General features: G+C 30.3%; 6 protein-coding genes and 1 pseudogene across 14 annotated transcripts; 6 read left to right on the top strand and 1 right to left on the bottom strand.

The window, feature by feature from the left end:
• Positions 1 to 7,625: 7,625 nt before the first annotated feature.
• LOC114944753 (uncharacterized) lies at positions 7,626 to 10,847 on the bottom strand. Of its 5 annotated transcripts, none has more exons than XM_029320792.2 (6): positions 10,682 to 10,847; positions 10,453 to 10,559; positions 10,136 to 10,275; positions 9,844 to 10,020; positions 9,582 to 9,714; positions 7,626 to 9,491 (listed from the first exon to the last, which is right to left on the bottom strand). In XM_029320792.2, exons 3-6 carry the CDS (start codon positions 10,169 to 10,171, stop codon positions 7,732 to 7,734), a joined length of 2,106 nt encoding a protein of 701 aa, XP_029176625.1. In that variant the 5' UTR covers positions 10,172 to 10,275; positions 10,453 to 10,559; positions 10,682 to 10,847; the 3' UTR covers positions 7,626 to 7,731. The 5 variants fall into 5 exon arrangements, with proteins under 5 accessions (XP_029176625.1, XP_029176626.1, XP_029176623.1 ...); XM_029320793.2 differs by having other exon boundaries at positions 10,453 to 10,541; XM_029320790.2 differs by having other exon boundaries at positions 10,453 to 10,847.
• A 36-nt stretch (positions 10,848 to 10,883) lies between these two features.
• Positions 10,884 to 14,238, top strand: LOC114944754 (protein phosphatase 1H). The gene is made up of 7 exons (XM_029320795.2): positions 10,884 to 11,006; positions 11,102 to 11,478; positions 11,606 to 11,863; positions 11,938 to 12,155; positions 12,227 to 12,497; positions 12,591 to 12,850; positions 12,991 to 14,238. The coding sequence occupies exons 2-7, from the start codon at positions 11,296 to 11,298 to the stop codon at positions 13,262 to 13,264; spliced, it is 1,464 nt and encodes a 487-aa protein (XP_029176628.2). The 5' UTR covers positions 10,884 to 11,006; positions 11,102 to 11,295; the 3' UTR covers positions 13,265 to 14,238.
• Positions 14,239 to 15,008: 770 nt separating this feature from the next.
• Positions 15,009 to 27,505, top strand: LOC114944760 (aminopeptidase N-like). Of its 5 annotated transcripts, none has more exons than XR_014924792.1 (14): positions 15,009 to 16,193; positions 18,247 to 18,716; positions 18,968 to 19,426; positions 19,973 to 20,159; positions 20,336 to 20,471; positions 21,258 to 21,339; positions 22,248 to 22,531; positions 23,205 to 23,485; positions 25,208 to 25,398; positions 25,532 to 25,828; positions 25,907 to 25,973; positions 26,118 to 26,183; positions 26,335 to 26,495; positions 27,188 to 27,249. XR_014924792.1 is itself a non-coding variant. In XM_029320800.2 (13 exons), exons 2-13 carry the CDS (start codon positions 18,274 to 18,276, stop codon positions 27,257 to 27,259), a joined length of 2,565 nt encoding a protein of 854 aa, XP_029176633.2. In that variant the 5' UTR covers positions 15,009 to 16,193; positions 18,235 to 18,273; the 3' UTR covers positions 27,260 to 27,505. The 5 variants fall into 5 exon arrangements, 1 of the variants encoding a protein (XP_029176633.2); XR_014924794.1 differs by having other exon boundaries at positions 18,235 to 18,716; positions 23,340 to 23,485; XR_014924793.1 differs by having other exon boundaries at positions 18,235 to 18,716; positions 23,337 to 23,485.
• A 4,608-nt stretch (positions 27,506 to 32,113) lies between these two features.
• Positions 32,114 to 37,282, top strand: LOC114944761 (uncharacterized). Its single transcript, XM_085483250.1, has 2 exons — positions 32,114 to 36,305; positions 36,450 to 37,282. Exons 1-2 carry the CDS (start codon positions 32,114 to 32,116, stop codon positions 37,280 to 37,282), a joined length of 5,025 nt encoding a protein of 1,674 aa, XP_085339376.1.
• A 2,327-nt stretch (positions 37,283 to 39,609) lies between these two features.
• Positions 39,610 to 53,078, top strand: LOC114944762 (aminopeptidase N-like). Its single transcript, XM_085483249.1, has 11 exons — positions 39,610 to 40,651; positions 40,907 to 41,365; positions 41,909 to 41,975; positions 42,198 to 42,333; positions 43,118 to 43,199; positions 44,106 to 44,389; positions 45,063 to 45,343; positions 45,714 to 45,904; positions 46,038 to 46,304; positions 46,419 to 46,485; positions 52,833 to 53,078. Exons 1-11 carry the CDS (start codon positions 40,209 to 40,211, stop codon positions 53,076 to 53,078), a joined length of 2,523 nt encoding a protein of 840 aa, XP_085339375.1. The 5' UTR covers positions 39,610 to 40,208.
• A 10,112-nt stretch (positions 53,079 to 63,190) lies between these two features.
• On the top strand, positions 63,191 to 63,938 carry LOC114944751 (putative salivary secreted peptide). The gene has a single exon (XM_029320788.2). It carries the CDS (start codon positions 63,266 to 63,268, stop codon positions 63,665 to 63,667), a length of 402 nt encoding a protein of 133 aa, XP_029176621.1. The 5' UTR covers positions 63,191 to 63,265; the 3' UTR covers positions 63,668 to 63,938.
• Positions 63,939 to 65,150: 1,212 nt separating this feature from the next.
• LOC114944752 (putative salivary secreted peptide pseudogene) overlaps positions 65,151 to 65,805 on the top strand; it is a 753-nt pseudogene continuing 98 nt past the window's right edge.

The raw sequence follows: 65,805 nt of genomic DNA, 5'->3' as shown, positions 1-65,805 counted from the left end.
CAGTTTTATATTCAATATCGTTTAATATAGTATAATAACTGCAGTTTTCTGCAGTAACTATTTTTAGTTGCAATGTCTGAAAGTTTCATTCCTGTCCACATCACTTTGCCTAATTATGCTAGTAATAATATATCAATTCGTGGAAAAGTCGCAACTGATAGGTATAAGTAATATCGTGGCACAAATAAACTAGAATAATTCAATGAGATCATTATACTTTAATATCTCTTGCGTGTAATATCGAAAAATTCGCGGAATTCTTATAAAGTGCGTCGTAAAAAAAACATGGTTAAACTCATCGTTAAAGTAACAATCTTTATTGTTCGGCAAAACTATAAATTTAACTTTCATCGGAAGTAGAATATCTCCAGCAAACTGCATATTACGTGATAGAAACGAAAGATCAAACTCGTTTTATCGTTCAAGAGTTGATTGATAGCGAAATATCCCATATCGAATATCTTTATCTTTCTTATAATCTCGCAAAATAATGTGTCTTGTATCACAATAATTTCAACAATCTTCTAGTTTAATAAAGTTTACATAAAATAGAAAAAATCAACATACACCATTTATTAATAAAAATATTTAAAAAATTATTTTTTTAATTATTTGTCATACAAAAATCAGTAATTAAATTAGCACAAGAAAAAAAAAGATTTGAAGAAAGATCGCAATAATTTCAATAATCTTCTAGTTTAATATAATTTACATAAAATAGAAAAAAATAAGCATACACCATTTATTAATTAAAATATTAAAAAATTAATTTTTTAATTATTTGTCACGCAAAAATCAGTAATTAAATCAGCACAAGAAAAGAAAGATTTAAAGAAAGGTCACAATAATTTTAACAATCTTCTAGTTTAATATGATTTACATAAAATAGACAAAATAAGCATTTATTAATAAAAATATTAAAAAGATTAATTCTTTAATTATTTGTCACACAAAAATCAGTAATTAAATCAGCACAAGAAAAAAAGATTTGAAGAAAGATTACAATAATTTCAACAATCTTCTAGTTTAATATAATTTACATAAAATAGACAAAATAAGCATTTATTAATAAAAATATTAAAAAGATTAATTTTTTAATTATTTGTCACACAAAAATCAGTAATTAAATCAGCACAAGAATACTTGTAAAATTAAAATAAAATTATAATTTTAAGATGTCAAGAACAAATATAGTGTCGGTTTGACAACACGTCAAGACTCTTAGACGAGTTATAAGAGACTAAACGATCTTTATTATTTTGTCGTAAATATTACTTAAATTGTCGGTATCCTTTTGTAAGTTAATAGCGTTATTATTTTTCTTAATAAAAAACATTTCAGCGATTTCTCTTTTTCGTACGTGTTTCTCACTGTGCAAAATAACCGGCGAAATCCAGTCAAAATCGTGATCGAATTCAATTTTATGTTTGCTGATAACTGATAACTTACTCGAATGCATTTTGATGTTGCTGAAATGTTCCTTTACACGTTTACTCGTACATAGATGTCTCTTTGTTTCTCCGATGTATGACACGTCTATACACTAATATTCCAAAATTGGTTTTACGCGCTATTGAGAAACGATGGAGTGACATTTCTCAAAATACGGATTTCAGTCTTGCTCAGTTCTGATATGCCGTCGAATTTATTCTATATTCTACTAGTTTTAGCTTTAATGAACAATATTACGAACAAATCTTTGGTAGTCCTATGAGATCTCCTCTCTCACCCATCTTGGCAGACATGGTGATGGATGATCTCGAAACACGTTGTTTAAGTCAACTTAGTTTCAATGTTCCGACTTATTATAGATATGTTGACGATATTTTTGCTATTATTCCAAAGACCAAAATCCACGAAATAATTAATACCTTTAATAATTATTACCACCGTTTAATTTTTACATATGAGACGGAATCAGACGGATGTATTAATTTTTTGAATACAACGATCTCTCGATCAAATGAAAAGCTTGTAACAAATTGGTACAGGAAGAACACGTGTTCGAACAGATATATGAATTTCTTTTCCAATCACCCTTTTAAATATAAAATGAACACAATGTTTAATCTTGTAGATCACGCGATTCTCTTATCTAATGACCAGTTTCATGACAAGAATATTAATATCGTGAAACAGATTTTATTTAATAACTGCTTTCCTAAACATGTAATTGATCGTTGGGTTAATAAAAAGATTAATTTTTTAAAACACAGAAACATGAATAAATCGAGTAATGAGCGAGATATTGTTGATAAATCTCCTTTCATTTTACTACCTTATGTTAATAGCTTAGGCGATATCGATCGAATTTTTAAAAATATCGGATTTAATGTTGTTCATAATATTCCTAAAAAACCGAATCATTTAATTACACTCGGCAAGGATAGATTGCCTACAGATAAAAAGACTGAAGTAGTTTACGAAATTAATTGTAATGATTGCAACGTGTCATACATCGGACAAACAAAAAGACATCTATGTACACGTGTAAAAGAACATTTCAGCAACATCAAAATGCATTCGAGTAAATTATCAGTTATCAGCAAACATAAAATTGAATTCGATCACGATTTTGACTGGACTTCGCCGGTTATTTTGCACAGTGAAAAACACGTAAGAAAAAGAGAACTCGCTGAAATGTTTTTTATTAAGAAAAATAATAACGCTATTAACTTACAAAAAAATATCAACAATTTAAGTAATAAGTAAGGACTCAAAGAAGGATCAAACGTTGTAATTTAATAAATAATATTTGCCAGTACGGTCGAGAGAAGCGTTTTACTTTTTTAAATTCTGTCTAGCGATTCTCAAATATCTACGTTTTTAATTCTTCTAGTTTAATATAATTTACATAAAATAAAAAAATAAGCATACACCATTTATTAATAAAAATATTAAAAAGATTAATTTTTTAATTATTTGTCACACAAAAATCAGTAATTAAATCAGCACAAGAAAAAAAAGGATTTGAAGAAAGATTATAATAATTTCAACAATCTTCTAGTTTAATATAATTTACATAAAATAGACAAAATAAGCATTTATTAATAAAAATATTAAAGAGATTAATTTTTTAATTATTTGTCACACGAAAATCAGTAATTAAATCAGCACAAGAAAAAAAAGATTTGGAGAAAGATCACAATAATTTCAACAATTTTCTAGTTTAAAAAAGTAAAACTGTTCTCTCGACCGTACTGGCAAATATTATTTATTAAATCACAACGTTTCGACCCTTCTTTGAGTACTTATCAAGTGATCTAGATATACATAGAGAAAAAATACAGTACAGAGATTAATACAATAAAAAAATTACTTTACTTAACAATATTACAAAATAATAAAAAGGAAACATACTTGTGAAATTAAAATAAAATTATAATTTTAAGATGTCAAGAACGATTATTATTAATAAAAATATTAAAGAGTTTAATTTTTTAATTATTTGTCACACAAAAATCAGTAATTAAATCAGCACAAGAAAAAAGAAAGATTTGAAGAAAGATCAGTCAAAGACTAAAATCAGAAGAGTAGTGTCTTGTATTTTATAAGAATATATGCATTAATTTATCTCTCGTCTCTCGTCGCGTTGTTTCTTTTATGCACCGCGGTAAAGCTTTGAAAGCTTTTCCTACCAAAGATCTGAAGGCTCGTATAATCGTATGCACGAACAGTGTCGTAATATCATCGTCCAGCGCAGTGCTGTTCGCAATGCAATAACCGCGATTACGCATTACCTGACTATGAGCACTTCCTCGATACAGGATCGCGTTTATGCATCGCTACCGGCGCAACGTAAAAGTGCATCGACTTTCGCGCGCGCGGTCTACCTACTTATCTAGCTACTTTTGCCGGTCCCCTCACGTGAGCGCGATTTTTCCGTGTGCGAGGCTTTTTGTTCTCCTCGTCTGGGGATATAAACGCGAGGGAAATTGCACCGTCACGATTCAGTTTCCCGTAACGTTAACTACTTTGCCGTATAATGTTGCACTTGGCGAGAATAGCGCGGTTGAAAATTATACCGCGATGCGTGCGCGATGATATGCAGATTAATACGTTTCTGCAAGTTGGGAAACAATGGGAAAGATCGCCTTAAATTCATTGGAAAAAATTTGATTAAAACAAAAGTATCACTCTTCTTTAACGCAATTGAATTATAAAATTCTCATAATGAATTATGAATTAAGTGTTGATCGATAAAGATCTAGGAAGAGAAAGGAAGAGAAAATTGAATATGTTAATACAATATATAGAAATAGTGTACTATCTTTCTTTATAATCAAATAACATAAGATTCTATGTATATGCATTAGTGCAAATCATATATACGTAATATATATATATATATATATTATATATTATTATAATTCGATTTCCCGTCTCTTTCACTTTCTTTCTGTCTTGTTTTTTACGTAATCATATAAAATCTCTCATAGCGCATATATAGTGGCATTATGCAATATATTCGAGAATATATTTCGTTGTGCTATACAAAAATGGAGCGACGTGAAATTATAGATCAATAAGACAGAAAGCAGATTAATGCTTGTTAAGTAACAAAATATGAAAAGAAACAGCTTGAGATTTTTATGATAATTGTATATACGAATTCCGTTTCAAATTAAAGGAAACAACTTGCATCCTGTCGAGAGTTAGGCTTTATTATAAGGCGTATCTCCTCTGAGTCTGGATTTGCGACATCACATAATAATTTTAGGTGCAATAACGTAAAAAAGTTTCCGCGAGAGGTGTTTCTCAACTAACGTTCTAAGCTGAAAAGTGATGACTGTTCCTTTATCGCATACGTTGAGAGAGTAATTAAAATCGTATACGAAATAATATTAATTTATTTTATATCTTTTACGCGATCGTTTAAAATTATTATTCCTACATGATGTTGTTTAATAGGAAATGTTCCACGGATGAATAAACTATAAAAATTGTTTTTATTACGAATGTTTATATTTTAGTATGTAATCAACTGAGAGATCAAATAATTTCACGGTCTAAATAACCGCAAAAGAACACATTATCTACGGAATCGTTATCTACTGAATTATTAATCAAGCACAACCCACACATCATAATTTTCTTTTATCCCGAAATAGAGATGATGATATATGTCTTCAATGAATTCGTTATAAAATGATTTGTCTTTTTAATGAATTCATCACAGAATTCAACAATGAAATCATTTATCCAATTATCTAACTCAAATTAAATTATGTATTAAATCAAACGAACTGACAAACTCATCATACTTAAAATTATACGAACATATATTTTTACATCGAATATTTCATTTAGCTCTCTTTTCAGTTCTTTGATTTCGCACACAATTACTTTTGAATTCGATAATTATCTTATAGAATGTTTTAATATTGCTCAATTAATTGTATAATTAATTACTGTAACTAATTATATAATTAATTCAATATTTACCTTTAATTCTTGTCTGTGAATTCATTACTCTGCTCTTATTTATATCCCGATATAGTCAGACTAAAATAATTACGAAGGATATTTTTTATCGGATATATGTCATACAAATATCCGGTGACCCAATTGAACTTTTCAAGCGAAAGATTTTCTTGGAACATCAGAGGTATCATTTTAGGAATCAGCAATTTCCAAGTAAGTTTAATTCCCCGTAATCGTTTAAATAACACTCAGAAGAAAATCGAGCGCAACTGTCCGCTTTGTTAGATAATTATAGTTCATCCATCCGATAATTGTTATTCTTGGCTTTCCGTCATTGCAACAAGTATTATGCAGTCTGAGAATATCGCTTATTTTTGCCGATAAATATCAAAAGCAGGTAAAACACAAAAGTCTTTGAGAATTCTATTACGAAAAAGCGAAATACTAAGAGATTTTCTTTAGATTAGATTTGTAATAAATTATACGTTTTCAAATGAAAGTTGTATTGTGCAATGATTAAAAAAAATCATGATATTGTGATTTAATAATTATCATTGATCAGCTGACATTGCGCAATTTGTGTGCAAAATTGTTTTACTGTTCATTCAATGAATAGTGGAAATTAGAAATTAAATTCATAATATAAATATGTTTTTTAAATCGGCCAACAGAGCCAAAGCAGGAAAAAATAATTATTCGGAACTGTATCTCTTAAATTCATAATATATTTTAATATTTTATTTTTATTATATTTATTTTAATAATAATAATATATATTTTATATGTAATATGTTTCTTTGCAATACACTAATTTAGCAAGGCTGATATATACTTCAAAGAAGCAAAGATCAAACATACCTTATTAGAAGAGACGATCATTACATTCAATCTCTTGTGCAAGCGTCTTTGTCGGAGAACAAGGATGATAAAGGCAGGAGAGCTTTGGAGTATCAATAGATGCAATAAATTCAGATATATCTTGTGTTGTATCTTTATCTTAATAATCTAATAATTTATGTAATTTTATTTTCTTTAGTTGTAGATTATGTTTTCTTCTTAATAATTTGAATTTCTGTATGCAGTTTACCATAAACGCGTGTTCGTGGACATTTGAAAAAAAAACATTAAAAAATGACGCAATAGAAAATCTAATTAAAATTCCTGAATGGAGACATGCAACATAAGACTCGGAATGAAATGCTAGTTTCAAATAATTAATATAACCTTTGAGAAAGCTTTATTTTGTAATGTAATGAAGAAAATTAAATGTCTTTTTTTTTAATATAACGTTCATTATATAAATGACCTTCTCTTCAGGAAAATTAACTTTTCAGAAATTTTTCGACTCTCTTTTCGAAGAAAATAGAGTTATATCCAACACAATGCAAATACGAATAATACAAGCTAGCTGCGTTTACAGTTTAATTTAAATATAATTATAAATATTAATTATAATTTATTAGATAAAATTTTGTATAACGATAAATATATTTATGTTGTATATTCTATAAATTATATTTGTCGTATAATTAAAAACAACTTAATTACGCTCAACAGTAAGATATTTGGAACCGTTAATGGATTAGCAATTGCAGCAAAACTAGTCATTAACTACGACAAAACGTGCAGCATGAATTTGGAATGTGACGGAACGTGGCAAAATTAATTTAGAAATGACTGGTGTAAAATAATTTTATGAATATTCAATTGTTTATCATCCAAAGTATTGATTTAATTAACAAGAATGTGGTAAGATAAAATTGTTCATAGTGTTAAAATTAATCAAAGAATCGTTAAAGAATTTTTAACTAAACGATTTCATTTACAACAAAATTATAATGAAAGTTATAACTAAAAACATTTCTGTGGATTATAATTATAAATGTAGATTACATAAGTAATAATAAATAATAAATAAATATTAAATAAATATTAACTAAATAATCCTTCTACAGTATATGATTTTAAAACAAAGATTTATACATGTGAGTTTAAATTATCTTCTAAATTGTACTTAAATATATAAATTGTACTTCTATATTTTATTTAAATACAGATTGTGTTTATGATGACAAAAAATTTAGGGGAGAAGAAAAAAACATCTTTATAATAAAAGAATAAATATTTTTTGATCCTAAGAAGTTCTAGATTTCGTATAATAGATATATGTATAAATTATTGATATTATATTTATATGTATAACAGATTTATTTAAATATTTTTGAAAAATATGTCCAGAAATACACTTATTAATATTAAAACTATTAATCTTAATATTAAAATTTAATTACATTTACAAGAAAAAAATTAATCAGGCTGAGAATCATGTTTTGTATCGATTTCTGTCATAGATTCAGTAGATTCGGTAGCTTCGGTAGGTTCAGTAATTTCAGAAGTAATTTTTTCTGAATTTTCTGCTGCTTTCTGTGCATCATTCGTACCATCTGTCTTATCTTGATTGGAAGAAATATTTTCATCTTGTACTGACATTTCTTTTATATTAGAGTCACTGCTGATAACTTCAAAAGGATTATCTTGTGTTGTATTATTATTACTGTTAGTGCTAACATTTGCATTATTACTGTTAGGGCTAACATTTGCATTCATTGCACGCTTTAAAGCTAAATATTCCTCTACTGATCCTGTTGGAACTTTTTCAGATGTAGCAGCTGTATCAGTTGAGGATTGTGAAGGTAAATTCAAATTTGGTGATTTATTCAATTTAGATAATCTTTGACGTTCTCTCAATCGTTTCCGGATTTCAGATTGTATCTTTGATTCTTTTATTACATTCTGAACATCATCAGTTTGATAATAACGTGATGCCCAAGTTTCTGTTGAATCTGATTTTGATAAAGTTGTTTCAGGTGCAGATTGTTTATGTTCTTCTGAAAAAGGAATAATAACTTCATCTTCACTCTTATCCTCATCACAATTTTCTATATCCATAACATCACAATAATCATCCAAGTCATCTAAGTCAATAACTTCATCCAACTCTGTCAATCTCTCTTCTTCAATTCTACTTTCCTTTGATATTTCTTCTTTTGATGCCTCTTCTTTTGTGTTATTCTTTTCTTCCATAACTTCATTTTCGTCAGAAAAGCTTAATTGTTCTGTAGTATTGTCTATAGTGTCATTCTTTAAATTATTTGATTGTTCTATAATCTCGGTAGTATAAATTTGTTTTGTATTTGAAATGTTTTCACTAGCAGAAGAAGTAAGCTGTGATTTTGAATGTGACTTTTTCTTCGATTTTTTGCGTCTTTCTGCAACGTTATCTGCAGAAATTGATATTGATAATGTATTGTTCTTTATATCTACATTTCTATCAGGCATTATTGTTCTTGTTTCGCTGCTCAAATCAGTTTTGGTTAGAATATTTGTATTACTATAAGTAGTGTGTGTCCCTGTTACTTGAGTTCCTAGAGTTTTGTTAGAATTCTTCATATTTTCATCGGAGGTGTTCGCAGATTTTCCAGTTGCACGTTCATTTTTCTTTTGATTTACTCGTGTTTCGTCATGCACTTCCCCATCACTATCGCTAGACAATAATTCCACGACTGGCGTAGGTTGAATTACTAAAACAACATCTTCATCTTCGCCTTTGGTACCTTGTTGAGCATTGATAATTTTTTCTAACTGCTTACGACATGTTTCTTTGGCCTTGTCATCATCTTGTGACGTTCCAATGTTATTCTCTGTTGTCTGACCGTTACTTGTTTCTGATGGATTAGTGGATGGCATTACATCCTCCTCTTTTCGTATCAAAGCTCTTATAGCGCGAGCGCGCATTTCTAATTCTAATAAATCTAACAAACTGTCTCCCTCTTTTCCTTTATCTTTATCATCCTCTCTTTTAATTTTAATGTTCTTATCACTATTTTCACTTTTAATACTGCATTTTGCTTTAGAATTAGACGTATCTGTATTTTTTTTCTTAATATGTGTTTTTCTTTTTATTTTATCTTTTTTTATCAACTTTCCCTGTTTGCTATTTTCCTTTTTAGATATATCATCATCCGTCAGCCATTCTTCTGTGTCAGAAATAATTTCTAGTGAAGGTCCTATTGAGAGAAAGATGTAATAAGAAGGTAGTATTATTTATAAGACTTATTGTTAGTTAGTGTATCTGTATAGATACAATATGCACATACCTGAATCATCTGTTTCACTTGTATCTGAAGATTCCAACATAGGTTTACCATTTAATTTTGATAATATTCGGGCTTTAGACATACCATTTAACTCATTTACACAATATTCTTCTAGTTCATTAAAATCTACATGCTGTGTAAACAAAAAAAATAACGCATTATATTCTTATGTTTAAATATACATATATATATATATATATATATATATATATATATATATATTTTATATAAAAACTATCATTTTATAAATATAACAACTTACTTTCAAAACTTGAGGCAACATCATACGAATCTTTTCTAGCTTAACAGATTTGAAAAGTTGTCGTGCTAATTCCTTACGATTAGTTAAATAATTCTTAATTGGTTTTAAATCTCTTGTATCTATCTCTTCATCTGACGATAATGATGATGATGTACAAGAAGATAGACTACTGTGTTCCTTTTAAAAAAATAATTATCTTTATAAAACATTGTATATAGTAAAAACCTCTTATTAAACAAATCTTTACATATTTTAAAAGTAAGATATACAAAATATAATTATTAACAATTACCTCACTGCTGCGCATGTTGTTCCTCGTCTTGGACATATTTAATATAAGAAATAATCTCCTTTCTCTAGTTAAATAATAATATTGAATAATATCAGGTTAAATCAAATAAATGTAAAATAGTTTTCCCTTTATGTGTTTATCTGAAAAAATATATATAAATTAATAGGTCTTCATTTTTTATTACAATATTTTCTCTGTAATCTAAATAAAAGATACATTAAAGAGATGTTGATGTAAAAAAATTACATGCAGAAAGAATAACAAACAACAAAGTGCAACTTAAATCAAAACTAGTTAATTATATATTTATAACTTACATTTTAGATTAGTGTATTACTATGCTATATTTAAGTGCATGAGCTCACAAAAATTTATTTACACACACCATCGTCCTTATTTAGGACATCTGTTATATATAAAAGGACTGTAAACATTTATCATACAAACAAAGTTATGTCGTGCAAAAATTATTAAAATATTCTTTACAAAATTCTTACTAAAATTCCCTACTTTCTTTCTCATATAGTATATTTGATATAAACTCACATAAATACTGTCACTATTGACAGTGACTATTTAAAAATCATTCATAATCAGACACGTTCATTCGTTCACAAGGTACTACACATCATATCACTCGTGCACTTTTACTCGCAATAAGATGAATAAATTCGTTCACAAGGTACTACACATTATATCACTCGTGCACTTTTACTCGCAATAAGATGAATAAAGATTTTCTGATTCTGGAAATTTCGTATAGGTGTCGTTGAATGCAGGATGTTCGTGTTACGTTATAACCTGTATTTTTGACAACTGTTTGTCAACAAGATGACATTAATCAAATATAATTGCTAAACGTCTAATTGCAGTAAGTACTACTGTATTAAAGAAATGAAAATATTTGAAAGAGAAATATTATGTCAAACGTTAGATTTTTAATCCAAGGCTTTATCTTTAACACAGGCATTTTGACAGATAATCATTGATCTCTCTAAGAGATCAAGCAATCTGTGAGATTTACACATATCGTTGCGTGCAGAATATTTAAAATTTTGGTACTATGCTGAATAAGTGCAATATATGATTAACTATCTGTCATACAAATTTAACGTCAATTGAAATTCTGTGTGATACTGCAAATAAATTAAGAAAGAAAAATGTTGAACCGTTTTAAATCGGTATTAATGAGTGCTGTGGGCGCAAGCGAGCTTGGCCTACAGTACCCTAATGATTCGGATAATGATATGACAGATTATATTAATTCTAATTATGTTGTGGAAGTAGAAAATAAACCTTATAGCCGTCCAAGTTTTCTAGGCTTGACAGCTGAAGAGACACAGGTATTTCTAGTTTTCTTTTATACTGAATTGTAAATGCGTACTTTAATAGAAATAAAAAGATATTAATACAATTGTACCGATACTTAGTATTTGTCAAAATTATATACAAATTGTTTATTTTATATAGGTGAGTGCAGATCACAGAGTAAGGCCTATAATAGTTCCAAGGGATCTTAGTCGTTTGCCATGGTGTGCTGGCTATGCAGAATGTATAAATGCTGGGAAGAGTACTTGGAATGAAGATCAAGCTTCTGCGACACGTGGAGATCTAAAATTGTCAGATGTTAATGTCACACTGCCTTATGTCATGTTTTCAATGTTTGATGGTCATGCAGGGTATCAAGTTGCTCTTACAGCGAGATTACAGCTACATAGAATAATTCTTGTATGTACAATTTTTCAGAAAATTTTATTCAGATTTTCTTGAAAAAAATTTACTAATAAACTATTTGAAAATAGGAAAGGTTAATGGCTATACCAGCTAATATGCTACTGAATGAAGATGAAAATGAGCTGATAAAAGGCAGAGACTTAGTTACGGGTGCTATAGAATTAGCATACAGACAAATGGATCAAATGGTAGATATGCAGGCTCAAAATGGTGGTGGTGGTTGTACAGCTATTACAATTCTATTTCTTGATGGAAGGCTATATGCAGCAGGAGCTGGTGATTCCAGGTTGTATTATAATTTATAGATAATGAGTTGTGATATATAAAATTAAATATTTATGTAACTGTTTTTATTAGGGCTGTGTTAGTTTTGGGAGAGGAACAACGTGCTGTCACCAGAGATCATACTCCAGATTCTGAATCAAATCGTGTCAGAGCTTTAGGCTTTCTAAGAAGCAACGAGTTGCTCAAAGGTCATTTTACTCCTTTGGAGTTTAGAAAAAGACCATTACAAAAGGAATTAGGATCTATGGTTTTATATCGTGAGCCTTTTATGACTGGTTGGGCATATAAAACCTTAACACATCAGGATTTAAAATTACCACTTATTTCAGGACATGGAAAAAGGGTATATTATTATTAATATTAATTTTCAATTCTTTAAATCAAAGTAACTTTGTTTATCACACTATGACGATGAGAAATCGTTTGTAATATATAGAGCAGAGTAATGGGAACAATAGGTGTGACTAGAGGTTTTGGAGATCACGGCTTGAAAGCAGCAAACACTGGTGTTAATATCAAACCATTTCTATCATCACAACCTGAAGTACAGTCTCTAGACTTGGACAGTTGTAATCTTACTGAAAGAGATTGCATTATTGTCGCCACAGATGGACTCTGGGATGTAGTGTCAGACAAAACAGCGGCAACAATACTTAGAAAGACACTTGCACCTGATACACCATCATTAGAATATAGGTAATTTTTTTATAATTAAATTTTATTATTTAATAACTATTATAACTAAACTTTATTGTTTAATAACTATTATAACTAAACTTTTTTTTTAATAATTAAATAAGTATGATAAAGTGTGATACAAATTCTTTGATTTATAGACTGACAATGGGTGCTCAAGAATTAGTGCAAGCAGCGAGAGGTCGCTTAATTGGCAGAGTGTGGATGGGAAAACCCGAGAATCCTAACGAAGCAGATGAAAAATCTTCACCTATAGCATCGGTAGATGATATTAGCGTATTAGTAGTACCTTTATATCCTTATTTATGTGAACATAAACAGTGGCTAAAGACGACACAACAAGAACGAAAATATGCGGATTCTTTAACGACAATATGCTTTGATTATCCTAGATCAACTGATAATCCTGCATAATGAATCATGATTATTCAATTAGATCTGATTTCATTTGATTTGCAAAATAATATTAGTAAAGTAATAAGGAGACTATGTTATTATCTAATGTGCAGCTATCGAATTACATTTATTCACATTGTTACAATGACTCATAAATTCGTGATTGCTTATTTAGCCTTAGAATAATCAGCAATATTTACGTGCACGAATGCCGCATATATATTTCATAGTTCTTTTCTTGAAATGTTAAATTGTTGCATACTGCCACTGTATGTATTATAATTACAAAAGGCTTATGTTCTTATCATTTAAACAAACATTCCATTATGATACCTATTTTTTATTATATGAAATATTTACAATGTTTCAAAACATTTGGTACACGAGCACCAATTTCTAGACTGTCATTTATTATATAATTAGTATAGGCTGTAGGAAATGTAATATTAAAAAATATTGAAATATTTTTTATATTGCTGAAGCAAATATGTGTTACCATTCGACATGAGCTTTATGATGTCTTATCATTCGTTTTTATGTTAAAAATATTACTCCTATGGTTGCTTAAAATTGTGTATGTATATATATATATATATATATATATATATATATGTATTATATAATCCTATACCTGATTAATTTTTTTAAAGAAATATATATATTATAATAAAATATTATATATATAAGTAAATAATAAATTGAACGTTTCTGATTAATTTATACTGATTGATATTATGCATTGTGCTTATCAATAATTGGTGCAACCATAGGGTTATATATATATATTTTTAACAAATAATTATAAATATAATATAAATGATTAATGTGTATGTGTGTGTGTGTGTAAGAAATTGTACATAAATAGAGAAGGAGCTATTATTATATCTTATTTGCAATATATAATTATGATAATGAGCAAATTTATGAGATCATGTATTAGCCTATTTAGTTAAATCTTGTAGTTATATTAAATAAATATTGCAAATATATTACTCTTTTAGTATTATATAAATATATATATACATGTAGAATTTCTATAGTATATATTCTGTAGTATATTCATTTTAAAAGGAATTTTTAATTATGAATTTCAAATTGTAATGTTTCAAGAAATGTGTATCTCACATATTTCATTGTAATTTACTTTCAGTATTTATTTGTTGCAAAATTAGTATGAAGTTTAATCAACAGATTAAATTGAGATATGTACTTTATATCTTAAGTGTGAGATGGCGTCACAAGTATTAAATTAGCATTTTCCAGCAGTGTCGTTGCCAAATTACAAGCAACACAGTGATGATAAAATGAGAGAAGATAGTACATGATATATTTTTATTTATAGTTTAAGAAAAAAGCATTATACAAAATTTACATATTTTATTTAAGAATTTATATGCTACTTGATTATTTTTAGATTTAATTTTATTATTAAAATTAAATAAAAATAAAAATAAAAATAATATAACATAAAGGAATAATATATCTTAACACACATACAGAGATTATTAAAAATAAGCAAATTTCTATAAAAGTTCCAGCAATTTATAAGGAACATAACATATTAAAATTAATATAAGTAAAGTTATGAATTATTCGGAATATTATAAGTATCCCGAAATCCCAAGCACATGCTTGTATTATAGTCATTACTAGAATCTTATAATAAATAAATATTATAACTTTTAAATATGCAATGTCCGTAAAATTTTTGTTAAGCTTCGGAAAAAATCGCAGATGCACGATTAATACAACAGTTAATTTGTGACAGTCTTAATTATTCAAAAATGTATTGTATTGAGAAAGTATACTGTCATGCTATCGAAACGTTTACTTATTTAGCATTTTGTATAATGTGTTTCTAAAATTATTTGAAACAATAAAAAGCATTTAATATCCGAAACAATCTAACTCGTTCAGAAAGTTAGCCTATTCTTATATTAATTTTGAATTTATACGAACCTAAATATTAATTATTTAAGTAGTTTGTTAAGATAAAATTATCGAAAGCGATGAATATATTACGAGATATTATACCATACCTTTTTCAAAATATTTTTCAAAATAAGTAATATAAATTTGTAAATAATGCATATTTATTTGATTAATTGGCCGAAATTTGAATGTGCTTAATTAAGACAACTCAAATACCGCCACACACACACACGCACACGCACGCACGCACACACGCGCACACACGCACACACACACACGCGCGCACACATACTCATATAGCACAACAAGATTGCAGCAGCATTTCATTGCAATATTACAACATTGCATAAATATTGTGAAATGTTGCAGCAATCTTGCTGTAAGGTTGCAGCAACGGTAAAATGTCCGCTTTCAGAAATATTGCTCTATAACATTGCAGCAATAATGCAATAAAATATATATGTAATATTACTATTGGATTGTTGGAAATGTGTCAAATACATGATCGGACTGAATGTTCTGTACCTAATATTTTTTGCGTAAATTTTATTTTCATAATATTTCTGAAATGTTGCTGCAATGTTGTTTAAATTATATTGCAAATTCATGCCTATATAATATTTCTGCAATATTGCTATGCAATGTACAATATTGCAATGTTGTTACAATATTGCTGCAAACTTGTGTGCTATATCGGTATATTTGTATATATATATATATATATATATATATATATATATATATATATATATATCGACCTTGGAAGTTTTGTTGTTTCACAACTAACAAATTATATTTATCACACGATGCCACGTACAGAGAATCAGTCAACTTTTCGTGGTCTTTCGAACCATATCGTGGTAGACGTAGTGATTGTAATAAAGTGTGTGTTAACATTATATTCTTCCAACGCTGCGCATATCTCTAAAGCATTAATTTGCTGCAGTGAATTTAGAAAAAAAAATAATTTTTATTAATATAATTTTTCAATTAACAATCTAGTCCGAAATACTGGGTAAGTTCAAATAAATTTAAAATATAAGAAATATATTTATCTACAAATACAAAAAAAATTTAATCATACAGTTTAATTCAGAGATAATTTCAAATAATGATAATATTATAATATTTTATGAATTCTAATGTTGAAATAATCGCGGACCCACAAAGTTTGATATCAAACAAATTATTTATAAATTTAAAAATACTATAATTTACATAACAGATAATAAATATTATAATAGACACTTTTAATTGTCCTTTCATTACTAGATTATTAAAATTATGTTTTTAAAAATTTGTCGTACTTCTTTTGTTTTAAAGAAATATATCTGTGCGTATTTTAATATTTAAAATAATTTTTAAGTTGTGCTGACATTGAGTAGAAAATAACTGTAACAAGAAAGAAGAATCAAATATTAACTTTGTTGTCAAAAATAATGTATATAATTAAGAAAAATAAAATGTAGAACAATTGCTTTCAATTTATATTGGATATATCCCCTTATAAGGGTGATGTATTATAAAAAGTGTAAATAATTTAATTCTATTAAGTGAGAAATAAAAATAAATATAACACTTAAAAATAAGTAAAATTATATTTATTATCTAATTTAATAATAGTGATATTTATATTAAATTATATAAATGATTCAAATTTAATTTTTACTTTTATACAAATATCTCAATTTTTTTATACAAATACTTTTATAAAAATATCTCAATTTGAGATAATATTTTTTTATATATTCTTATTATCAATATACATGTAACATTATTGTTATTGATTGTATAAAAGTAAAAATTAAATTTTAATCTCTCTCATCTATATATTTTAATATAAATATCTCTATTACTAAATTAGATGTTAAATATAATTTTACTTATTTTTAAATGTTATATTTATTTTTGAATAATTATTTATTAATTAAAAATTAGAATAATTATTTAATAATTAAAAATTATAGAGTAAAATTATAGAACATACTAATTATGAATCAAATTATGAAGAAATACATTCATAACATTTAATATTCTAGATTTGAAGCAGTCGTTAACACATCTATTTTGAGATATTTAATCTGAAATACTGAAAAATACCCACTTATATACAGGATGTCCTAGAAATAATAATAAATCTTATACATATATATATACATGTATATATAAAACATATAGTAGATTTTTGAGATTGTTTGGAGTCAATTTTTCCTCCGCAAAAATGCCCAGAGAAACTATCGTTTATTGACAAATGTGATTTTATTAATTTTATTTCCATAAGGATTAGTTTGCAAAAAACCATTTATTTTCAATTGCTTGTAACTCGAAATTTATTGGTACTACGACATTTTCGCTGAGAAAAAATCGTCTTTAAATGATCTCAAATATCTGCTTCTAAAAGATTTACTGCTAGTTCTGGGACATATTATATAATATTTATTATCAAGTTTATAATTGATACAATTTAAAATTGAATTTATCTTGACTTAATTTTCGGTGAATATTCGTTTAGTATTTATAATACACAGTTTAATAGAAGAAATCCAACAGACTTTCAAAGGAACATAATAATAAACATGTGCTCAATCTCTCTCATTCGCTTGCCGCTCCTCAGTTTTTTTTATCCCTACTGTTTTCTTCTTATTTTGAATGTACGCATAGATATATATGTATGTAGAAATAACGGCTCTTGTGTTTATAAAAATAATTTGCTTCAGACAACTAACTTTATATACTATAAATCTTTATATGCTAAATAATATTCTATAAATTTTAAATGAGAATAACTTTTTAACAATAATGAGATTAATTTAAAGAAAATTTAAATATGTTATAAATTTAATATCTCTATACTGCCGTCAATTACAATATGTGCGACACTGAAATACATATATATATGATTTTATTTAAAAAAATTGTGCAAATGGAAATTTGCACATTGCTTCCTCACCATATAATAATTCGCTAAGTAGGATAGTTTTTCAATTGATACTTTTAATACTTTTTTTATTTATTACTTAAGCTATATTTAATATCTTTATTTATCTTTTATCCAGAGTGTTTTACAGATCTAAAAGAAGTATTCCTTTTCTGAAATGATGATATTTCTAAAACTATTATTAATTAGTGGATTAATTTTTATCTCTATGACGGCTTCCACTCGCAATGAATCTTTATGCTATAAAAAACTGGAATTTGTAATACCAATGCATTATGATATCAAGCTTACACCATATATTGAAAAAAATATTTTCTATGGGGAATACAATATCAGCATAAACATTCTTAACAAAGTGCGATACATATATTTACGTTCAGAACAATTATGTATTAGAGATATAGTTCTAATTACAAACTTTGAAAGATATCATGAGAATGATAAAGATATCGTTTATGAACCGACATATAATATTGAAGAAGACACAATTTATATTTTCTTTATGGATGAGTTACCTCCAGGAAATTACATCTTAAATATAAAATATCGAGATACTGCTGATAAATTCTTTAGAATTTTCAACGTGAAAGAAAAAACTGCGTAAGTAAATAATGAATGCATATTAAAAAGAGTACAATATGTAATTACATAGGACATTGTAATTAATATACTATTTATGTATCAAATGTCCAAAAAGTTATTATATATCGTGGAATTTAAATATAAAAACAAACAATCTTTATCTTTAGTACATATTATTATGTACACATATTAAATTTACACGTTTTTTAATTTTCAATATTTTTATGTACGCCAAAAATATTTCAATAATTTCTTTTTTTGAAATGTAGTTGGATAGGTGCTCCGCATTTCCAGAAAATAGACGCCGGACCATTAATTTCATGCTGGGAGAAACACAATTTATTGTTAAACGCAACCTTTAAGATATCTATAGGATGTACTCATTGCACGGCTTTGTCAAATATGCCATTGCGAAATACGGAAATAGATAAGAACAATTTGGTATGGAAACACTTCGGTACCACACCTGCAATGTCGCCTCATCTTGTAAAAATGGTTGTGTCTAATTATCTATTTCTTCATGATAACAAAACTGAAAACATTAAAATGTGGTATAGATATAAATCTAAATTTCATATGGAATTTGCAAAAAATGTGGTTAAAAATTTCATGTTGCATATTGATAAAAATATACCGAAGTATTCGAAAATGATTTCGCACGTCACTCATGCTGCAATTCCAAATTTCTATGACAAAAGCGACACAGTTTTCGGACTTGTTCTTTATAGGTGAGTACAAATACTTAAAATTACATTAAAAATAAAATTGTATGTATTGTATGCAAAATTATAAAATTTAAAAACATGTAAGTATATCTTTTGTTTCTGTAAACGTCTGAAAGTATCACATTATGAGAAATTTTAAAGAGAAACAATTTTAGTAAGAATAAATTTACTGATTTAGTACGTACATAAAAGGGAAAGTATGTATGCTAAATCGTATCCCCTAAGATAAATGTTAAAATTACAATAAAACTATAACAACTATAACTATATACAATAAAACTATAAGAGAAATGACATTTTTTTTATTTATTTAGATTTATGGTTTTTATCAATTGTATACGCATAACACAAATTTATCATTTTTTTATATTATAAATTAAAAATTAAAAAAAAAACATTATTTGATACAATTTACGATACAGGTTTGCTAAATTGTACTTATGAGTTTGTAAATTGTAATTTTAACCATAAAATTAAAAAATTGTAACAAAAATAAAGTTTTATTTTCTATATAACTTTTTAGTCTGGACATTTAAATACAACTTTCAGGGAAACAGATATCATCTACGATAAAAATTTACATCCTGTTGCTCACAAAATTCAAGTAGCTCAATTAGTAGGACAGAAAATGATGCAGCAATTGTTATTGTTTGAAACTCTGAACAATCTGAGTCAGTCGACTTTGTGGTTCAATAAAGGTGATACTAGATTACTTGCAACGTATGCTGTCCATAAGGTTATTCTATTTTAAACGCTATCTTGCTCCAACTTTTTCGCAAACGATAAACTTAAGTATTTATATTGCAATAAGATTTTCGTATATCAAACTCTTTTTACAATAATATTAGTATTTGTTTTTATTGCAAGTATTTTCAAAGCGATTTTATAGGTATAAAATATTTTTGCTTATAGATTTATCCAGAATTTCGAATAGTCCATTTGTTTGTTGTTCAACATCAACATAATTCTTTTTATTTGGATGATTATCGTTTGTGGAATTCTACTTTACAAGATGACAGTTTATTACAAATTCGCCAATCTATAAGAGGTATAACGTAATATAATAAAATTGTCCGCGTAAATGTTTAATTATTAATATTTTAAAAATATATGTGTAAAGTTATAAGATAATTAATTCTTTATTTGGATTAATAATATATTAATTTTATAAAAGTACACACACACACACACACACACACACACACACATGCGTACGTATGTGTGTGCGTATTTACGCGAATTCTTTAATTAATACTTAAAGTATATATACATATGTATATATGAATATACATATAAACAATATAGATGTGTGCATGCAATTTGCAACTATGAGCTACATAGTTTTCTTTAAAAACAACTACTAGTTTTTTCTTGCAAAAATATTGATTTTTCACATTATTTTATATAAAATTATTGAGATAAGATCAAAGAGAAATGAATATTTCTTGAGATATATTTACGTTCACGTAAAATAATGTGTTAAAGGTATAAAATACCCTGTAAAATATTCTCTTTATGATTATTTTATCCTTTCAACTTATTGTTTTGGGTGTGTGTTTATATATGTATATATATATATATATATATATATATATATATATAGTGTCCGTAATAACCGCGCATATGTAGGTAGAGGAAATTAATTGAATGGTCATTTATTGTTTTGCTATCTTTATAACAATTAACGAGAAATTTCATTTCACTGTTACGCAATTACTACCTTGTATATACATATATATACAATTTAATTTTATAAAATCACTATGTTTACATGTAACCTTTCTAGTAAATATGTACTTATAATATATCTAAATAATATTTATGTAAATTGTAGCACCTTGTATAGTGCGCATGGTGCAACAAATCTTCTACGACCAAATATTTTGGAAAAGATTTTGTTCATATATAAATAGCACGTAAGTAATATAATATAGAATATAATTAAAAAAAATAAAATTATATAAAATTATAATAATTTATAATAAGACCAGTTTTATAAAATTTCCCTTATTTTTTAGCTTTTTCTGACATTATTTTGTTTTTTTTTAGTTTTATAAGTTTTTAGTTTTCCTATATTTTTCTAGATTCTGTACTAGATTTATATTTAATTTCATTACTTTTACTACAAAATTGCTTTTGTAAAAAAAAAATGTTATTTTATCTTTGTCATTTTTTCATATACATATTTATTGTTTTGTTTATTTTTAGTTCATGATTTATTATTTTTTAAAACAATTTTTCAAATTATTTTTATTTTTTTATTCTTTCCTTTATTTCGATATATCGTCTATAATTTTTATAATTTCTCTTCTTCTAATTGCATCTTTTGTTATTTTTTATTTGTTTTCTTCTTTTATTCTTCTTCTATCTTTTTTAACAGATTTTTAAATATCTAACACTTACATCTCTTTTCCATTACTTTCTTTATTTAATTTTTCTACTCTCGTAGATTTATTTCTTTTATATTATTTTTCTTATTTTTTGTTTTGCCTTTATCTTCCTTTTATCTGTTTTGTTATTTCCTTTTTAAATCATTTTATAACACTTTAAATACTTTGCTCAAATATAATCTGTATTAATGGTTAATATAGTGCCTAAAAAATTAAATAAAATTATTAAATTTTATTTAAAATAATGTTGTATTATTTATTATGATAACATAAATACAAGATATATAAATGGATTTATAAATATATAAATAGAAGTGCAATTTTATATTTTGCTTCTTAATATGTATTACAATTTTTATAACATTAACATTATACGTATAATTTTAACATATTTGTAATGTTTTTTTACATATTTTACATATTTTTGAATCAAGAATGGCAGATATAGGACTACAAACATTTAAATATTGGGGTTTGGAAAAGTATTGTCCTCTCATAAAAATAATACGAAATTATAAGGATACTATGAACGAAGCAAATGTATTGATGCAAAATATCAACACATTAAAAATTGATTGCCTTCCCGTAACTTTTACTATACAGACGTCTCCCAATTTTACCGAGTTTACTCATCATATGGTATGCGTGTCGAAGGTTTTAAAAATATCATTACCATTTGAAGAAAAGGGTTGGATGATATTCAATATACAACAAATTGGTAAATATCGACCAATGGTCTTATTAAGACTTATTTCTCGTCTTTATTTTACACACACATAATTAACATTATTATATATTTTTATTTATTTTATTCATTGTCCTATAAAAATCTGAGAAATTCATTATAATTTTAATAGTTTTAAAATATTTTGTGTAATATTCTGCGCGCGCATTATTATATATAATCAAGATATACATCGGCGTTTTCTATTATAATTTTAATCAATAATAAAGTTATATTTTTACAAATATTTTATTCTAATTAAAATAAAAATGATAAAAAAGTTAATTATATTTATTAAAATTATTTATTATATTTTTAAAATTAGTATAATAATAAGTACAAGTAAAACATACAATTTTCGTAAAGTTACATGTTACAGAAATATTACTGATTAATATAAAATAATTATTACACAATTTATGCACAACTATAATCAATTTTATTTTATTCTATACAATATTTTGCACAGTTTTATTTTTAATTTATAATCAATTTTCTATATGTATTCGTATTTTATTTATATGTATTAAATTTTTGATACGTTATTAATTTATAATTTATATAAACAAAAGTATGAAACCAAAATGTTTGAAAATAAATACATTATACTAATAATAAAATTATTCAAAATAATAAATATTTATAAAATTTATTTACTATTCATCAGGATATTATCGCGTGAACTATGATAGTGAGAATTGGCGGAGAATTTCAAATTATCTAAACACTAATAATCACACGAAAATTCATGTTCTTAATCGTGCCCAAATTATCGATGATGCATTTCATTTAATGATAGCAGGCCAACTCGATTCAGCTATATTCTGGGATATCGCATTGTATCTGCAACAAGAAGAAGATTATACTGCTTGGTATCCTATGTTTAAAGCTCTGGAATACATGTTCAATACTTTTTTAGTGTGGGAAGAAAGAATGGAGGATTTTAAGGTAAATATTAGTAGATTTCAATAAAAGTATTATATTTCAGATATTTGCATATATACACTTATTCACTACAAAAAATACCCAGAAAAATATATACCGCAATGATAAAATTTAACACTATTAATTACGTCGCAAATAAATGTGCAAGCAAATTCATTTAGAATAATCACTCACGTGAAGAACAAGTCCCAAAATGTATGATTTTCACTACTGCCAATATTATTAATATATAACATCGTTATTGGATATATATTAGGACGCTTAAAATCTTTGTCAATGAATTATAATTATAAACATTTCGCACAAATTTAATCGTATTTTTTGGAAGGCATCCAATTGGCTACAGATTGATTGTCAACAATCCGTTTGCCAACAAATTGTTTGCGCATAAAATTTTTTGCTTACAAATCTATTGCTTCCAAGCTCTTTTGCGCACAAATCGAAAAATTAAGAAACGAATATATGCATTTGCACACATAATGCTATTATCTACAAACCGATTGCCTACAAGTTCTATTGCGCACAAAAAGAAATTAAAAAACAACATACGTTTGTACACACGAACTATTGCACAAGCTGCATTGCATACATGATACTATTATATCAGCGATTGTTACTTTTTTTTAGGAAAATGGAAATAAATTTGAATATTGTTCCGAATGAGACACTTCGAGTTTATGGCAGCTCTTTTGGGTACTGAAAATAGATAAAACAATATAATATATAAGATTTGGGTGAAACCTCGCTTTGCGTAGAATGTTGCAAACTCATGTGGAACCTCGCCTTCGAGTGGAAAAAGTGTATGATAAATACCATTTGCATAACAGCAGTTCTGTCAAGTAGCATTGGACCAGAAAAATAACATTTTTGGGGAGCCGATCTGCAAGCAATAATATCATGTGTGCAATATAACTTGTGCGTAATAGTATCGTGTGTACAAATGTACGTTTGTGCCTAAATTTTATTGTTTGTGCGCAAAAGAGATTGTAGGCAAAAAGTTTTGTGAGCAAACGATTTGTTAGCAGACGATGCTGTTAACAATAAATTTGTAGGCAATTGGGATCCTCCCTATTTTTGCGTACATATATATTTGAGTGTATGTACGTGCATAAATAAATGTTCGCGTCAATATAAGTGAATTTGTACATATGTTTGTTTCAAGGAAAGAGAAAATTTTAAGAATCTGTTAGAAAATAGTAGAAAAATATAATAATTATTAAATACATTTATAATATTGTTGCGCCCGCGTTAAGCCAAAGTGTGACTTCCGGTCGAATATCCCTGGACTACGAATTACATCTTTCTATACGTTACTCGGAGATGGTTGCTATGGAGGTTGTTGTTAAACAATTCGCAGAATATTATCTTCGGCGCGATATTCATCACAGTCGTCTGACAGCTGTCGTTCGGTTTGGACGTTTACTGTGATGTCTGCGCATTACGATTCTTCCTCGCTATTTTGCCTTTTAATTACCTCTTGTATTCGTGTTCCCATTAAATTTCCTTATTCCTTTCATAAATACTATTTTTATTTCCCGGACGCGAGTAAATGCGTGAAAAATTGTGTCACGCGGTCCGAGTGATTATCGGAATCGTCCCGCGGACGCAATATTTTAAGGGATGTAATTTGTAGTTCAGGGACATTCGACCGAAAGTCTCACTTGAGCTCAACGCAGGTGCGAAAATATTAATTAAAGAGAGAGATAAATATTTAACGATTTTTAGGAAAAAATGCGAGCAATAATGATCAATGTACTTAGAAAAATAGGATTCGAAGAAATTGATGATAATGACGAACTTAGAAAATGTTTACGACAAGAAGCTGCAAGATGGGCATGTTTTCTTGATGACATTACTTGTAAAAAAAAGGCCAACAATAAATTAAAACAACATATCAAAGACCCTGAAACACACAGGTAATTATTGTTATATATTCCTAGCCTTTCTTAATCAAATTTCTTTGTAGATATCTCCTATAATGTTTAAATGATTTGATCAAAAGGTTATATACTAATTTTTAATAAACAAATTTAATATTTTTTATTTCAGACTTTTGCCATGGTGGAAGGAATGGACATATTGTAATGGTTTGATGATAAATATCAACAAAACGACTTGGGAATCAGTGTATGATGTAGGATTGGAAAAATCTGACACTAAATTTTTAGAATACTTGGCTTGCACTGAAGATACTAATATAATTAAGAACTATTTAACATATAAAAATAGTACACATCAAGAATATCATTATCATCTTAACAGTTTCTTACCCATTATTACGAAGCATGCAAAGAATCCAACTATTCTGCTGTACATATTAGATAATTTTTTTATCATAAAACCAAAGTAATGTAACATTTTTATAAATATTTTGTACAAAAATGTATTATGTGTTTATATATACATTTGTTTTTTCGTTTTTAGACATGTTGGTATAACTGCAGCATTTATTACTATTATTAATAACGTATATTCCGTAAATCTAACTCAGGTAAAAATTTTACATGTTTATATATGTATGTATACAAAATGTAATAATAATGCGATATTAATAATTATTATTTAATGTTTAAATAATTTTGATAATGTTATAATAACGTTGTTTATTAATAATGTTAAAAATAATATATTTTAGGAATTAAACAATTACGTTCAACAATTGAAGCGCAATACACATTTTTTTGATAAAATAAAAGAAGAGGTAAGTTTAATAAATATTATGGAAAGCGAAAATAAAGAAATACTGTTCTATTTTTCTTAATAATTTCTAAATATTAATTTTAAATTTGATTTCTTTATTATATAAACAGTATATTAATTTTATTGTGCAAATTTTTGTTTATATATATTAGGATTTCGCAGTGTGGCATTCTTACAAAATTGAAAGCAAGATAGTAATTCGCATCAGTCAAATCGAAAGACAGAGACAATATTATAAAAGTATTTTCTATCGGATGTAAAAAATTGCAGCTTTGCATGTGTGGATATAGTTCATATAAATAATTTTTATATTGTATGTACTATTTATTTTACTGGTTTATTTATTATTTATTTAGATGCTTCTATATTTACAAATTTTTATTGACTGCATGCATCAAGTTTTTCATTTTTTTTATTTGCGATCTTGATTGAAGTAGTTGAATGTATTATTAGTTGCTTTCCATTTACATCAGCTAAATCTCTCTTTTGTCTTTCTTTAACATGGATGTTGAACATCCATGTTAAAGAAAGACAGAAGTGAGATTTATCTGAGTTTTGTTGTAAATGGAAAGAAACTATTATCCGTGCAGTCAGAAGAAAATGGTCATATAATATTATAATAAATTTTATTGTTGGATATAATACAATAATATAAACGTAAATTTAATAATTAATAGGCCTTTTTCAAGCAGAAAATTAAAATAAAATTAAAATGTCATTAATCTTAAAGTTAGATGTAACAATTATTAAATGCGGAACGTTTCGTGCTTTTACTTAAGATTTCTTCAGTTGCGATGCAATACGCTATAAGTAACAATAAATCAACATAAATTTACAAATTATTATATTAAAAATTGTGTAGAAATTACCTTTATGTTTTACAATAATCACATCTTTAGTCCATGGCGTAGAGAAATAAATTCGTAGTTAGTCAGACATTAAAAAACTATTCAATAAGTATAAGTGTCAAATTTTTTGTAAAGTATAGCCATGTTTACTTTGCAGCAACACCTGTGTATTGAACAGACAATGATACAAAATTTTTTGAGACGCAGTATTTTTATCTCTAAACAATAAGCGACTAAAGGACAACGACAATCAAGTTTTACTTATTTGTTTATTAAAAATAAAATCAAGTAATAGAAAGTAAGACGAATCCAAAAATTCACTATCTTCTGTTGTATTTAAATCATTATATTGATGTTTTATGTAAATAATTTCCGAGATCATTTATATTCCATAACTTTAAAATTGTACACCATATATTATGCGGCGTTTTTTGCCGATAATTTTAATAAACCTAAAAATACTGCAAAATGTGTCAACTTGAATAATAACTTATAATAAAAAGTATTTTAAAACATTTGTCATTAAATTTGTTTTCAGGAAGGTTGTGTATATCATATACTTCTTCCAATCAACGCGATGAATTTTAATATTAAAAAATTATCTTATCATTTTATTTGCCTCTCTATTATTTATTGTTCTTATTATTTTTTAATAATAAATGTCGAATTTATTTTAGCAAAATAAAATTTATACAAAACAGTGTTGCAACATGACAAAAGATTCGAAAAATAGATAGAAATCCGTTATATACTGAAATCGAAAAACAATTAGTATATCCAAACGGCTTCCTATATATAGCTAATCAATTAGAATATAAGAAGAAAGTACTGTTTCCTAATCGTTTGTACCTGTTTGTACATTTTTAATTTTTGTTTGTACCTTAAAAGGACCGAAAGTACAGGCATTGATTAAATTTTTAAATGACTGTACTTCCGGTCCTTTCAAGGTACAAACGATTTGAAGAATAGTATACAAACGGGTATAAACAATTAGAAAACAATACCCGTTTGCAGATTTCGAATGCATGCATAAAAATATATTAATTAATTACGCAAAACATACAAATTCGATATTTAAACACAAATATGAAAAAAAAAATAAATATTTCTACAAAAATCTTTTGATCAAAATACCTGCACTTCCACTGTAGACTTGCACTTGTCCAAGCGTCCGTCACACCGCACGTTTCGCGTAAGACTAATCTGTACCACTAGCTGCAAGTTGCAAGCTGCAAAACTGTGCAACGGTGGCGTCAACTGACGGCGAAACCTAACTTCAAACTCACAAATGAACTCAAACTAACGTCATTAAACGTCAAAATGATGTCATTCGATGTCAAAATGACGTCATTTTGGCGTTTAATAACGTCAGTTTGCTATTACCTGGGAAGTCGAGTCATGCCACAGACAGTATATGTGGCCGCATGCGAAGATCAACTTTGTTTAATTAGATTAAATTTTCTTCTTTTTTCTTAAAATACTAAATGTCATAACTTGCTGTAAATCTAGCCAAGTATTATATTCCGATTTTTCCAAATTTGGCACAAATGTAAAACTATCAAAAATATTTGAACCGTATTTTTTACTTATGTGCTCATATATAAGTTTTATGAATAATTAATATTCCTTCAATATTTAACCCTTTACTATTATAAGTATGATAAAAATGCATAAGAAAAAAATTTGATATTATAATTTAATAGATATAATTTAAGATTTAAAATGCTTCTATATCTTGCATTAAATATCTCTTATTTTTATGCATGTTACACTAAATTAATATTGTACCAAGAGAGGAAGAGTCGCAAATATTAATTTTCATTAAAGATAATTAATTTGAATAAGATAAATAGAAGTATTAAGAATTATTGAGATAATTATTAAAATTATAAAATTAAGAAAATTATTAAGTAAATTAATATAACAATAGGTCAAACGAGTTAGATTGCTTTGGGTATTAAATAATTTATATTGTTTCAAATAATTTTAGAAATACATTACAAAATGTTAGATAATTAAACGTTTCGACTATGCAACAGTCTTTCTCAATATAATAAATTTTATTAATGTTGATAAATAGATAAGTAAACATTTTAAATTAATGGATTAAAAGATGCTATGTCTAAAATATACATTAATTCGCCTATTATGAATTAGTCTATGCTGTTGAATATAATGCGCACTGGTACGTATATAATTATTTATTGAAACTATATTTAAATAATAAGAAACTAATAGATCAAAATTATCATAGGTAAGCGAAAAAGACAGTCAGATTTCGATTGCAGTCAATATTTTAAAAACTTTTTATGTGTCCGTAATTGAATAATACGTTGAATGATATGACATATGTCAATAAGTTGATACAAAATTTTTTTAGTTGAATTTTTTATTCTCGTGTTTAAAACCGTTCTTAATCTTAGCTGTGATGAGAGAGAGAGAGAGAGAGAGAGAAAGAGACATAGTATCATTTAATCTATAAATTTCAAATGTTTACTTATCTACTTATCAACATTAATATTTATTATTCAAAAATTTATTGTATTGAGAAAGTACTGTCATGCTATCGAAACGTTTACTTATTTAACATTTTGTATAATGTGTTTCTAAAATTATTTGAAACAATAAAAATTATTTAATATCCGAAACAATCTAACTCGTTCAGAGAGTTAGCCTATTCTTATATTAATTTTGAATTTATACGAGCCTAAATATTAAATATTCAAGTAGTTTTTTAAGATAAAATTATTGAAAGCGATGAATATATTACGAGATATTATACCATACCTTATTTAAAATATTTTTTAATAATAAGAAATATAAATTTGTAAATAATGCATATTTATTTGATTAATTGGCCGAAATTTGAATGTGCTTAATTAAGACAATTCAAATACCGCCACACATACACACACACAAACACACACACACATACACACATACAAACACATATATATATTGACCTCGAAAATTTTGTTACCCTAACACATTATATTTATCACACAATATCATGTACAGATAATCAGTCAACTTTTCGTGGTCTTTCGAACCATATCGTGGTAGACGTAGTGATTGTAATAAAGTGTGTGTTAACATTATATTCTTCCAACACTGCGCATATCTCTAAAGCATTAATTTGCTGCAGTGAATTTAGAAAAAAAAATAATTTTTATTAATATAATTTTTCAATTAACAATCTAGTCCGAAATACTGGGTAAGTTCAAATAAATTTAAAATATAAGAAATATATTTATCTACAAATACAAAAAAATTTAATCATACAGTTTAATTCAGAGATAATTTCAAATAATGATAATATTATAATATTTTATGAATTCTAATGTTGAAATAATCGCGGACCCACAAAGTTTGATATCGAACAAATTATTTATAAATTTAAAAATACTATAATTTACATAACAGATAATAAATATTATAATAGACACTTTTAATTAATCTTTCATTACTAGATTATTAAAATTATGTTTTTAAAAATTTGTCGTACTTCTTTTTTTTTTTAAAAATATATCTGTGCGTATTTTAATATTTAAAATAATTTTTAAGTTGTGCTGACATTGAGTAGAAAATAACTGTAACAAGAAAGAAGAATCAAATATTAACTTTGTTGTCCAAAATAATGTATATAATTAAGAAAAATTAAATATAGAAAACTTGCTTCTAATTTGTATTGGATACATTCCCTTAGAAGGGTGATGTATTATAAAGTGTAAACAATTTAATTTTATTAAGTGAAAAATAAATATAAATGTAACACTTAAAAATAAGTAAAATTATATTAATTATCTAAGTTAATAATAGAGATATTTATATTAAATAAATTATAAATAATTAAAACTTAATTTTTACTTTTAGAATCAAAAACAATAATGTTACATATATATAGATGGTAAGAATATATAAAATAATATGTCAAATACAAAAATTTAAATAATTATATTTATTACAGGGGGTTTAAATTAAAAGGGGTATTGCAGGAATTAGGGATCCAAACCAAGGATACTATTTCTAATCCAACGAAAAAATTAATTTCGTGAACGCAAAGAACATCGCGGTATAGCCAATAAGCCGATATAGATATATATGCTGTATTTATGTAGGAGGCCGAATTATATATTCTTAATGTTAATTATTTATTAGTTAAAAATTATAGAAATAAATGATAGAACATACTTTCTAATCCAACGAAAAAATTAATTTCGTGAACGCAAAGAACATCGCGGTATAGCCAATAAGCCGATATAGATATTGTTCGAAAATCGAACGGCTGATTGAAAAATGAAAAGACCTAAGAACATTATTGCGTTAAAGCTCATGCAAATCGTGACATGCAACATGCATCATGCATCATTTTTTATTAATGCTTTAAAATAGCGCTCGGCCGCACCGGTATACGTATACCCCGCGCCTGCGAAAAGAAAGCGCTTACGTTAAATCCCCTATAATTGTAAACACCGCGGTCACGCGAGAGGAGATACACTTTAGTTCCGATAACAATAAAAAGATTAATTGTCTAAAAGTAAACAATTACACAAAACGCTCTTTCGACCTCAGCAAAACGATAGAATAAATAGGATTCTTCTCGAATATTCTAGAAACACGGGCCTATAAAAGCCTCCTCTCTCGTGATCGCGGCGCTCTTCTCCGATTGCTCGTCGTGTCAAGAGTGTGTTGCTATTGTTAGAAAAAGATTGCTCGTCTTTTTCTCTCTACCACGTCTAATTATCGTCGCTTGCGGAACGTTTAATTATTAATTACCGACTCGGCTATTTCTTTTGGATTCTCCTAATCCGTTAACTTTTTGTAAATTCTGTGCGGTTTTCAGTAATTGTAATTTTCTTTGGTTTTAGTTAAAATATAGTTATATTAAACGATACGTGTTTGTCGAGTGTCGTGCTTCGCCGTCTTCTCGCTTCCGACATCCTGATCCTGCCTTCCGTCGCGCACATTATTTTTGGTCCTTCGAGCCGGATCCTCCAGAACCTCCTGTGAATCCGGTGCCACGGAAGCGTAGAGTCTTTCAGTGTAGGTGAACAGTGCATCTGAAAATAAGACAGTGTCAGAGATGGCAGACACCACGACTATAATCACCAACGCCACCGCGCTATATGGCAAGATTTCGCGCGCATACGATAACCTTCGTAAGCTCGGCGAGGCCAACATCACACTCGGTGCAGTGGAAGCCCGGCTTCTGAATCTCGACAAACTGTGGGAGAAGTTCGATGCGATGAATGATATCTTGGCTGAGCGTGTAGACGAAATAAAGCATGACGTCTATGCTAAACAGGACATACCTTCACTCGGCGAAGAGTCTTATCTCGTGAACAAGGGCCTGATGTTGGAGATGCGGCGTACTCTCCAGAAGAAGGAACGCGCCGCTGCTTCTGCTACTTCAGAGACATCACCATCGGCGCCTCGCACCACGCTACCTCGAATCCAGCTGCCGACCTTCACGGGAAGATACGAGGATTGGCCGGCCTTCCGAGACCTCTTCGTCTCCCTCATCGGTCAGGATAAGACGACGAAGCCTGTGGAGAAGATGCATTACTTGAAGAGCTGTGTCAAGGGCGAGGCAGATCTTCTCATCAGAGACCTCAGTTCTACCGAAGCCAATTACGAGCGAGCCTGGCGAACTCTAAGCGACTACTACGAAAATAAGCGCTTACTAACCCGCTCTTATATAACGAATTTTTTAAGCCTGCCAAAGATGAAGGGAGAATCCTCTACTGAGCTTCGGAAGATATTCCACGGCATCAAGACTACGGTCAGCTCGCTGGTGAGCATCGACCGGCCAGTAGGGAGTACTGAAGATCTCTTTGTGCACCTCGCCGTTGACCTTCTCGATAGTCGCTCTCGCCGCGAGTGGGAGACCTCCATCAGCGAAACGAACGAGCCTCCGCCATACGCTCTGCTAGAGCAATTCCTTGAGCGACGCCTTCATACTCTTGAGTCGTTACCCTCGACGAAGATCGACGTCTCGTCCAGCAAGGCCAGCGGGAGTCAGTCGAGGTCGACTCGTACGCACCATGCTCGTAAGCTGGACTCAAAGGAGCTCAAGGGAAACACTAAAGGACGCTGTTCAGCCTGCCAGGGTGACCACTTCGTGATGCTGTGCGACGCTTATAGGAAAATGACGGCCTCAGAGCGCAAGCAGCACGTCGAAGGCAACGACTTGTGCGGAAACTGTCTCGGCCGACACAAGACCAAGGAGTGCGCCTCCAAGAAGAACTGCTCTGCTTGCAATGACCGGCATCACACCTCACTCCATGATGCCTACCGCTCATCGGAGACCGTCAAAACGGCGCACGTCAGCAAGGGACCGGTTCCGACGCCTGTAGCGGTACTTTTGGCCACAGCACGCGTTCGCGTATGCGATCGCTATGGTTCCTGGCAGTCCGTTCGCGCCCTCGTCGACCAAGGCTCGGAATCCTCCATTGTGTCGGAAAGGCTCACCCAACGCTTGCGGCTAGCACGGAGCTCCGCTTCAGTTTCCGTGTATGGAGTCGGCGGGAAAAAGACAGGCGTCTCAAAAGGTAAAGTGGTACTCACCCTCCAGTCTCTTAGTGGCTGCCCTTCCATCACCGTCCACGCCCTGGTGCTGCCGAAGCTGACCATCTACGCCGGCGGCTACAACGGCTGCGGGCATAACTGGCCTCATCTTCAGGGTCTGGAGCTCGCGGACCCTGATTACCGCTCAGCTGATCCGGTTGACATCCTCCTTGGTGCGGACGTTTACAGTTCGATCCTCTGTCAGGGCCTAAAAAAGGGAAATCGACATGAGCCAATAGCTCAACAAACCACGCTCGGCTGGATACTGTCAGGCGTGGTTGGTGAGACGACTACCGGACATCACGTTCACACTCACCAATGCCGAGTTGAGGACGACGTCTCTATCCTGGTGCGACGCTTCTGGGAGCAGGAGGAGCTTCAACGGCCTTCACAACTCTTCTCCAAGGCTGACCAGGAGTGCGAGGATCATTTCCTAAGACATCACAGCCGTACCGCCAACGGTCGATATGTGGTGAGACTGCCGACGATCGAGCCTCTGCCTGATCTCTCAGCCACTCGACGCGCCGCCAGTCGGGCCCTGCAACACGTCAGCAAAAAATTAGAACAAGAAAATACCTTCCGCAGCATGTACGTGGATTTCATGGAGCAATACTTGGACCTCAACCATATGAAGCCGGCTCCCCTGTCGACCACTGGATCTCTACAGCGAACCTGCTACCTTCCTCACCACGGGGTCCTGCGCGAAAACAGTGTCTCTACCAAGTTGAGAGTGGTCTTCAACGGTTCGAGCTCTTTGGCCAACGGCGACTGTCTCAACCGATTCCTGATGACGGGACCCAACCTGCTTCCCGCCCTAGCGGACATCCTACTACGGTGGAGAAGGCACCGGTTCGTCTTTGCCACCGACATTGAAAAAATGTACCGGCAAATCCTGGTGCATGCCGATGATCAAAGCCTGCAAAGAATATTGTGGAGGAAGGACTCGGAAACAGAGATCAAGGAATATTGGCTGACTACTGTGACTTACGGTTTAGCCTGCGCTCCATACTTGGCCATCCGCACACTGCATCAGCTCGCCGTGGACGAAGGCGATCGTCATCCTGAGGGAGCCGCGGTCCTCCGCTCCGACGTTTACATGGACGACATCCTGTCTGGAGCTTCTACCCTCCAAGAAGCCAAGGAAATCCTCCGACAGCTTGTTCTGATCTGCAAGGCGGGAGGCTTCCCTCTGAAAAAATGGTCAGCTAATCACCCTCAGTTACTTTCGACATTACCTACCGAGGACTGCCTCCAGCAAGAGGCAAGATGGTGGCTGCCTGGGGAAAGTCATGCCACCCTGGGATTACGGTGGCAACCTTGCGACGACCTCTTCTCCTTCGCCACCAGCCAACCAACGTTGTCCACGATCACCAAGCGGTCAGTCTTATCGTTGACAGCGAAGCTGTTTGATCCGCTCGGTTGGCTGTCTCCCACGACTGTTCTCGCCAAGACTCTAATCCAGTCTACTTGGTTGCTCGGCATCGACTGGGACACTCCTCTTCCGGACGACCATGAGAAGGCCTGGTTACGCTTCCAAGCGGAGCTCCCTCAACTGGAGAGACTGCACGTTCCTCGATGGCTGGGTGGAGGATCGACTGACTGCCGCCTGGAAGTCCACGGATTCGCTGACGCCTCAGTCCGTGCCTACGCCGCTGTGGTGTACCTAAAAACCGAGAAGAACGGGGAGTATGGAGTTACGCTGATTGCCGCCAAGACGAAAGTTGCTCCGCTAAAACAAATCTCCTTACCTCGGCTCGAGTTATCAGCCGCAACTCTTCTGGTCCGCCTCGTTCAGCAAACGCTGCCTCTCATCGGAGCTGAAAAGGCGCCTCTTCATCTCTGGTCAGACTCCACAGTGGTTCTCGGCTGGATCCGTGGACATCCTTCTTCCTGGGTCACATTCGTTGCCAACCGGGTCAGCGAAATTCAGACGTCGCTCCCCGACGCCCTTTGGCATCATGTCCCTGGACGCGAAAACCCGGCTGACTGCGCCTCTCGAGGCATCTTCCCTGGAGATCTGGAGGCGCATCCACTTTGGTGGCAGGGTCCCTCTTGGCTGAAAACGGAGAGCGGCCCTTGGACCGTCTTCGGAGAAGATCCCAGCTACGTCGAGCTACCAGAACGTCGAGTCCGTTCGCACGCTGCAGTCTTGGACAAGCGAGGAGACGAACCGGAGCTGCTACTCCGATACTCGTCCCTGCAGCGACTACTTCGCATCACCGCCTGGTGTCTCCGGTGGTTACGACAACGCCGACGGCAGCCCATCCTTCTCAATCGCGACGGCGGGGTAGACGCTGAAGAACTGCATGACGCGATGATCCACTGGGTACGGCTCGTCCAAGCTGCAAATTTCAAGGACGAGTTAAAATCGTTGCGAGGACTGACATCACTGCCCAACCGAAGCCCACTCAATACGCTCAGCCCGTTTGTAGACGATTCGGGCGTTATCCGCGTCGGAGGGCGTCTACGACATTCTCAAATGTCTTTTCAGGCCATCCATCCAATCATCCTACCGAGTTCGTCGCGAATTACTTACCTCGTCATCGATGAGCATCACCGACGATCGTTGCATGGGGGCACCCAGCTGACTCTGTGTTCCATCCGCCAAGAATTTTGGATTCCTCGTGGACGATCCCTCGTTAAAACCCACATTCACCGCTGCGTAAGATGCCTGCGATGGCGGGCGGCTACAGCACAGCCTCTCATGGGTGACTTGCCTGCGCCCCGAGTGACGCCAGGAAGACCATTCCTCCATACTGGCGTCGACTACGCCGGACCCGTCTGACTGCGAAGTGCCAAAGGCCGCGGGCAAAAATCTTCTAAGGCCTTCATTGTCGTTTTCATTTGTTTAGGTTCCAGGGCCGTCCATCTTGATGTCGCCTCGGACTACTCGGCCGATGCCTTCTTGGCATCCCTGCGTCGGTTCATCGCTCGGCGAGGTGTATGCCAAACGCTATACAGCGACTGTGGGACCACCTTCATAGGCGCCGACACGCAACTCCGAGACTTATTCGCAGCCACAAACCCTGAAGGCCGTCGCATCGCCTCCTTCGCTGCTCAGGAACAAATTCAGTGGCGGTTCAACCCACCGGCTGCGCCCAACTTCGGCGGCATCTGGGAAGCGGCAGTCAAGTCAATGAAGCACCATCTTCGCAGAGTGATAGGAGAAGCTACACTCACCTACGAGGAGATGGCCACTCTCCTCTCCCAGGTCGAGGCTTGCCTCAACTCTCGGCCTCTGCAACCGCTGACCGACGACCCGGAGGACTTCAGCGCGCTGACGCCCGGCCATTTCCTCATCGGCTCCGCGCTCTCCGCCGTCCCCGAACCGTCGCTGACCGAGGAATCGTCGTCGCGCCTCTCCCGGTGGCAGCTTCTACAAAAGATGAAGGATCATTTCTGGTCTCGATGGTCTCGCGAATATCTGCACACGCTGGCTCATCGGCCGAAATGGTTCAAAATAAACCGGGAAGCTCGCGTCGGTCGACTTTGTTTAATCCGTCACGAAATGACCGCTCCAACGAGGTGGCCTCTAGCGCGCATCACCAAATTGCTCTCCGGAGCCGACGGACACGTTCGCGTCGTCGAGGTCCGCACCGCCACCACTGTCTTGACCCGACCCGTTAGCAAACTCGTTTTCCTTCCCGACGCTGACGAACTGCCACCTAAAACCCAAAGCGATTAGTCAATTCATCAACACTTAATTTGCACCGTTCCAAACTAACTTACATCAAACACAACTACATTCCACTCACTATTCCTCTCTTTGCATCGCTGCAATCTTCTTATCACTCCACTATTCGTTCATACTCAATCACGGTTAAAATCACAATCCAAATTGTCGCGTATTCCTCGATGCGCTCACCGACACGCGTATATACTGCCGCGCTCGAAAATAAACAGCTGTTCGATCCGGAATTCCTTGGGCAAAATCCGTCAGAGCACGTGCGCTCCACGTGCCCGTCATTCGCGAGAGCGTGAATAGGCGCGCCCCCTCTCTCGCACTTCTTGTTCGATTGCAGGTATACTGCAAGGCGGGCGGAATGTTCGAAAATCGAACGGCTGATTGAAAAATGAAAAGACCTAAGAACATTATTGCATTAAAGCTCATGCAAATCGTGACATGCAACATGCATCATGCATCATTTTTTTATTAATGCTTTAATAGCGCTCGGCCGCACCGGTATACGTATACCCCGCGCCTGCGAAAAGAAAGCGCTTACGTTAAATCCCCTATAATTGTAAACACCGCGGTCACGCGAGAGGAGATACACTTTAGTTCCGATAACAATAAAAAGATTAATTGTCTAAAAGTAAACAATTACACAAAACGCTCTTTCGACCTCAGCAAAACGATAGAATAAATAGGATTCTTCTCGAATATTCTAGAAACACGGGCCTATAAAAGCCTCCTCTCTCGTGATCGCGGAGCTCTTCTCCGATTGCTCGTCGTGTCAAGAGTGTGTTGCTATTGTTAGAAAAAGATTGCTCGTCTTTTTCTCTTTACCACGTCTAATTATCGTCGCTTGCGGAACGTTTAATTATTAATTACCGACTCGGCTATTTCTTTTAGATTCTCCTAATCCGTTAACTTTTTGTAAATTCTGTGCGGTTTTCAGTAATTGTAATTTTCTTTGTTTTTAGTTAAAATATAGTTATATTAAACGATACGTGTTTGTGAGTGTCGTGCTTCGCCGTCTTCTCGCTTCCGACATCCTGATCCTGCCTTCCGTTGCGCACAGATATATATGCTGTATTTATGTAGGAGGCCGAATTATATATTCTTAATGTTAATTATTTATTAGTTAAAAATTATAGAAATAAATGATAGAACATACTAATGATGAATTAAATGTAGAAATCCATAACATTTAATATTCCAGATTTGAAACAGTCGTTAACACATCTATTTTGAGATGTTTAATCTAAAATATTGAAAAATACGGCATTATATACAGAATGTCGCAGAAATAATAGTAAATTTGTTATACATATATATATAACATATAGATTTTTGAGATTATTTAAAGTCATTTTTCCTCCGTAAAAATGCCCAGAGAAACTATTATTTATTTGCATGTTCCCAAATTTGCCATCATGTATCTTTGTAATTAAACCTTAAATTAAAATTCTAATAAGAGTAAACTCTATTTAAAATTAATTGACAAATGTGATTTTACTAATTTTATTTTCATAAGGTATAATTTGCAAAAAATCATTTATTTTCAATCGTTTATATTTCGAAATTTATTGGTACTTCGACATTTTCACTGAGGAAAAATCGTCTTTAAATGATCTCAGATATCTGCTTCCAAAAGGTTTACTGCTAATTCTGGGACATTTTATATAAAATTTATTATCAAGTTTATAAATGATACAATTTAAAAGTAAATTTATGTTGGCTTAATTCTCAGCAAATATTCGTTTAGTGTTTACAATACACAGTTTAATAGAAGAAATCCAACAGACTTTCAAAGAAACATAATAATAAACATGTGCTCTATCTCTCTCATTCGCTTGTCGCTCCTCAGTTTTTTTTATCCTTACTGTTTTCTTCTTATTTTGAATGTACGCACAGATATATATGTATGTAGAAATAACAGCTCTTGTGTTTATAAAAATAATTTGCTTCAGACAACTAACTTTATATACTATAAATCTTTATATGCTAAATAATATTCTATAAATTTTAAATGAGAATAACTTTTTGACATTGCAATTAATTTAAAGAAAATTTAAATATGTTGTAAATTTAATATCTCTATATTGCCGTCAATTACAATATGTGCGACACTGAAATACATATATATATATATATATATATATATATATATATATATATTGTATATATATATATATAATTTTATTTTAAAAAATTGTGCAAATGGATATTTGCACATTGTTTTCTCACCATATAATATTTCGCTAATTAGGATGTTTTTTCCATTAAAAATTTAAATACATTTTTATTTATTACTGATTTATATACAAGAATAATTTAAAAAGTGTAGGCGTGCGATTATTTTCGAGAGTATGTATCACGCCATCATATTATTGTCGCCTTGTCGTCTCGTCCTCGTGTTCGATTATTTATTTATATTTATGTTACCGTGTGCGAATAATAAGAGATTTGATCCGTGTAGAAAATAACAGATGCGACCGTTCGAAAACAAACCAGAGCACGGGTTAGTTGTCGCTTAGCGATTGGCTCAAGTATGATAGGAAGGGATTATTAGGGAAATTAGGAGCGATATAAGTATCAGCGATTTTTGGTAGAGACACACACATAACGCTCTCTTTTTGGACACACTCTCTCTTACGATCGAGGACCGCCAAGGTCGGAGCGACGGCGAAGAGACAAGGGAACATTTAGTATTTGGACGACAAGAGGCACCTTGAGTTCGCAATAAATACATTATACTCTAATTATAATTCCTTATTTGATCCGGATTCTTTCCTGACTAATTAATCCGGTCTCCTTATATAAATATCTATTTTGTCCACAATCGTTTATCCGCCTACAAAAGACATTAAACCTATATTTAATTTCTCTATTTATGTTTTGTCCAAAGCGTATTTTACAGATCTAAGATAAAAATTCCTTTGCCGACATGATGATATTTCTGAAACTATTATTAAGTAGCGGATTAATTTTTATCGCTGCGACGGCTTCCACTTATAATGAATCTTTATGCGATCAATCATCAAAATATATCACACCAATCCATTACGATATCAAGTTATTATCATATTTTGAAGGAAATATTTTCTATGGAGAATGCAATATCAGCATAAGCATTCTTAACAAAACGCAACACATATATTTACATTCAGAACAATTATGTGTTAAAAATGTAGAGCTAATTAAAAATTTTGAAAGATATCATGAGAATGATAAAGATACAGTTTATAAACTGACATATAATACTATAGAAAACACAATTGATATTTTATTTATGAATGAGTTATCACCACGAAATTACATCTTAAATATAAAATATCATGGTATTGCTGATGAAGTCTTTAAAATTTTCAACGTAAAAAAACTAACTGCGTAAGTAAATAATAAATGTATATTAAAAGAGTACAATAAGTAATTACATAGCACATTGTAATTACAATAATATACTATTTATGTATTAAATATCCAAAAAAAGTTATTATATATCGTGGAATTTAAATATAAAGGCGAACAATCTTTATTTTCGGATATATTATTATGTACATATTACATTTACACATTTTTTAATTTTCAATATTTTTATGTACACCGAAAATGTTTCAATAATTTATTTTCTTTAAAATGTAGTTGGGTAGGTGCTCCGCATTTCCAGAAAATAGGCGCCGGACCATTAATTCCATGTTGGGAGAAACACAATTTATTGTTAAACGCAATCTTTAAGTTATCTATAGGATGTACTCATTGCACGGCTTTGTCAAATATGCCATTGCGAAATACGGAAATAGATAAGAACAATTTGGTATGGAAACACTTCGGTACCACACCTGCAATGTCGCCTCATCTTGCAAAAATGGTTGTGTCTAATTATCTATTTCTTCATGATAACAAAACTGAAAACATTAAAATGTGGTATAGATATAAATCTAAATTTCATATGGAATTTGCAAAAAATGTAGTTAAAAATTTCATGTTGCATATTGATAAAAATATACCGAAGTATTCGAAAATGATTTTGCACGTCACTCATGCTGCAATTCCAAATTTCTATGACAAAAGCGACACAGTTTTCGGACTTGTTCTTTATAGGTGAGTACAAATACTTAAAATTACATTAAAAATAAAATTGTATTTATTGTATGCAAAATTATAAAATTTAAAAACATGTAAGTATATCTTTTGTTCCTGTAAACGTCTGAAAGTATGAGAAATTTTAAAGAGAAACAATTTTAGTAAGAATAAATTTACTGATTTAGTACGTACATAAAAGGGAAAGTATGTATGCTAAATCGTATCCCCTAAGATAAATGTTAAAATTACAATAAAACTATAACAACTATAACTATATACAATAAAACTATAAGAGAAATGACATTTTTTTTATTTATTTAGATTTATGGTTTTTATCAATTATATGAGCATAACACAAATTTATCATTTTTTTCATATTATAAATTAAAAATTAAAAAAAAAAAACATTATTTGATACAATTTACGATACAGGTTTGCTAAATTGTACTTATGAGTTTGTAAATTGTAATTTTAACCATAAAATTAAAAAATTGTAACAAAAATAAAGTTTTATTTTCTATTGATAACTTTTCAGTCTGGACATTTAAATACAACTTTCAGGGAAACAGATATCATCTACGATAAAAATTTACATCCTGTTGCTCACAAAATTCAAGTAGCTCAATTAGTAGGACAGTGATACTAGATTACTTGCAACGTATGCTGTCCATAAGGTTATTCTATTTTAAACGCTATCTCGCTCCAACTTTTTCGCAAACGATGAACTTAAGTATTTATATTGCAATAAGATTTTCGTATATCAAACTCTTTTTACAATAATATTAGTATTTGTTTTTATTGCAAGTATTTTCAAAGCGATTTTATAGGTATAAAATATTTTTGCTTATAGATTTATCCAGAATTTCGAATAGTCCATTTGTTTGTTGTTCAACATCAACATAATTCTTTTTATTTGGATGATTATCGTTTGTGGAATTCTACTTCACAAGATGATAGTTTATTACAAATTCGCCAATCTATAAGAGGTATAACGTAATATAATAAAATTGTCCGCGTAAATGTTTAATTATTAATATTATAAAAATATATGTGTAAAGTTATAAGATAATTAATTCTTTATTTGGATTAATAATATATTAATTTTATAAAAGTACACACACACACACACACACACACACACACACACATGTACGTATGTGTGTGCGTATTTACGCGAATTCTTTAATTAATACTTAAAGTATATATACATATGTATATATGAATATACATATAAACAATATAGATGTGTGCATGCAATTTGCAACTATGAGCTACATAGTTTTCTTTAAAAACAACTACTAGTTTTTTCTTGCAAAAATATTGATTTTTCACATTATTTTATATAAAATTATTGAGATAAGATCAAAGAGAAATGAATATTTCTTGAGATATATTTACGTTCACGTAAAATAATGTGTTAAAGGTATAAAATACCCTGTAAAATATTCTCTTTATGATTATTTTATCCTTTCAACTTATTGTTTTGGGTGTGTGTTTATATATGTATATATATATATATATATATATATATATATATAGTGTCCGTAATAACCGCGCATATGTAGGTAGAGGAAATTAATTGAATGGTCATTTATTGTTTTGCTATCTTTATAACAATTAACGAGAAATTTCATTTCACTGTTACGCAATTACTACCTTGTATATACATATATATACAATTTAATTTTATAAAATCACTATGTTTACATGTAACCTTTCTAGTAAATATGTACTTATAATATATCTAAATAATATTTATGTAAATTGTAGCACCTTGTATAGTGCGCATGGTGCAACAAATCTTCTACGACCAAATATTTTGGAAAAGATTTTGTTCATATATAAATAGCACGTAAGTAATATAATATAGAATATAATTAAAAAAAATAAAATTATATAAAATTATAATAATTTATAATAAGACCAGTTTTATAAAATTTCCCTTATTTTTTAGCTTTTTCTGACATTATTTTGTTTTTTTTTAGTTTTATAAGTTTTTAGTTTTCCTATATTTTTCTAGATTCTGTACTAGATTTATATTTAATTTCATTACTTTTACTACAAAATTGCTTTTGTAAAAAAAAAAATGTTATTTTATCTTTGTCATTTTTTCATATACATATTTATTGTTTTGTTTATTTTTAGTTCATGATTTATTATTTTTTAAAACAATTTTTCAAATTATTTTTATTTTTTTATTCTTTCCTTTATTTCGATATATCGTCTATAATTTTTATAATTTCTCTTCTTCTAATTGCATCTTTTGTTATTTTTTATTTGTTTTCTTCTTTTCTTCTTCTTCTATCTTTTTTAACAGATTTTTAAATATCTAACACTTACATCTCTTTTCCATTACTTTCTTTATTTAATTTTTCTACTCTCGTAGATTTATTTCTTTTATATTATTTTTCTTATTTTTTGTTTTGCCTTTATCTTCCTTTTATCTGTTTTGTTATTTCCTTTTTAAATCATTTTATAACACTTTAAATACTTTGCTCAAATATAATCTGTATTAATGGTTAATATAGTGCCTAAAAAATTAAATAAAATTATTAAATTTTATTTAAAATAATGTATTATTTATTATGATAACATAAATACAAGATATATAAATGGATTTATAAATATATAAATAGAAGTGCAATTTTATATTTTGCTTCTTAATATGTATTACAATTTTTATAACATTAACATTATACGTATAATTTTAACATATTTGTAATGTTTTTTTACATATTTTACATATTTTTGAATCAAGAATGGCAGATATAGGACTACAAACATTTAAATATTGGGGTTTGGAAAAGTATTGTCCTCTCATAAAAATAATACGAAATTATAAGGATACTATGAACGAAGCAAATGTATTGATGCAAAATATCAACACATTAAAAATTGATTGCCTTCCCGTAACTTTTACTATACAGACGTCTCCCAATTTTACCGAGTTTACTCATCATATGGTATGCGTGTCGAAGGTTTTAAAAATATCATTACCATTTGAAGAAAAGGGTTGGATGATATTCAATATACAACAAATTGGTAAATATCGACCAATGGTCTTATTAAGACTTATTTCTCGTCTTTATTTTACACACACATAATTAACATTATTATATATTTTTATTTATTTTATTCATTGTCCTATAAAAATCTGAGAAATTCATTATAATTTTAATAGTTTTAAAATATTTTGTGTAATATTCTGCGCGCGCATTATTATATATAATCAAGATATACATCGGCGTTTTCTATTATAATTTTAATCAATATTAAAGTTATATTTTTACAAATATTTTATTCTAATTAAAATAAAAATGATAAAAAAGTTAATTATATTTATTAAAATTATTTATTATATTTTTAAAATTAGTATAATAATAAGTACAAGTAAAACATACAATTTTCGTAAAGTTACATGTTACAGAAATATTACTGATTAATATAAAATAATTATTACACAATTTATGCACAACTATAATCAATTTTATTTTATTCTATACAATATTTTGCACAGTTTTATTTTTAATTTATAATCAATTTTCTATATGTATTCGTATTTTATTTATATGTATTAAATTTTTGATACGTTATTAATTTATAATTTATATAAACAAAAGTATGAAACCAAAATGTTTGAAAATAAATACATTATACTAATAATAAAATTATTCAAAATAATAAATATTTATAAAATTTATTTACTATTCATCAGGATATTATCGCGTGAACTATGATAGTGAGAATTGGCGGAGAATTTCAAATTATCTAAACACTAATGATCACACGAAAATTCATGTTCTTAATCGTGCCCAAATTATCGATGATGCATTTCATTTAATGATAGCAGGCCAACTCGATTCAGCTATATTCTGGGATATCACTTTGTATCTGCAACAAGAAATAGATTATACTGCTTGGTATCCTATGTTTAAAGCTCTGGAATACATGTTCAATACTTTTTTAGTGTGGGAAGAAAGAATGATGCATTTTAAGGTAAATATTAATAGATTTGAATAATTACTCACTTGAATAACAAGCCCCAAAGTTATGAAAGTTTATGATTTTCATTACTGCCAATATTATTGATATGTAACATCGTTATAGGATATATAGCTGAATGCTTAAAATCATTGTCAATGAGTTATAATTCAAAACATTTCGCACAAATTAAACCATTTTTTTTATACATGTATGTCTATATATTTGAGCGTATGTACGTACATAGATAAGATAAAATGAATGTTTATCTCAAAAAAAACATAAAATCTTTAAGAATGTATTAGTATATAATAAAAAAAATATAATAATTTTTAAATACATTTATATAATATAAACAAAGAAATATATATTTAACAATTTTTAGAATCGCATAATGCAGGGATTAAACAACGTACTTAAAAGAATTAAATATAAAGAAATTGATGATATAGACGAACTTAGAAAATGTTTACGACAAGAAGCTGCAAGATGGGCATGTTTTCTTGGTGGCATTATTTGTAAAAAAACGGCCAACAATAAATTAAAACAACATATCAAAGACCCTGAAACACACAGGTAATTATTGTTATATATTCCTAGCCTTTCTTAATCAAATTTCTTTGTAGATATCTTTTATAATGTTTAAATGATTTGATCAAAAGGTTATATACTAATTTTTAATAAACAAATTTAATATTTTTTATTTCAGACTTTTGCCATGGTGGAAGGAATGGACATATTGTAATGGTTTGATGATAAATATCAACGAAACGACTTGGAAATCAGTGTATAATGCAGGATTGGAAAAATCTGACACTAAATTTTCAGAATACTTGGCTTGCACTCAAGATGCTAATATAATTAAGGACCATTTAACATTAAAATATATAAATATTACGCAACGAGAATATCAATATCTTGTTAACAATTTCTTACATATTATTACGAAGCATGCGAAGAATCCAACTATTCTGCTGTACATATTAGATAATTTTTTTATCATAAAACCAAAGTAATGTAACATTTTTATAAATATTTTGTACAAAAATGTATTATGTGTTTATATATACATTTGTTTTTTCGTTTTTAGAGATGTTGGTATAACTGCAGCATTTATTACTATTATTAATAACGTATATTCCGTAAATCTAATTCAGGTAAAAATTTTACATGTTTATATATGTATGTATACAAAATGTAATAATAATGCGATATTAATAATTATTATTTAATGTTTAAATAATTTTGATAATGTTATAATAACGTTGTTTATTATTGATGTTAAAAAATAATACATTTTAGGAATTAAACAATTACGTTCAACAATTGAAGCGCAATACACACTTTTGTGGTAAAATAAAAGAAGAGGTATATTTAATAAATATTATGAAAAGCAAAAGAAAAAAAAATATTGTTCTATTTCTCTTATTAATTTCTGAATATTAATTTTATATTTATATTTGTTTTGTTTATTATATAAACAGTACCATATATTAATTTCATTGTGCAAATCTTTGTTTATATATATTAGGATTTCGTAGTGTTGGATTCTCACAAAATTGAAAACAAGATAGTAATTCGCCAGATTCAAATCGAAAGACAGAGACAATATTATAAAAGTATTTTCCATCGGATATAAAAAATTGCAGCTTTGCATGCGTGGATAAACTTCATATGAATAATTTTTTATATTGTATGTACTATTTATTTTACTGGTTTAATTATTATTTATTTAGATGTATTACTATATTCGATGCCTCTATATTTATAAGTTTTTATGACTGCATGCATCAAGTTTTTCATTTTTTTTTTATTTGCGATCTTGATTAAAGTAGTTGAATGTATTATTAGTTGCTTTCTATTTACATCAAAACTCAGATAAATCTCACTTCTGTCTTTCTTTAACATGGATGTTGAAGAAAGACAGAAGTGAGATTTATCTGAGTTTTGTTGTAAATAAAATGCAACTATTATCTGTGCAGTCACAAGAAAATGGCCATATAATATTATAATAAATTCTACTGTTGGATATAATATAATAATATAGACGTAAAATTAGTAATTTATAGGTCTTTCTTCAAGCAGAAAATTAAAATAAAATTAGAACGACATTGATCTTAAAGTTAGATGTAACATTTATTAAATGCGGAACGTTTCGTGCTTTTACTTAAGATTTCTTCAGTCGCGATGCAATACGCTATAAGTAACAATAAATATAAATTTACAAATTATTATGTTAAAAATTGTGTAGAAATTACCTTTATGTTTTACAATGATCACATCTTTAGTCCAGGGCGTAGAGAAATAAATTCGTAGTTAGTCAGACATTAAAAAACTATTCAATAAGTATAAGTGTCAAATTTTTTGTAAATTATAGCCATGTTTACTTTGCAGCAACACCTGTGTATTGAATGGACAATGATACAGAATTTTTTGAGACGCGGTATTTTTATCTCTAAATAATAAGCGACTAAAGGACAACGACAATCAAGTTTTCCTTGTTTTGTGTATTAAAAATAGAATCAAGTAACGGAAAGTAAGACGAAACCAAAAATTTACAATCTTCTGTTGCATTTATTAAAGTATTAAACCATTATATTGTTGTTTTATGTAGATAGTTTCCTAGATCAATTATATACTCCATAACTTTAACATTGTACAACATATATAATGCGGCGTTTTTTGCTGATATTTTTAATAAACCTAAAAATACTGCAAAATGTGTAAATCTGAATTGTAACTTACAATAAAAAGTATTTTAAAACATTTGTCATTAAATTTGTTTTCAGGAAGATTATATTATATACTTTTTCCAATCAACATGATAAATTTTAATATTAAAGAATTATCTTATCATTTTATTTGCCTCTTTATTATTTATTATTCTTACTATTTTCTAATGATAAATGTCGAATCTATTTTAGCAAAATAAAATTTATACTGCAATGTTGCAACATGAACAAAATATTCAAAAAATAGATAGAAATCCATTATATACTGAAATAGGAAAACAATCAGTATATTCTAAAAGCTTCCTATATATAACTAATCAATTAGAATATAAAGAAAAAGTACTGTTTCCTAATTGTTTGTACTTGTTTGTACCTCTTTAATTTTCGTTTGTACCTCAAAAGGACCGAAAGTAGACATTGGTCAAATTTTGAAATGACTGTACTTCCGGTCTGTTCAAGGTATAAACGATTTGAAGAAAGGTATACAAACGGGTATAAATAATTCGAAAACAGTACCGGTTTGCAGATTTCGAATATCTTTAAAAATGACAAAGTTACCCCTTACGCGAATTTTGAAATGCCTGTACTTCCAGTTCTTTTGAGGTACAAACGATTTGAAAGGAGGTAGAAACGGATACAAACGATTCTCTTTCGAATGCCGTTAATGAAAATAAAATATCTTAAAGTTAAGCGCTGACCATTTTTTTAACCCCCGGTATCTTATAACCCTTTGAGGTAAAACGAAAAATCAAACGGTACAAGCAGGTATAATTGAGGTACAAACAAATTATATTAAAAACATTTTTTTTTTAAGTCGGGCGCCAGGTTCACATCGGTATATAATCGGTATATGAAATTTATATGTATAATGGTAGAGTTGAATATTGAAGGAGTACTAATTATTCATAAAATTGACATTGCGCTTATGGGCACAAATAAAATAATAATAAGAGTCAAATATGTTTGGTAATTCTACATTTATGCCAAATTTGAAAAAAATCAGAGTATAACTAGACTAGATTTACTTGTTAATAAGAAGCAACAGGTTTTGACATTTGGTATACTTAAAAGAAAGAGAAAAACATTTATAACATTTTATTTAAATTTTAATACTCTATGATTTCAATATTTATGATCTTTTTTTATCGAAATTTTTATTGAAACAAATTATATTTAATAGCAATAAACTAATCTCTGCACACTAAAACAAAAATGTGTTAACTTGATTAAATTTTTCTACTAAATATTATTTTGTTAATTGAACATATAAAATATTTAAATTAAATATAACACTTTAAAAGTAACAAAACGTATATTTGATTTCAATACTAATATATATATATTCAATTAACAAAATGGTAATTTAGTTGAACGGTTTCGTTAAGTTAACAAATTTTTTTTCGCACAGCGTAGAAGTTATAAAGATTTCTTCAGATTTATAAAATGTATGTAAAAGATTTTAATTTTTGTGTTTGATAATATTTTAGCAGCCTAACGTCAGTTATGTTTTTATAATAATTAGGGAAATGTTATTGGTACATCACGCTTCATTAACGTGAAAGAGCAAATGAAATATAAGCAGAATACTTAGTAACGCGATGTTTTATTCCATTACGGATTAAATGGTCAGGGAAGTGAAAGACGTTACGCAGCAAATTTCTGTCGACCGACGACGATGAAGTCGGAGATGAATTGTAATGCGCCATGCATTTCCGTCAACTAAGAGCGACAGCATAAAAGGGTGCTGGGATAGAGTGTCGCAAATCACCGTACGAAAGTGCTCGTCTATACGAAAGTATAGACAAGCGTTGTGAAAAAAACTAAACCTAGTTCGACAGGTCCCCGTTGACCCACCATCGATCGATTCACAATTTTGTGAAAATTTCTGTGCACTGAGCTGATGGCTATCGAATCTCGTCTTTTCTAACGCAACGCGTTATTATTTTTCAAGCTTCTAATCAATGATAAAAACTGTCTATATATACATTAATACGGTATTAAAGTAGACAATTAACATTTTTTTATTATTGTGTGACAGAAAAATATATCTTTTATTATATGAAATGTAAATCTTTTTGAAAAATTTTTTATTATAAAATTCTCTTGCATAAATATTTTATAAAATATTTATGCAAGAGAATATTAGAATAATGAATTTTTCAAAAAGACTAATATTTTATAATAAAGAATATATTCTCTTTTTAATTGTCTACTATAATATATTGTATTAAGAAGAGATATCAATTCTATTTTGATAAATAAATCACTCATATTCGATAATTTCGTTATATATATATATGTATAAAAAATCGTATGTGTCATCTTAGAAAGATAATGTACATCGGGCATTTGATCGAAAAATGGGATGCACTAGTTTTGAACGGTCATTCGATCGCCGATATGTTTTTTATGGCGCCGGATTATGACGGGCGATCTGTCACGGTCACCGTAACATCAACTCCAAAGGGCCGAAAAGGGCTTAATGCCTCTCCTGCTAGGGATAGCGCAAGAAAGAGTGTGCGTGTGGAGAAGGATGAGGAGAAGGAGAGTACGTTACACCATATCAAAATGGCCACAACTTAGGGGTCCTGTGTTACCCCGATATATCATCGTTAGAGAACTTTGGACGGCTTCCTGGTTCCAGCATTGATGGTTTCCTCCGATACGACATGATGTATCTGTTCCTCATTGCAACAGTGTGGAAATGAGAATCGGATGCAATTTGAAAGTAAAAGTATCGTCTAAAGCGATAACAAAAAGTTTCTCGACTGTTTACCTATCCGTCTTCTGACTCACATTTTGGCATAAGATTATATTTAAATTAAAAAGGGATGAATTATACATAATGTCAATTCACTATAATCTCTCTGTAAAAATCGAAAAAAATTTATATCAGAGATATATGTATGTATTTATAATGCTGTTAATAGTTTTTTACGCTAACATTGTGATTAAAATAAAATTAAAATAATAAATTATTAATCAGATTAATTAGGAAATTAAATTGCGATTAAAAAATAATTTATACTCAACGGCAATATATGAGATCTTTAACAATAGCTTAATCTCAGTAAAGAATCACCAAGTTTGGTGTAAAAGACGTTGATTCGACGTCTTTTTAACTAGTGATTTCTTACTGGGATCTATTTAGCATATGTTGTTTTAATTTGACTAAATTTATGTTTCACATATTTATGTAAAAATTATGACATTAAAAACTAGTCAACATTCTGTCTACATGCCTACATCATAAATTGTACAATTGGAAGGACTATTGATTATCGACTGTCGCGTTTCTTGTCAACTTTCTTAGCTAGCATAAATTTAATAACGCTCTACAAGCTAATGATCTGCTAAGACTGCCATACGTAATGAAATAGATAATACAGCAAGTTTGCTACTGAGATATTGTGTCATCAATTCTCGCAGTTTCAGCTTCCAAGCCTAGATATATATCATCTATATAAGTGACGTGTCATACTTCTCAGGTATTCAAACAACGATGCTAAATTTTCACTTATTGCTTATGCGCAGCTAAGAAATTTCAATTTGCTATTCAATGCAATTTGCTGATTAAACTCGCTTGCATACATAGTATCATAAGCTTGACTTGATAAAATAATATACAGGGTATTGCAAGAGAGTGTGGTGAACCGCAAGAAAATATCCTATACTAGTTTTGAATGTTAAGTGACAATTGAACATTGCTGTTCAATATTATAGATATTAAAGTACATCACTTAGCAAAGATATATTATTAAAGCCAACATTTCTGTAAAACAAAGAAATTATTACTAAAAGAAGGAATGAATCGAGCGATTCGTCTCGAATTTTGCATTTGCTCTATTAAAGTAATAACTCAACAAACATGATTTAATCATATTCGAAGAAAACAAAAAGCGACAAATAATAAACTCGACCGATTAAAAGTTAGAGATTGCGAAAGATAATAAGGATCATGAAGGAAGTTAAGAACAAAAGCTCTCTTGCCTTTTTGTCTCGTCCGACTTGTGAGAGCTTTTTGTCATCATTAGCTATTTTTTTTCTCGAGATGGAGAACTAGCCTGCCAAGTATAAAACGGATTGTCCGACTGACGGGAAATTTGTATTAACTAACTATGCGCAAACTGACAGATAAAATAATTACGTGCACATCGACACGCACACGTTCATGCATATTCGTATGTTGAAAACGACTACGCTGATTGTGAGTTAAATTAAATTTTTCTCTACGAGTATCCTGCAATGTCATGTAGATAATCACAAGCTCTTTTTGAAAATCGCGCGTTTCCGCATATATGACACTGACGTTGAACTTGAAATAAAGATTTCGGAAGAAGAAAATAATGTGAGAATCAATGATAGATAATAATTATAAAATACCTATAAATAAAATATCGGTGTGCTTTTATCCGCACAGACTCCTAACAGGTTTCTCGAGTATAATCAGAACTGTCAAAAACTTGACAACTGGAAGTAATTACGGAGATGATGTCGCGTCACTTCGTTCGAATAATTATTAGTGCGATATCAACTTTTTCTAAATACATTATCTAGATTTCGCATTGGCGTTAATCTGCCCAGTAAAGTAATTAAATTTCCGCGAATGCCATTTCCGCGGAGAGTTTATCTAGAACGGCTATGAAAAATTCTGACTTTTAGTTGCCAGCTTTTATCGGGAAGTGCGACAACGCGACGGGTCGGTAGATAAATCCGGCAGAGCGGTTTCCATCCGCGCGCGTCCTTTTCGCAAGTTAATGCGCTTTCCGCAGGACGCTCGCTGGACGTGCAACAAGGCCCGACGTGCGCGTGTGCCTTCGGAGGCTCACGTCGGTTTGTGCCGACGACAGGAATGGTTATCCGATATCAAATTACCGTACGTCGAGCCAAGTTCCTCCACGACCCTGGATACCCAGGATCTGTACGCCAATAACTTCATCCCTGCACCGAATGCAACTTGCGATGGTATAATCTGTCCTGGTCGCCACTACTTCGATTGGTCGTCTCGCTGTTTGTGATCTTTATAGATTGAGCAAATTCACGCAAATTGAACGCCAAGATAATTTAGCGCGCGATTATTTCATTCTTATATGAATGAAAGAGAGAGAATCATCCCAGCAAACACAATATATAAATGTTATATACTCAAGCATGTTACATGCGTAACGTATATGTTAGTTGTAATTTCCCACTCATAGATGTAACATTTTTAATATTACATATATTACATAATTGTAGTTATATTGTCATTATATCCCAAGATAGCACTGACTTATCAATACATCAATGTGCTATTTGGTATATAATTACAATATAACTACAATGTAATATATGTTATATTAAAATGTTACATCTATGAGTGGGAAATTACAATTAACATGGATGTTACATGTAACGTACACGTTATATTACCTGTTATACTCCGTTTTATTATAGCAATGTAACAATTATATATCGATGTTTGCTGGGATTTAACATTTGGTTGATTAAGCGTAAAACCTATGACAGAGAACTAAACGTATATGGCCCGTTCTACAATACGTCGTATGTCGCAGTCGGATGTCGGAACGTAAGCGATGGTCCAATGAGAAAATTTCTATTTCAAAAATAAAATTGCCTCATTGGACAATCGCTTACGTTCCGACATCCGATTGCGACATACGACGTATTGTAGAACGGGCCTAAGCGCTTACGTCTATCGTAGTCGTAGATAACAGACAAAAATAAATCGACGTATACACATGACAGTAACTAAAATAAAATTTATATAAATTTTTTATATATGTATAATCTATAGATAACTCTCGATAAGTTTCAATTAAAAGTTGATTTTCACGATAACGTTCGCGAGATAAGATTTAAATCAGTTCGCGCTAAATTGCATAACGTCGTAACGATAAGAAGAGAATACTATTATTGTTACCAGTAAATCGAGTCGCGTCTCACTCAACGTTATCGATTTTTCTTCTTGTTACTCCGCGTGCGTTTCTGCCGTCTCCCTATCCTGCATCATAAACCATCCGTGAATTCTCCGCATGACCGACCAGCCTCGTTGCTCAGTCGCCTTAGTGGCAAATAGTTAGGCGTTACTCAAGCTGGTTACGGATCCTTCGGCAAACATAGGCGGACAAACGTTTCCTAATTGTACTGGCAATTGTTTACGCTATCTCATAGTATCTTGTCACCTTCCTCCGTTCATGGCTATTTCGTGTTTGTCGTACCTTTCTTGCTGTCATCTCTTTCGGAAGAATACGCCGAAGATTCTGTAGTAGTATACATGTCCGTGATGCGCTTAATTGAATGTCATCGGTAACGAGCTTTCATTAGAGGACCCGACTTTTTTCCTATATATACAGCTCCGAGCTCATCTCTCGATATTATATCCGTCATCGCCGAGGATTACTTTCGCCAATGGAAAACAATGAATCCGCGTACCGCAATGAGTCATGTATGTATGTATTTCACGACATATCGAATTAATTTCTAACCGTATACTCTGCAGCGACGTAATTTTCGACATTTTTCACGATAAAAAACGTACAGTTATTCACGCATGCATTTCCATGTTCCATTAGGCGTATAACCAACGTGCTACAGCATCCGCTTCCGGCGACGAAGTTTTCACTTTGCCACCGTTGTACGTAATAAAGAATTATGAATTTAAAACATCTATAAATTTAACAAAGATTATATATTTTAGTTCAAATGTCTATATAATTTTATTTTTGTTTTTTAACTTTAATTTACTGTTGAATAGATTGATAAAACGAGGTAAAGATTTAATAACTAATGATATAAAAACGAATGTAGTATACAAGATTAATTGTGAAAATTGTAATGCCTCATACATTGAACAAACGAAAAGACATTTATGCACTAGAGTGAAGGAACATACTAGCAATATTAAATTACATGAGTCTAATCATTCGGTTTTGAGTAAACACAGATGTGATTTTGGACATGACTTTAATTGGAAATCACCGACCATTTTACATAATGAGAAACATGTAAGAAAGAGAGAGATTGCTGAAATGTTCTTCATAAAGAAGCATGATAATACTGTTAACCTACAGAAAAACACTGAGAATTTGACAAATATTTACGACAAAATAATAAAGATTGTTTAGTGGTGCACTAAAAAAAAAATTTTGTTGGATTAACAAAAATTCTGTTCGAAAATGGACGAAACGGAATTTTGGTTGAATCTACCAGAATTCCTTTTAATACAACAAATATCTTGTTTGCACCAACAAACAGATTTGTTGTACAAACAAGATGCTTGTTACATTAAAAGGAATTCTGGTAGATTCTTGTTGCATTAAAAAGAATTCTGGTAGATTCAACCAGAATTCCGTTTCGTCCATTTTCAAACAGAATTTTTGTTAATCCAACAAAATTTTTTTTTCAGTGTGCGTTTCAAATTTAGTCGTTGACGAAACATCATAGCGATGGAACGTGTTCCTCTTTTAACTATTAATTTTAAATAAGATCGGTTTTATGTTGCGTTAATCTCATTTTAATTGATGGGTATGTTTGTGTTTGTGGTCATAACTTAACATTTAAATATGTTCTTGTATGTTTCAACATTGTTAAAAACTATTGTGTAATATTGTGTTATAGAATTCTTATTTGATAAGGACCACAACCAAATGGTCGAAACGTCGTGAAAGTATTGAATAAAATTGCTAGTTACGTCAAAATCAATTTTGCCAAATTTATTTTCACCACTAGCGTCCAATATTAATTTTGATTGATTTAATTTACTGTTTCTAATTTTGTAAAAAAAATCTTTATTAAGAAAACATGCTGATTCTTATATAGCGTATCATATATAAAGAACATTATGAACATTAATGCGAAATAAAATAGTTAAATTTTCGTCTTTACATCTCATTTTCTTTTTGAAAAATGTTGGATACGTGCTTGAAATGACGTTATCGTTGGATGATTGGCAAATTGTACAAATAAAAAGAGTCCTCGGGCGAGATTATTTTGTCAAAGAGCCAAATGCAGCCGCAGAGTGTTATACCAACAATGCAACGTATCTGAGCAAATACGTGAGCACTGTTAAATATTTGAACATCCATGCGAATGTAAACGAGAAACCTTGTGTTATGATATGTATCATTAATTCCCTACCAGCGCGAATCTGTCGCGTAAACTAGATGATTGTATAAAGAGCTGTCTCTACGTCGCACGAATATTTCACAATCAAGATTCCACGTGTGCAATGTTAGGAGCTCGCCGTAAGGTTCTCAAATTTTTCATTTTGAATAATACTTATACAGCGGAAAACATGTTCTACGAAGAGAGGAGTGTCGCAAATGTGACATTTTCTCGGATATAACGCGTCTGTTTCTCTACCTCATTCTTTGGGATGTCGCGATGATATGCAATTACTGCGATTTTAGCTGTGCTATTTATTTTAACGATGTATAAAGAAAGTATCCCTCATTGATCCGTAAGATAATACTCTTTGCTATCAAATCGAATTGGATCGACGGGAATCAGTCTGGACATTATCATTCGGGGAAATCGATTATGATAAACAGAATGAAGAAGCAATAAAATTTAAAATTCTTGAGAATGTCGAATTAAATAAAAAGCGTAATGAGATAAAATCAATAATATTATCATATTATCAAGAATGCCAATATCAATGACGATCTTTCTCACATCGCGCGCGTGAAAATATATATAATATATCGATATTGCATTAAAATGTGACGTTAATAATTTTTGACAATCTTCATATAATTTCGGGCCCACGCGCCCGTTTTATTGTATTTGCAGGATTAAAAGCGGGGAATGGGAAAAGGAAGCCGCTAAAAACTGGCACAGACCTCTCGTTAGATAGATCGTAGGACAGGTGCGGTAGCAGCGACCGACGCTACTATTTCCGGAGAAAAAATATCGCTCGTTTAACACCCCCGGGTTCAGCCCCACGAGGCCGATACGAGACGAATTATTGTGCCGCGCCAATCTACGAGGATTACTTGCGCCCACGAAGGGCCATCGGGACGTCGTTCAACGACTTTACGGCGACGCACGTCGAGTCACATCCCTCTGAAAGTGCATCGATATCGTTGCACTTCGAGCTTCCCCGCGGATTAGTCGCATTAAGAATTTCTATTTTAAAAGCTTTGCGCGTCGCAATTCCCCTTTTCAAATGCGTAAATATCGAGTTTACCCAGAAGGAATAAGAGTAGGACAATTTCAGCGTCAAAAATGGAGGAATATTAATACGCAGACACAGAGGCAACTTTGTTATAGATTAAAATGTTAGTTTAAATAGTCAGTTAATTGTTAATCTCATTGGAAAATTATTATACTATATAATACGTATATATAATATTTTAAGATGATATATGTATTTTAAATTCATTTCAATTGATTAATTTATTCCCAAGTTGTCGCAATATTTATGAGATGTTGAATATTACGTAAGTGCTCGAAATTAAGAATTGATTACATATATGAGACAAAGTGAAAATAGTGTTATTAAATTTACATTAAAATATTGTAAAATTAATTTTCTTTTGAATATTTTGTTCGGACTTTAATATTATTACAATGAAAATTCTTCAAGGATTTAAAAATTTTTAATTGGAATTTTTCAAAATTTAGCGTCAAATAACAGAAAGAAAAAGTTTTTCCTATTTAATTGATACAAAATTTGGTGACTTATTGGGAGTTTGAAATTTTATGTGCCCCTCGAAAGCAACTCCAAAGTCACTCAATTCTTATCTATCTCGATTGTCTGATTTGCGTTAAAAAGTAGAAGGATGCAGGAAAATTTTTCATTGCTAGAAAAGATCAGAAAATGAATAAAGATAAAAGAAAAAAGAGCACAATGGCTTACGTTCGAGTAAATGACAACTGAAAATTACGAACAGATGTAAGTTTAATGACGCGATTAATGGACGATGAATTTGATGTGCAGAAATTCCGGTTTGCAATTGGCTCAAATGATTGTTTAACCTTATCGTACGAACGCAAATCCCACATACATAGGATAGTTATATGTTGTGTAACTGCTATTCGCGAGAACGATCAGAATTCCATAAACCAAAACTATATCGCAAACCCCTATGCCTGATCTCTCTTCGTAACATATACCCTCGACGAATAATGGATTTATGACGTACGCGTTAGACTTGAAATACGCATACGGATTAACGTCGTTACTATGAAATCGTGTTTAATGCACAGAGCTCATTACAGTTTAACGATATTCATATTAATATTCATATTGATATACGTATAATAAATTGCTATAAATCTGTTACAGTTTTACCTAGGTTTTAAGGGAATTCTAAGCGTCCTTGAGAAGTCTGTTGTTTTTTCCTGTTTTATCGACAAAATGTATAGATAAACTATAAATCCATTTATTGGCTATACAGATTGTTTTTTACTTGAAATTAGACCAGGCCGGTATTGGATAAAAGAATATAAGTGAATGTTTACGTATCAATTTGGAAGCCTAGTAAACGAGAATAACTCATATCCTACATTTTTATGCACACATGAAAATGTAGGAAAACAACAATCCGTACAGCCAATAAATAGATTTATATTTAGTTTAATAAGAATATTTTAAAGTCAGCTCTTTAATTTTTAAACCACAATCTACACTTCATTTCTCTCGACCATTTAGTTTATCTAGCCTCACATTTTGTCGATAAAACAGGAAAAAAACAACAGACTTCTCAAGAACGTTTAGGATTACCATTAGGATTACCCCTTAAAAATGTCCTACAATCAATTGTTATCATATTTTTATTTATTTGTGATTATATGCGATTAAAATGTAAAAAAAATAATAGAAAAAATTCAATTAAACTTATAGAAAGATTAAGAATCTGATGTAAACGCCTTGAAAACTGTAATTTAATATTCGGCGTAATTTTCTGCGTATTGATAATCGATGGCAGATTAACGTTCCATTCAACCCAGTAATTAACGTCCAATGAAAAGATAACGATTCGTTATTTGTTCTTCTTTACGAAGAACTCATTTTGATTTCTTATCAATGAATAGATTAGCTTTTAGGAAGACGCAGATGCATGTCTCTTTATCTGAAGCTGATATAAAGCATATTAGCTTTATTATTGAATAAACACTTTACTCGGGAATATATTAGCGGGAATAAATGACGTTAGCAGCGATTTTATCGCCGCAGATTTTTTGACGACAAATTATAAAATTCCGTCTCGAGAGGGACGCGTTATATGTATGTTAATTTGCGAGAAGTAGCGAATGGCGTTGAGTAATGGAGAAAACTAGTAACTGTCACTCTGATTCTTGCAATGGGTAGTAAGGTACAGGCCTCCAATGGAACTTTTCTGTTCGTCTAATTGTCCTAACGACTGACCTCTACGGCCGTTCATGCTCCCTTGTCACTCTTTCGTTTCATATCTTTGGGGTGCTTCGCTTCTCCGTTTTAATAGTTAATGCCAACATACAACGCGTTATACATATGTAATCCCATCAATATTGTAAATTAATGTACTAAACGTGATATTTTTTACAAATGTTTTTTAGCATTGTAAATATTCAAAAGGTTGTATTTTAATATATTTTGATCACTTATTTAATATTAAACCTAATTTATCTACTCTAAAATGTACCTAATCTAATATTAAATTTATAGTTATGAATATGATTATTATTTGAGATCAATAAAATCATCAAAATTACGTACAATGTTTAACGTGTTTAATAGTAGAATTACATTTATGATATTATATAACACTCTTATCTTTATATGTGTATTTTCTAAAAAATATTTTGTCCAAAATATTTTCAAATATTGAAAATCGGTAAATGAAGCTCAGATAAATTTTTAGTACCAAAGACAGCATATAAGATATAATAATAAAATATAATTATAATATCATAAAATAATGTTCTACTTTTAAGCACATTTTATAATTTTTCCAAAAATTTCCTTCAACAACAATATATCTAAAGTCGATTTTACGATAGAAAATTGATCTCAAATCACCTTTAATATTAATTAGGCAGTCCAATATAACCCGTGCAGAGTTATCATTGATTCCTGATCGATACGGCTCTCTGCGGCTCGTTAAGAGGACTGAAGTCGGCTTTTGGTCTCGGATTTCCAAGGCATATATCCGGATAATTAATGGTAAGCGCATCCTACGCGGGATGGTGATAGGACTGTGCGAGTGCGTCTCGGACCAGCCACGGTCAAGACAGGTGCCACACCGGGAATCGCTGAGTCAGTCCCGCGATCGGGGCCAGTCTGGTCGAATGAATAATGCAAGTGCACTTGCATCCCGGAGTCTGATCATGCCTATGTAGAAAGGAAGTCGTCGAGGCGCTCCGCCTCGTCGTATTATCCGCTTGCACATTTATCTGTGTGAGTGCACACAGAAAAATACATACTGTATACAAGTAAATATTACCTGTTTTCGGGTATTTCATAAGTTCATATACCCGCAAATATATAATAAGTTCATCATAAGCATCAAATTTATTCAAAATGTGTTTTTAATGTTAATAAGTTTTATACTTCAATGAAAAATATTAAATTAAAACAAATAGAATATTTGTTTTTTTTTATCTGACTTTTTTGATAAAAATTTTTAATATTCTTGAAAAAAAATAATTTCCTCTTTTGAATATATGATAATGAGTATTTCTAATATTTGTCATGAGTTTATTTTAAGTCTATTAGAAAAAAAATATTCTTTGTTAAAACTAATCGTTACTTAAAATAAGGAAAATGAATAATTAGTTTTCTTAGCAATAGAATGATATTTTTTTTATGAGTGATGAGCAGATGTTTATTTAAAATCGCTTAGCAATTAAAATTCTTTGGATAGAAATGATATTAAATAAAGCATTTATTTTATAAATAACTGGCTAATTAACAAGTGGATATTATTTATGTATGTATGTATATCTTGAAATCTTGGATTATATTTCATATTGATATAAGTATAATAACACACTGCATTATATAATATAATAGATACTGTATTTGATTTAAATAAACAATAAGCGATGATGAAGTTAATCTTTTTATACAAAAGGAACCAGCATTTCTTTCTTCGCTACTTTTATAAGTGGAAAATGTGTCAAATATATTTCAAAATATTTTAATATTTATATTTAAAAAATAGATTTACGAACATCTTTATAAAATATAAGAAACATCTTTTTTGAGCTACATGTTATATAAATATTTATACTTTATTAGAATATCACGAAATTTTTTATAACTATGCATTTTTTTAAACATTAATTTATCAGCAAACAGTAATATTATTTATACAGATTTTCTGTGGAATAGTTGATATTATTTTAGCATAAGTTTTGATTGAATGTAAATTAAAGAATTGTAAACATCTTCATGCATATTTAAATTGAAAGGTATCTTTTTTTATATAAAAGTAATTAAATACTTATTTTTAATTAAATTATTTTGTTTTTATATAAAAACAATAAATTTCTCTAATAATTAATTACTGTTAAGAATATAATAGGTAAGATAAAAAAATATTCTTTTCTGACACAGATGATTTACGTATCTTTAATTGTTTGATATGAAATATTCTTGACAATTGTTGTCTACGTATGTGTGAGAGTTATTTCAAGATGCATAATCGACACTACAGTCTCTCTGCGAGAATTTCACGGCTGTTATGGCCGATATTCTGTCACCGTGTATCCACCAATTGACTTAATGATCCGAGTGAATCTATTCTCGATGCAGGACCTAAGTGCATACACGAGGTAACATATTGGATGCTCACACGGTTAACAAGCATCTGAGCAAACAATCTCCAACAGCCTTGACAAAGCAGCTGTGACCCTTGCAATTGGAAAGCTTCAACATTTCGGAAATGCAAACGTGAAAGAGTAGAATACGTTCAGTTTTTTAAACAATAATCTTTTTCACATATAATTTGATAAAAAATAAAACGTAAATCCGCGTCAACGTGAGATTAATACTGATAAATTATTACAATTCACAATGCACGTAATATGTAATACGTATACTTATATTCTATATTTATTCGTATCACGATTTAAAAACACAAAACTTGATTCTTTTTACATTTTTATTGCCTCTAAACATGTTAACGTATCTTTATTGAAGCATTTATAATTATATATATATATATATATACATATATATATATATATATATATATATATATATATAATTTATATTTTAAATATATATTTTAACAATAAAAAATTAAAATATTGTACAGTGATTTTAAATGTATAGTTATATTATCTAAAAGATATATTCTGACAATGTGGATGTATATATATGTATGTGATAGGATAGATATAATACATACATTACACGATTATTACATTAAAATATAAATGATGCTATATTATGAAGTTTATCGTTATAAAATCTGTATCAAATATCTTGTATAATACAATTTGCCATTAAAAATAATAATAATTATCCCTATTTAAAAAAAATAATTTTATAAAAAAATCTTGTATACCGTGAATGATATTAATTGTGTGAAGACAGAATAATTGAGATAATTGAGATATGATTCTGAAAAGGCTTTTATAATATTTAAGCGATAAAAATATTGATTTGGTTATACTGAAACACTTGTGCGTAATCTACCCAATGAATCACACACCAGAATAGGAATGTGCACATGTACATGTAAATAATGTTTGTATAATATTTCAAACACATCTATAATATCTATTATAAATCTAATTAAAATAATTATCGCAACTATATACTAAAAATATCGATCTATGTCTATGCTAATATTTTCAAAATGTTTTAAATACGACAAAAAATTAAATTAATTTTCTTTGTAATTATTAAATCTCTACATTTTTCTTTTTACATATAGGTAAAATATAAATTATTAATATTTTATGTACATTATATTGAAATTATTCAATATATAATATCAAAAATTGTATTCTTAATTTTTTTAATAGAACATGTGTTATAATACACTCATATGTGAATTATGACGTGAATCATATTTACTAAAATAACCTTTAGAGTGTATCTTTCCAGAACACGGTGATACATCAACGGTGTAATCATGATAAGTCTCGCGATAAGCGATTATTGCGTGTATTTAAGCGCCGATCGTCCGTTGTGTCGACAGAACTCGAGTAACCGAGTTACCTGCAGTGATATCACGCGATTTTCGAGTACGGAATAAGCCAAAACATGTCGGCACAAAAATACATAATCAGTCTGGCTTTTATAGTCGCCGTTTTTTTGGCTATTAACACCGTACCCATTAATGGTGCCATCAGTCAGTATGCCGCCGCCGCCAACAAGTCAAATCATCTGATCGTCGGCTACAGAGTGCCTGGTGACAGACTTGTACTCAGGCAGAATATTGTCAAGGAATCTTCCTGGATGAGGGTCGTCACAGAAGAAAGAACCTTCAATGTGTCGTCATGGGAACGCATCACTATGATTCAATCGCTTGACCAGAAGACAAACGGCAATGGTGCTTCTGCCAGTCTCCTTAAAGGTGGACCCGGCTTTTTCAATGTTACCATTAGATACAAGAGTCAGAGAGGTCACGGCATCAACCACGTCATGGAAATTTACGCACGTTAATCTTAGTGGAAACAGCTAATACTTTAATATGATGCTTCTTGAATACGATCGCACACATCCACGTACACACATACAAGAGAAGTAAAATGACTATGCAGGCTGCTATGTGTCAACCTTATATATGCTGAATTATTTATTCTTGTAACACTGATATCACTGATATTGCTGCTAAAATGTCTCTGCATATTCTTTGTTATTCATTTTCTTCTTTTTAGTCTTGATTGATATTTTGTATATTCAACACCAATAAATATTAGCATAATTGATGCAATTGTATGTTTTCTTTCAAATACCTAAACTTATTATTACCATTATACTTAGTTCCTTCGCTCACTACATGTCTGTAGATGTCACTTAAGTCGCCAGTTGCGAGCGTTTCTTTACCTTTGTCTCACATTGCACGTTAGTCCGTTTCATTAATCCAGTTAGTCCTGTGTTTTCTTCTCTCATATAATCACACAGTATTGTGTTTGACATCCTGTGTAGTTTTGTTCTTTCTCAATATTATATATATAATATATATATATATATATATATATATTTAATATATGTAAAATATATAATTTATATTTTAAATATATGTTTTAACACATTGATAAATTCAAATATTGTGCAGTGGTTTTAAATGTACGGTTATTATCGGTCTAAAAGATATATTCTGACAATGTGAATGTGTATGCATGTGATAGGATAGATATAATACATACATTATACGATTATTACATTAAAATATCAATGATCATATATTATAAAGTTCATTGTTATAAAATCTGTATCAAATATCTTATATATATAACATGATTTATTATTAAAAATAATTATTATACCTATCTAAAAGATATTAATTTTATAATAAAATATCTTGTATATATCGTGAATGATATTATTTGTGAAAACAGAATAAGATAATTGAGATATGATTTTAAAAAGACTTTTATAATATTTGAGCGATAAAAATATTTATTTGGTTATATTGAAACACTTCTGCATAATCTACCCAATGAATCACACACCAGGATAGAAATGTGCACGTGTGCGTGCAAATCATGTTTGTAATATTTCAAACACATCTATATTATTTATTATAAATCTATAATTAAAATAATTATTGCAACTATACACTAAAAATATCGATGTATATGTCTATGCCAATATTTTCTAAATGTTTCAAATACGACAAAAAATTAAATTAATTTTTTTTGTAATTATTAAGTCTCTACATTTTTCTCTTTACGTATATAGGTAAAATATAAATTATTGATAATGTACATAATATTGAAATTATACAATATATTAAAAATTCCTAATTTTTTTTTAATAGAGTATGTATATTACACATTCATATATGTGTATTATGACGTGAATCATATTGATCAAATTAATTTTTAGAGTGTATCTTCCCAGAACACGGTGATATATCAACGATGTAATCATGATAAGTCTCGCGATAAGCGATTATTGCGAGTATTTAAACGCCGATCGCCCGCTGTGTTAACAGAAGTCGAGTAACCTGCAGTGATATCACGCGATTTTCGAGTACGGAATAAGCCAACATGTCGGCACAAAAATACATAATCGGTCTGGCTTTTATAGTCGCCGTTTTTTTGGCTATAAACACCGTACCCACTGATGGTGCCATCGGTCAGTATGCCGCCGCCGCCAACAAGTCAAATAATCTGATCGTCGGCTACAGAGTGCCTGGTGACAGACTTGTACTTAGGAGAAATATTTTCAAGCCATCTTCCTGGATGAAGGTCATCATTCTGGAGCAGACTTTCAATGTCTCGTCATGGGAACGCATCACTATGATTCAATCGCTTGATCAGATGACAAATGGCAAAGGTGCTTTCGCCAGTCTTCTTAAAGGTGGACCCGGCTTTACCAATGTTACTCTTAGGTTCACGAGTCAGAGAAACAACAGCATCAGCCATATCGTGAATATTTACGCACATTAATCTTAGTGGAAACAGCTAATATTTTGATTGGTATGATACTTCTTGAATACGATCGCACACACGCACGTACACACATACAGAAAAAGTAAAATAATTATGCAGGCTGCTATGTGTCAACTTTATATATCCTGAATTATATATTCTTATAACACTGATATCACTGATATTGCCGCTAAAATGTTT

This window comes from Nylanderia fulva, unplaced genomic scaffold, assembly GCF_048542155.1.
Source record: "Nylanderia fulva isolate GAGA-0341 unplaced genomic scaffold, ASM4854215v1 Scaffold24, whole genome shotgun sequence".
NCBI lineage: Eukaryota > Metazoa > Arthropoda > Insecta > Hymenoptera > Formicidae > Nylanderia > Nylanderia fulva.
Note: the sequence above shows the minus strand (reverse complement) of the source record. Positions and strands in the feature narration are given on the sequence as shown.

Coding starts and splice junctions, on each gene's coding strand:
- LOC114944754 (XM_029320795.2), top strand. CDS start 11,296: ATGTTGAACCGTTTTAAATCGGTATTAATGAGTGCTGTGGGCGCAAGC. Junction 11,479..11,605: donor TGACAGCTGAAGAGACACAG/GTATTTCTAGTT, acceptor TATTTTATATAG/GTGAGTGCAGATCACAGAGT. Junction 12,156..12,226: donor GCAGGAGCTGGTGATTCCAG/GTTGTATTATAA, acceptor TGTTTTTATTAG/GGCTGTGTTAGTTTTGGGAG.
- LOC114944762 (XM_085483249.1), top strand. CDS start 40,209: ATGATGATATTTCTGAAACTATTATTAAGTAGCGGATTAATTTTTATC. Junction 43,200..44,105: donor TGTTCATATATAAATAGCAC/GTAAGTAATATA, acceptor TTTTGAATCAAG/AATGGCAGATATAGGACTAC. Junction 44,390..45,062: donor ATTCAATATACAACAAATTG/GTAAATATCGAC, acceptor ACTATTCATCAG/GATATTATCGCGTGAACTAT.
- LOC114944753 (XM_029320790.2), bottom strand. CDS start 10,171: ATGTCCAAGACGAGGAACAACATGCGCAGCAGTGAG. Junction 10,021..10,135: donor ACAACATGCGCAGCAGTGAG/GTAATTGTTAAT, acceptor TTTTTTTAAAAG/GAACACAGTAGTCTATCTTC. Junction 9,492..9,581: donor AAGTGAAACAGATGATTCAG/GTATGTGCATAT, acceptor TTCTCTCAATAG/GACCTTCACTAGAAATTATT.
- LOC114944751 (XM_029320788.2), top strand. CDS start 63,266: ATGTCGGCACAAAAATACATAATCAGTCTGGCTTTTATAGTCGCCGTT.
- LOC114944761 (XM_085483250.1), top strand. CDS start 32,114: ATGGCAGACACCACGACTATAATCACCAACGCCACCGCGCTATATGGC. Junction 36,306..36,449: donor TACAGCACAGCCTCTCATGG/GTGACTTGCCTG, acceptor TCATTTGTTTAG/GTTCCAGGGCCGTCCATCTT.
- LOC114944760 (XM_029320800.2), top strand. CDS start 18,274: ATGATGATATTTCTAAAACTATTATTAATTAGTGGATTAATTTTTATC. Junction 20,472..21,257: donor AATTCGCCAATCTATAAGAG/GTATAACGTAAT, acceptor TGTAAATTGTAG/CACCTTGTATAGTGCGCATG. Junction 25,974..26,117: donor ATTCCGTAAATCTAACTCAG/GTAAAAATTTTA, acceptor AATATATTTTAG/GAATTAAACAATTACGTTCA.